Source organism: Talpa europaea, assembly GCF_964194135.1.
Source record: "Talpa europaea genome assembly, chromosome: 15".
Lineage (NCBI taxonomy): Eukaryota > Metazoa > Chordata > Mammalia > Eulipotyphla > Talpidae > Talpa > Talpa europaea.
In genome coordinates this window covers 67,462,603-67,532,165 of record NC_140083.1, presented here as the reverse complement: position 1 = coordinate 67,532,165, position 69,563 = coordinate 67,462,603, and the positions used below count along the sequence as shown (strand labels likewise).

The window sequence follows — 69,563 nt, the reverse complement described above, 5'->3', positions numbered from 1 at the left end:
AATAATCAAACATGATTTAAAAAATCAAATAATGTTTTGTGATACTTAAAATTACATAATAATCAAAAATCTGCATTCAATTTTATACTTTCTGTGGCTTTTTGCATTACAAATACAGAGTTGGGTAATTGGAATAAGATTGAATGATTAACAAAGTCTAAATGATTTTTACTCTCTGTCTCTTTATATATTTCCTAATCCCCTTATTCAATGACTTCTGACTATGTTATGACATGTAACACAAACATAACCTGGAATAAAATAAATGGGATACAAAGGTAAAAAGCACTGCCTGCTTTTATTTATATGGACAAAACTAACCTATGTCAATGACTATCAAAATAATTGCTGTCATTGATGGGGGAATGTTGATTGGAATGTCAGATTATCAGGATAATTGTTTTGCCATTTACATTATCTTACACAGGCCATGTAATTCATAATAATTAAGTCATTGATACCCCTTTACAATAAATTATGGGAAGGAAGTGGGAATAATGAGAAAAGGACAGAAGGTAAAGGGATCATAATAGCCATGTAAAGAGGAAAAAATTAAGTGAAGAAATAAAGGATGAAATTCACTCACCTCCTTTAGGAATACAAAATATTGCACACAAAATTATATGTACTATTGATAATACAAGTGCAAGAACAAACATAACACCATAAGATCTTTTGCGTTTGTTTTTGAAAAATGTTTTCAGCTTGTTCTTAAGACCTGAGAAATAAAAAAAAATTATATATACACACACATATATTTTTAAAGTAAGAAACAGGTAAAAGAAAGACTAGATTTGCAGCTTATAGTTGTACCTAACAAATGTCTTTAGGCAATTCTGATATTTCACAAGAAAATGACACAAAACAATCTTTTTATCTTATGCAAATATAATCTGATTTTTTCTTTTGGTTGAAGTTTCTCAGGCCATCCTTCTATGCAATCCAAATGTTAGCATGGATTTTACTCTCATAGCACAAGGAATCAATGAACTAATCCCATTGAATCTTGTCCACATTCCTAACACAAACAAGCATGAACAATACAATGATTGCTCTTTTAAGTTACTAAACTTTAGGATGGTTTTTCATACAGAGCAAGAAATAAATTATTATATCATATAAAATATAATTTGTCATTAAAAATTTAATGGCTGATTATACTACTGAATATATGAAAATATTTTAGAACTACGCCATTTAAAAAATCCTCTTCTGGTATTTATGCAGTTCCATTCTCTCTATTTTTTTTTAAAGATTTATTTATTTATTCATACAAGAACTGGGGTTTGGCCAGGGATGGGGAGAGTGAGAGAATTCACCAGAGACAGAGTGGGGAACAAAACAGGTAGACTCACTGAAATACACTACTGAGGGAAGCAGCGGGTGAGTCAGGAGAGGTCTGCTGCACCATGAGGGTAGCTCCCTGGCCAGGGATCAAACTTGTGCTTCAGTGGCTGAGGACAGCTTCATAGGTTTCATCTTAACCCCTTTTGCCACCAGGGAGGCCCAGTACAGTTTAAATGTTATCTAATTATTTTCTTATGAAAATGTTTCAAAAATAAATAAATTGGCATATATGGGTCAAATGTTCTTACAAAAGTATGATACCACTCTATACTCTTATGAGTAATACAGTGCCCACAGATATTTATGGTAAATAATTTTTGTAGAGTACTATAAAGAAGGAGGGGGAAAACAGCAAAGAGAGCATCTTCATTGTTTTTCTCAGATAGTTGAAATACCTGTCATTATAATATTATAATGTCAGTATGATGATGTTATCTGAGAAATATAATTTTGGAGTTCTGTTAAACTTTATATACTTCTGCCAAAATTCTGAAGTCTTGTCATTAGCTGCATTTCCTCCAGTTCTCTGGAATTTCAAAACTACACCAGAAATATGAACTGTACTATTTGACATGCTTTACTTTTGAACCAGGACTGTGTTTATTCATTCATGATTTAACACATATTTATTAATCACCTACTTCGTTAGTTTCCAAAAATATAATAGTAAGCCAAAAAGATGTAATCCACATCTTCTGGAACTTATATTTGGTGGCTGGGACTGACAATAAATTGACAAATGTTAATTTAAAAGTTACAAATTGCAACAAGGTGCCAGAAAGGCAACTAACAGTGTACTAGGATTGATAAGGAGGAAGGAACTAAAAAAAGGACAGTCATGAGGGCCACTCTGTGGAAATGATATCAAAATAGCAGGTGCCCTCTATATGAAATAAATGAGAGAGAACATGTTAAGAAACAGACCAATAGTAAGGGCCTGGAGTCAGAAGGGGTAAAAATGGTGCAACCATAACAGATGTGACTAGGCCAAAAACAATAGACTCTAGTGGCTAGTTAAGAACAAAATGATGCTAAGCTTTGCAGGTCTTGGGAAAATGACTTGATTTTTTTTTAAGCATAATGGGAAATCAGTGAGTTTTTAGGTGGCTTTTTGACATTAACAAATGTGTTTTTTTTTTTAAGGTCCATTAGAATTTTTTTTTTTCTGGAACTTTCAAAACAAAGATTTCAAAATAATCTTTAGGATTTCCCTCCTATTTTTGCTTTTGATATTTTAATTATTTTCTTTTTAGTTTTAAAATTTAATTTAATTTAATTATTATAATTTTATTGAGATAACATTGGTATACAATGCTGTGTATGTGTTAGAGGTATAGGATCACACGCCGCAGTTGTGTGTTACCACACCCCACCCACCACCGACTGCACACGACAATTCTCCACAGAGTCCATTGTTTACCAGATCTGATTTTATTCAATAAAAAATTCCCTGACTACTGGGTGGAGAAACTACTCGGGTGGCAATAACACCAACCCATTAAAGTATGGCGATGTCTTAAACACAGAGAGTACCGTAGAGATAGAAAAAAATCAGAAGAAAAATGGGAGATCTTAGAAGATTTTAACAAGGTTTTTGTGTAATTACAGGAGGAAGTCAATTTGCTGGAAAGAAATGAAATCAGCATGTAGATTCTTAGAGCACTTTGTGTGAATGGAGAGGGAACAAAATGTTGAAATGAGATGAATGGTTATAGTAGGATTAAAATAAAAAGATACAGCAATTAACGTTTCTATGCATTTAGGCTTGATTTAAGTGTGAAAGAGAGTGCTGATGAAGGAAAGACAAAGAGGTGTTCAATGATCTTTTAAATGTCATCTTATTATTTCTTCAATATTTAGTTCTTTTTTTATGCCCTCAGTCAAGTCAGTATGTCATTATGACATTCTATTTTCTGTCCTTGAATCGGTATAGTGGAAAGAAAGGTATCATTGATATAAATATTATAGGTTCAAATTCTTGATCAGATATTTTCAGTGCATTTTTTTCCTTATTCCTTTAAAACCTATATGTATTCATCCATTAAGTAATAATATATAATTAGAGGATATGTATCTTCTTTTTTCTGAAGGTCTGACTTGTAACAGGAATAAATAAAATAAAATAAAATAAAATAATTGTCATTGCTTTTTCTTGTATGTATCTCACATCTTTGTATGTTTTAGTTATTATGTTACTAGTATGTTATTAGTTATTAGTTATTATGTATACTGAGAGGTGAAGATTATTTACTACTATATTAAGTGAAATTATTTTTGATACATTTTCTTATTCATAATTTTAAGTAGGTAATCAGGTTCCTTTGGCTCCCTTTTGCCCAGAACGATTGCTGTGGGAAAAAAAAATGAAGCTTAAAATCAAAGACTCATTAAAAAAAAAAAATTCTAGCTTACGCAAGACATGATTCTAAATCATAAATCATAAAGGGCTTTAAAAAGAGGAAATGTTTCCAAGTCAACAAGAATGAAGGACACGTGCATTCTGAGAAATGGTATTTGTGGAAGTACAGTATAATAATGCTGATAATAATTGCATCCTAACAACACAAGAAATGACAATTTGCATATACAGGTGACAGAGTATCTCCATGGCAAATTTGCTTAGATTTTAGGTCATATGACTTCGTGGTGCCTGTAGGGGTGCTAGATCCTGCATGTAGATGACATCAGGCTCAATAAAGAAGTATGTGCTATGGATGTGGCTCCCAAACCATGTTTTTGCAATAAGTCATTTAGCACAGTGTTCTAGTTGTAGTTCTAATTGTAATTTTAGTTCAGTAGAACTAGGACCAAAGGGATGATTATTGTGGATATATTGTTTCAGAAGTAATGTCTGAAGACCTCTTGGTGCATCCCTATCTCATATAACCTCCCACCACCCCCATCACTTCATCCCCATACCACCAAAGGACAAAGGTTAACTGTCCCATCAGTTCCATGAGATAGGGACTTGGAGTGACATTTGGTTTGATTTGAGGCACTAATGAATGGGACATTCATTGTACTTTTGAATATGCAGGAACATGTTTCAATCTGCTACATATTTATTCTTTTATTCAATCTGTCCATTTCCTGAGTGCTAAAATCTAGTTTGGTATGATCAGTACAAATAGTTTTTATTTTAGCAGCCTCTTCTGTCTAATTTTTTACTCAATCTACAATACTTGTGCACTGCACAAATTACCCAGAAAATAAAAAAACAGAAAATACTGGTCTGGTATTGAATCTGGTATTAAAAGATGAATTTAGTATTAAAGGTGAATTTCAAAGACGTTTCTTAGCCCTTATAATCAATTCAGAAAAGGAATGTAAAAAAAAATAAATAAATAAAAGAACATGCCAGGGCAATTAAATAAAAACTTATTTAATTAACAATATGAAAACACGTGATTTTATTTAATAATGTTAAACAAAAGCCTATTTAATTAACTCTCATGGGTGTCTTGGTGCCGGTGTGCTGTAGTAACAACCACTGAAGGGGATGATCATATACAATGCAAAATAAATAAATAAATAAATAAATAAATAAATCATATACAATGCTGTATGTAAACCAATGTTCCCTCAACTAAAAAAATTAATGAGTATTTCTTGGATTAAAATTAATACATTTAATTTAATTTAACAAATATTTTAATTTTAGCAATTTAAATGAAAAATTTGCAATATTAAGATTCAGGTTAACATTTCATTTTAATAAGTAAAATAATTCTCTATTCATCCCTATTATAATCTAAACAGTTAAGGATTTTAATTACTTTTTTTGTCTGTAAGTGAGCTTCACTGTGTTAACTAGATGAGAAGAAAGTTCCAGGGTGACCAATGAATTTAAAAAACCAAACAAAAGACCCTTTCTTACTACATTTTTCCCCCTTAGTTTTCTTAAAGTTTCCAGAAACTCCATCAAGGATATCAGGGTAACATTTGTTTAGATGAGAGTATGGTAGGGAGATAATCCTTCAGCTAATAGTATCTCTTAAGTCTAATTTATCTTCAGTGCACTGATGACCCAGAGATAATCTGTGTATTGAATGAGTATGTAGATCATATTTAATATCTCTGGTATTGATTTAATTAAATATTAGTGAAAGTACAAAGTTGTGAACAGTTTCAACATCAGGTTAATCCCTCTCCCTTCCCAATTCAGATAAAGTGAATCTGAATTACAAGGATAAAAATAGCCATTTACAGATTTGAATTTTATTAAACTTTCATTTATGAAGATATTAACTAAAAAATAGATTTTTCTTACAGGTCTCCTGCCCACCTGTGACTAACTAATAAAGAAATTTTTTTCTGGCTTGGTGGAAGAAACTACAAAGCCTAATTCATGACTCCAAAAGTTTTTGTTTAACATTACGCTTCATACATTCAATGGATAACCTCATTCAAACAACTGAAAATGCCTTACCTTGCTTCTCTTCATTGGTTCCTTGGTGGTTATTACCATATGTTGATTCCTCAGTGGTTTGGTCAGCCATGGACTTGTGGCCATTGACTTGTAGGTTCATAGCTTCCAAAATCACTCTTCTAAGTTTTAAGTGTTGTTAAAATGCTATTGTGGTTTACACAACACAGCTTCAAGCTACGGTTATGCTGCTTTTGACAAACTGAGCTTTAAAGCAGTCTTACAAAAAAGGAAGTAACCATCTATGGTTGAGTCATAGTAATAACGAGAGTTTTTCACTGTGGGAAAAAAAAATTACTGGGGAGGATGTTTAGAGAGGAAAACATACTCGTGACTAAAAAATAGTGAATTCATAATTCTCACCCAGAGTCTCGTCATTTTGTTGTATATATTGATATCATAATGATTCAGACTGATCAGGAAATGGGTGAAATTGGACAAAGTGATTTTTGCTAACAATTTTAAAAGGTAGCAGCCATTTGGTCACATGGATGTTAATAACCAGATCCTTGAGGCAAGAATAAAAACTTAACTTTGCCAACAGGAAATTCCAACCTTAGCAGATGGCACTAAAATTGAGACATTTGGAATTCCCTACCACACCCTCTCCCAAGTCTTACCCAGATGTTGACACATGTTGCCAGAGGCTCAGCACCCTCACTCCTACCTACCCACCCACTCACCAAGTCTTAATGATTCTAATTTTAATTTTTTATAACTACATGTTTATAAATTTGTTAATCTGTACTTTATCTTATTTTTATACCTATTACTTCTTTTTAATTAACCATATTTTTTTCTATCACATTTCCTTCTAGAACTCCTATAAATTATTGACTAGATGTTTTCATTCTATTCCCGTGTGACTCACTTCTTTCTTTCATATTTGAATTTCTCTCTTCTGCTTTCTGTTTAGTTTCTTTAAGCATGCTAGTTCTTTAATTCTTTTCCAGGCATATTTAATCTGCTATTAAAGTGATCTGTTGAAAATCTATTGTAATAGCTTTATTTCTATTTCCAGAAATGTTACCTTTTTATCAAATTTGCTTATGTTATTACAGAATATTATTTTTGCTATAGGATTTTATGTCTGTAGTCATTTGGAGCACTCTATTTAAAAAATATTTAATTAATTTAGTTATATGTATTTTACATCATTGTTCTTTATGTTTGCTTTCCTTTCCCAGGTGTAGTCCCCATAGGATTTCCACCACCAGTTCACCCGTGCACCATCACCATAGTGCCTTGTGCTCTTCCTGCCCTCCTTTTGATCCCTCTCCCTCCCTTTCCCTTGCAGAATGTCTCTGATTTATAGTTGTCTGTTTATTTTTGTTTTGTTTTGTTGTGTTTCTTTACTGTTATTATTTTTTTCCCTGATCCCTTATTGGGTTCCCCTATATTACTCCTATAAGTGAAACCATCCAATATTTTCATTTGGAACACTTTAAATTCTCTTTCAGAATACCACTAATCTTACAAAGTTATTGGGCTTTAATTTTGCATTTTCTGCCTCTGATTTATGTGATCTGTAACTTTTACTTACAGCTCTTCTTTATTTTTATGTATTTATTTATTTTTTAGGTGTTAGATATGTTTATTATTTTAACTTGTATTTTAAATGTTAAGGAAAATCCACAGAAAGATGAAAACTATAGCTACTGCTTGACCTATATTAACTCCCATTGATTTGTGGAAATCATTAGAAAACACTATTTGTAAAAGTTGTTTTGTTAGGGGCCTAGCAGAAGTTGGCCTGGTTACCCACCTGTTGCCTTGGTTACTCTTCTTAACAGCTCTAAGAAAAATAAAATGCCTGCCTTACTTCTCAAAACTTTAAGTGTTGTTGACTTAGACAGGAAAAAAAAAAAAAAAAACAAACCAAAAACAAACACAAAACACCTTTAGCCAAGACAGTTCTAAAAAGTTACTCCAGAGAATATATGGCCCTTGCTTTGAAGACCTGAGGGATTTTGGAAGTTTCTGGGAATCCAGAATGGCAGCATCAATAAAAATTACTCAGGGTCATTATGTAAGAAATATTAAGGCAAAAAAAAATAAACTATTTAGTAGTTAGGAGTTGCAGGAATCCATGAATCACATGCTCAGTGTATAAGATGTGATATCCGGTTTTTATTTATATTTATTTTTTAAGGATTTATTTATTTATTTATTTATACAAGCACTGGGTATAGTCAGAAGGTGAGAGAATTCACCAGAGCCAGAACAGGGAACACAACAGCCAGACTGTGGAAATACACTGCTGAGAGATCTGTCACACCATGTGGGACCCTCGCCGGCGTTGCAGAGGCTGCGGGCAGCTTCACAGCCCAGGGCTCAACCGATGCGCCACCAGGGGAGGTCCTGATATCCGGTTTTTAAATGTCTCATGAACCAATGGTAATAAATCCCTATTACTCATGGACAACTAATAACTCAAATAGCTATCATAACTAATAACGCCAGAGTATGATGAATGATCTGAACCAGAATAGCTCTGATTTACTGATTCTCTTGAAGCTGCATAAGAACAGTGTGAAGAATATATCCTACAGCGAACACTAGATTTATACTAAAAAAGTGGTTGAATTTAAATGAAGTCATAAAAACAGAACAAGGTAGACTATCCTCTTGGTTGATGATGCCACCAGGGGATTTATGTGCACAAAACGATATAGGAAAGACTATCTTGACTGGAGGCTCCCTGCCAAACAAGTAGCCCTATATGAAAATCCTGCCTATGTCAGAAATATAACCAAACTTTCACACTCTGGAATAGATGCTTCTACCACAGACATCTAGAAACCTTCAACTGGCGGTTAGAGGCCCGGATCTAAAAGAGTGGCTCTTTTGTCCTCTGAAGAAAAACATCAGAGAGAGGCAGGTGTAGACTATCCAGGTAAGGCTCTTAATTTTACACATAAAAGGGCTGGGCACCAGAGTTTAGGTAACTTGCTCAAGATCACATATATAATAAATGCATTTAAAACTATAACTATACGGATTGAATATGTGTTATGTAAAATTATTATTAATGATTTGTGTTTAGGTTTCTTGCAAAAATGAGAAGTGAGATCACTCTAGCAAAGGGTATAGAGTACCATAATTATTTGACTCAGTGTACTACATAAATGTTTTTCTTTTTTGAGGACAAATATTTTCCTGATATTATCATACTCTTCATTTAGGCATGAATCATTTTTCCACTCCCTCCCTAAACACGTCTGTATACGTTTATTCCCAAACCAATACTATAGGTGTTCTTATGAACTTTTTCCGTTGCTTAAATCTCTTTTTAACCTATCATTCGTATTTTGCACTTGCCAGTTATTACATTGCTCTGTGCCTCTTCTGAGTTGTGTATAAAAGGAACCTTCTAGATCTGCATGAATAACCACATTGATCATGAATAAGCTATGGCAACATAATGGCAGGCATGAGAACTGGCGATGCAGAACAAGTAAGTTTCACTGGGTGGGTTGGATGAGTGAGAATGAAGTGAAAGAAACAGAAAAACAATGTAATACAACCTAAAAATGCTGATATCTTTTTTTAAGATGAAAAATTACTAAAATGAGGTGGGAAAAACCTTTCTGTTTTTTATGGAAGTTTGAGATAAAATGTAGTTTTATGTCTGTGTGAGAGAGTACCGGGTTGTGTGTATGAAAACATCAGGGATCAATTTTATAGTGTGTGTACTGTAACCCAATAAAACTTTCTCAAAAGTACTTTTACAAAAAAGAAAGTTAATTACTATAATTTTGCCTCATCCCATAGCTGATATTGTTTTCCCTATCTCCGTCTGCATGACAGGTTATATTAAAAGTAATAGCGGTAACCAAATGGCTAAAGTGATTGAAGTTTTCTAAATGATTGAATCTGGTTGACTCAAAAATCATTTGGTGTTTACTGTCTTCTGCCTTTTCCCCAGATTCATTTTGATGTTGCAGAAAAGAGAAATAGAGAAAATCTGGCAGGTGGTTTGACAACACTGTATGAGACTGAATGAGTTTCTGTAGAAGTATAAGTGTTGACTGAGAATAGATTCAGTGGGAGATTTAGACACCAATAATCAGTAGGGGTTCAGCCCTAGAAACAGGAACAAACTTTGGAGCTCCAGTAGAGATTTTTGTGAAGAAGCTAAGTGTTCTGGAGGAAACTTGATGAGAGCACCAACTTGCTCAGGGAGATTCAGGGATCTCAGAACAAGCATCAGAGCACCTGACCCTCTTCCAACATTATCTGTCTTTTGAGTCCAAAATGCAGAGATAAGCAGCTTGCTGAACAAGGGATGACTGATAATCTTAATGAACTCGTATAGCAGATAACTCGGGGGTGATATTGTAAGCATATAAGGAGTTCAGAAAGTAATGGGGATTTCCACCCCCTTCTCTGTTGTGGAAAACCACTTTGTAGATTTAACAGAAAATTTAAAGAGTCTAAAAAGTCATGTGGTTGCATGTGGACCTGATAGGAGTTGAAGCTATTCTGATATATTATCTTTTTTTCATTCTTGACTTGGAATGCTTTTCAGAAGATATTAGATATTTGCAAATAGTGCTTTTGTTTGCTGTTTTTTTTATTATATGTAAATATTAATGTTAAGCACATTTGTAGGGAAAAAATTGCATCATCTTTGTTACCACACTAAAACAACTCATTTTGGGTTTCTTTCTTTTTTTTTTAAATTTTATTTTTATATTCCCCATACAATTACAACCCCCTTATTTTGACCACAATCCCTTCTTTCCCTGTCCCCTCCCCCCATATTGTGTCTCTGGTTCATTGTTGTTTGTTGATTTTGATTTTTTCTTTCTTATAGTTATTCTTTTTCCTGGGCCCTTATTTAGGTTTTCTGGATTCCTGCTATGAGTGAGACCATCCGGTATTTTTCTTTTTCTTTCAGGCTTATTTCACTGAGCATGATCCCTTCCAGCTCCATCCATGTTGCTGTAAATTGCACGTGTTTGTCTTTTTTGAATGCTGAGTAATATTCCATTGTGTATATGTACCACATCTTCTTGATCCAGTCATCTAGCAAATAGTGCTTTTAATTAAACTTTGGAACAATTAATTTTAATGTCCCAGAGACTGGACTTCTATTCAGTAATAAAGGTGCATTTGGGACAATAGAAAAAAAAAAAGAGGTGGGTCACAAGGAAAAAAAGTCTAGAAGGACAAAGAACAGTAAGGATAAACAAGTGTTTTTTATATCAAAAGTGATCTTTGATGAAAATATTGATATTTCTGAGCACCAGTTTCTATATTTGAAATGGGAGGAAGTACTTTCTACTTGAAACACAAGTAGAAAAACATGTGAACAGCATGGCGAGCAGGCATCAACCAGAAAGGTCTGGAAAAGAGCCTCTCATTAGATCATCAACACCTTAATTTTATTTTATTATTTTATTTATTTTTTTAAAGGGATTCTATTCTTTTTTTTTTTTTTAAGATTTATTTATTTATTTATATAAGCACTGGGTACAGTCAGAAGTGCGGGAGGGTGAGAGAATTCACCAGAGCCAGAGCGGGGAACAGAACAGGCAGACTGACAAAATACACTGCTGAGGGGAGCAGCGGGCTGCAGGAGAGGTCTGCGCGCCATGCAGGACCCTCGCCCGGTGGTCGGGGATTGAACTGGCGCTGCAGAGGCTGCAGGCAGCTTCGCAGCCCAGCGCTCAACCGCTGCGCCACCAGGGAGGCCCCAACACCTTAATTTTAGACTCTTGCTCCAGCACTGTGGTCCAATAAATATCTGTGTCTTAAACCACCCAGTGTGTGGTACCTTCTTATGGCAGGACCAGCAAACTAAAACACCAATGAATTCTTACATTTAGATAAAGGAAATTAAATTTTTGGCAACTACAAAATGACAAAGTATAATGAGAAAAAGTTAGCAGATTTTATATGATCTTTTTTATTATCATTTTATATTATATTTTATAGAAAATAAAATGATAATTAAAATAGGGTAAGCATACTAATCCTTTATTGAGTAGTTAATTCTTGTACATCATGTTACAGAAAAGAGAAATGAAAAAGAGAGTAAAAGAGAAATCTGCCAAGTTCTTTTTAAATGGCTAGAGTCACTTTGATTTCAAAACAAGTTCAGAACAAGACAAGAGCTTCTAGAGGCTGTTTTCAGGCTTAAACTCCCATGTTTGAACCTTTAATAAATTCCCTTAATTTTGGGATAAAAAGGGTTAAAAAAGACCAATTATTTTATGAAATTAGAAGAAATTCCAAAGACAATATTGGCAACACAACAAGGTAGTTAAAAGATAATATTCTAGCAGGTTTATCTTTATTAGTTTTACCTTCTCATTAATTTAATATTTTTTGTCTTTACAAAAATTTTATTTTTTTTTCCCACCACCATCCTTTGTGTCCTCTTGTTTCTTTCCCACTCCCATGTCTCTTAACTTTAGAGCCCTTCAGGATATTTACTGATGCCCATTGGTTTTTGAAAGTGTTTTACATTATTGAATTGTCTACTGCCTACCCATCCAGCATTTGCTTTTATTGTTCTGAATTTGCTACACATAATTCTCTCAAATTCCCTCCATTTTGTTGAAAGTGGCTGCCATTTTTCATCCTTTTAAAAAAATTTATTTATTTATGTATATAAGAACTGGGGTACAGGCCAGAAGTGTGGGGCATGAGAGGATTCACCAGAGACAGAGTGGGAAGCAGAACAGGTGGATTGACTGAAACACACTGCTGAGGGGAGCAACGGGTGAGACAGGAGAGGTCTGCTGCGCCATGTGGGTAGCCCCCTGGCTGGGGATCGAACTTGTGCTGCAGAGGCTATGGATTTCTTCACAGTGCTTTGCTTAATCCCTTGCACCACCAGGGAGGTCCCATAAAAATAATATTAACTGAGAGCAATTAGGGAGAAGTAAAGTCAAGAAAATTTTGCTCTACCTTCCTCCTTTTCTACCCAAGACTAAACATCAATTCTCCTTTTCTAGAGATAGACTCTTGTTAGCCCACAGTTGGCAAATCTTATTCCATTAGTTTCCTCTCACGTGTTATCTTTCCCATGGGTTTGTTGCCCTTGCAAACCTAAAAGTTTTTCTTTTTCTTGTCATTTCCTGCAAATGTATTGTTTGCAGCCATCTTTGTTGAAGATGCATATAACTGGAGTTCTAAGCAGCCATTTTGAGTTCCTCTTCCTTTAGTTTCTCCCAACTGATGTACACTGCACCAATTAATGAACAATTTTTCTTTTGCTAATCTGGACTTTTTGGTTAAAAACTCCAACTGAAAACCTATATGAGTGGAGGTAAACTTTAGCTTCCCTAAGAGCATAATAGCCACTTTTTGTTTTTATTCACTAGGTCTGCTCTCCTGCTCTGAATGGGAATGGAAACAGAAACAGAAAATGACACCTTTTTAATTTTTTTCTTTCATCCTTCAAATCCTTTTTTTGTGATATTTAAAGATGTGTGTGTGTGTGTGGGGGGGGGTCTTTTCAAGCATAGAAATCTAATAATGTGTCAGATAGCTTAACCATTAATAGAATTATTATTCTTTGGTGCCAATCACTTAATATTTCCAGGAGAACCAAATCTCCTCTCCTCTCTGATTCATTCTGCTCACAAATAACTGCCCTTATCTTGCAATTGTATGGGGAATATAAAAATAAAATTTATTAATTAAAAACAAACAAACAAACAAACAAATAACTGCCCTTATCTTGATATTCTCTTGCTCTAGCACATTAAACTTCTTCCCCTATCATTTAAAGTATAAAACAATTTGTCTTACAGTTAAATTCTTTTGTTATATAATCTTATAATCTCATAAACTTTTTATCACTTTATTATTGTTGATTTCTATGTCTGTTAAAGCCATTTGTCTGATTATAGCCCTTTTGGTGACTGATAGTTTCTCATTAAAATCCTCCTACTTGTGGTATTTTCACTTTTTATATTAATTTTGCTTTTTCTCCCTCCTTCCACCATCTGAGAAGCTGCAGCAGTGATTGGCACTGGACTTCACTGCACTTTGTAAGGTCGTTGTGTCCCTTATTACTTGAAGGTATAGGTATTTTAATGAAAGTTTCTTAATTGATTATATAGGAGAGAAATGAATAAATAATAAATATTCAAGTAGGATTCTCTAGAAGCTTTACAATAAACATTTATTTATTTTGCAGTTCAAATGCTGACCAACCACAAGATAGTGATCATGCTATCATCGGTGATTTTTGTGCTATTGGTGATGGTTGTACGTGAGTAGCTCAACTTCGACTTTCTTTGGTTCTTTATGACTAGTAGGGCCAAAATATTTATATCTCAAGCTTAAGCCTGGTCCTGTCGGTTCTGGAGTGGTGTAAGGGTATGTGGAGACATCTATAATGTCCTATCAGTTCAGCCAGTTTGTTCCTTCTGCTCTCAAAAACACTTCAAGTAAGAAGATCATAAATCCTCAGATAAACCACCAGATAACAACAGGAATAGCTACCTTGTAAAATTCAGAGTTCTTTGCATGATTTAAAGAGCTCACATTAAATATACAATATTTTGATTTTTACTTTATTATAATTAGTCTTTTTCCTGATCCCTTATTTAGGTTTTCTAAATTTCTGCTATGAGTGAGACCATCTGGTATTTTTCTTTTTCTTTCTGGCTTGTTTTGCTGAGCATGATCCCTTCCAGCTCCATCCATGTTGCTGCAAATTTTTTGATTGCTGAGTAATATTCCATTTTATATATGTATCACATCTTCTTGATCCAGTCATCTATTTTAGGGCATTTGGGTTTTTCTATAGCTTAGCTATTGTAAATAGTGTTGTTATAAACATAGGGGTGCAGGTGCCCTTTGAATAAATGTTTCTGTAAACCAGAGACACACTACGGGGATGGGGGGAGGAGGCAGTAGGATCAAAACAAGGGGTGGTGGGAATTGTATGGGGACTATAACCAAGATGAAAATGCATACATTGTGCAAAAATGAAAAATGACGTAAAAATATATAAAATTAAAAAATAATAAATTAAAAAATAAAAAAAATTAAGGTAAAAAATATACAATATTTTATTATTTAGATTTAATTTTTACAAGACTGTGAAACAGTTATAAATAGGAGTTTAACTTGCAAAGTAGAGTTGGAGTGAATAAAATGCTTCTCCAAATAATAAATTCCAGAATCAGAACTGAAACTCTTGTGTAAATCTAATTCCTGATATTTTAACCACACAGCCAGGTTTTAATCTGTTCTTGCCTCTTGCATGTGTGTTTATCAGTGTCTTGGTAAAGAACTGGTTGCTTTTAATAACTTAAGTCATTCTATCTAAATTTCCCCTGTCCCCCACTTTCCACCAGTCAAGTTCATCACAATATCAATATATCTGACCCTTGGAGACCTAAATTGCATCTCTATATCTAGGTCTTTTCCTTGATCGCTAAATGTTATGCATTGTTCTGGTAGGATGTCCATATAGACCAAGAAAACCTTAGAAGTTCCATTTCTCAAAACAAGAGCAGGAAAATAGGCTACACTATAACATGTTCTACAGCTAAACTGTCTTCCCCACAGGCAGAGGAATCTAATGTATCACCATCGCATGAGCCTTTATAATTTTAAGGTCTCACATTAGTTGAATAATGGCGGTTTCTTCTTTTTTATCAGTACTTTGGAGACAATCTTCAGAATGTCCAAAAACTACAGTGTGTTCAAAGGAATGGATTGGAGTAGGAGAGAAGTGTTTCTATTTTTCTGATGATACCAGAAATTGGACAGCCAGTAAAAGTTTTTGCAGCTCACAAGGATCGGAACTTGCTCAGCCTGACACACAAGAGGAAGTGGTAAGAAGAGGGTAGTTCTCAATAATTCCAAGCTCCTTTTTTGCAAATAGATAATACAAATGATAAAAATAATACCCATATGTCAGTGTTCTCAGCACCACATTTGTAAAACTTAATGTAACCTTCAACCAATGAGTATGAAGTCCCTATTTTGAAGATGAGGCAAGTGTGGTGCAGAGAATGCTCTATAAGGCAGCCTTTGCCCCACAGCGATAAATTGTCTAACTGGGAATTGAACTCAGGCAGTTATTTGATGATGTTCTGTCCTTCATTATGGTACACATTGTCAATACAGCTAAATGTCTTTGTTCAAAGTTCTAAGACTATAGAATCAATTATTTGTAATACCTTTCTTTTTCTTTTCTTTTCTTTCTTTCTTTTTTTTTTTTTTTTAAGATTTCTTTCTTTCTTTCTACAAGCATTGGGCACAGTCAGAAGTGCGGGGGGTGAGAGAATTCACCAGAGCCAGAGTGGGGAGCAGAACAGGCAGACTGACGAAGTACACTGCTGAGGGGAGCAGCGGGTGGCAGGAGAGGTCTGTGCGCCATGTGGGACCCTTGCCTGGCCGCCGAGGATCGAACCGGTGCTGCAGAGGCTGCGGGCAGCTTCACAACCCAGTGCTCAACTGCTATGCCACCGGGGAGGCCCTGTAATACCTTTCTTTATATTGGCAGTCCTCCAAGAAAAGTCTGGTAAATTGAAACAAAAAATATGACTCTTGGAATTCAGTGCTGAGGTTACAAAGGAAATAGATGCAGTTTGAAGAGAATGAGGCTATGAATGGAAGGGAAAAGGACAAAGAAAGGAACTTGGATTCCAGGGGCACAGGGTAGGGAAGAGTTTGTTTGTAAAGAAAAACTGACAACTAGGTTTGAGGTCCAATTGCTAGGAGATGAGAGATTGAAGTCATCCATCTATATTACAGTAAATTATTACTTATATTACAGTAAATTATTCTCATCCAGAAGTTAGTTTGAGTTCTAATTATATGAGAAAAGCACAAAACAATGACATTCCTCTCCTCATATCTAGTTCATGATTTTGTGAGAGAACCTGTGTACAAACCAAAATATAAGCATTAATTCTGTTACCCTTCTAGAACATGTGGTGTCAATTCTTATTGAAACTGTTCAGCTTCTGATTTTGTCATTGGAACAGATAACACATCATATCAGTTTATAGTCTGTCATTCACCCTGTGACTAAAACTTACTAATGTTTTATGCATTAACTCTTGAAGGAAAGCTAGTCAAATATCTTTTCCTCACCAATTTCTATATGAGAGACAGAAGTTACCTTTAATGATAGAGGGTGTAGCTCAGGGAGCTCAATGACTTGATGAAAGCCACTCTACTACTGAGAGATAGGGAAGTAAAAGGCAGTGTACACATCTTTCTGATAAAGTTCACTTGAACTTTAATATTGGTGCTGTTAGTGGCAACAGAAACATTAGGGAATGCAGGTTAGAATGTAAATCATAAAAGAGGGGATGTTTGGGGTGCAAGACATGTTATGCAGTGTGCTCTAAAACATTAAGCGGTGAATGATGCTCTGATTTTTGTGAAAGGGATTTTTGAAGAAACTTGCGGGAACTTCTGTGTACTGGATTGGATTGAGCAGAAAACAAGGAGAGTCCTGGAAATGGACAAATGGCAGCACATTCAATGATTTGTGAGTTTCAAATTTAATAGGAAATGTTTATTCTGGTGTCTTCTAGAAATTTAAATCATTTCGAGTTGCGTTATTACAAAGAAATATTCTTATTTCTAATTTTTTTTGGTCTCCACCCTATAAAATATTCCCCTTAACATTAAAAACTGCTCTGGAATAATCCATCTTCCTTCTGCCTTGTGACATTTTGCCAGTGACATTTCCCAGTTTTATTTTTATTTCTCACTCTTGCTAATAAACCTTCCTTTGCTAATTCAAACTCAACTGTTCTGCAAATTCCAAGTCAAAATACCGTTATCCAAGTACTTAAATTTATATGAGATTTCTTTTTTCTTTAAGAGTTAGAAATCATATAATTATCTTTAAATTTCTAAATGTCAGTCATAAGCAATACTGTTTATTCATGTAGTATCTCTTGAGTGAATGCTGCTTCCTCACTTATATGCTATTTTACCCGACAGCAAGGACTATACTTTTTTTTTTGTTTTTAATCCATGGGTTCCTGCTTAATATTTCATTAAGTGCTCAATTTTAAAACATGGGAACTAATTAAACAAATATTGAAATACAGTAGATAGGACAAATTATAATTACTACAACAAAGGGAAAATTTTGTCATCAAAAGAGTAAATTTATAAAAATATCATAATTAGTCTCTTTGGCTTTATCTTTGTATGTTTCAAAAGTACCAAATTCCTTACTTTAAAAAAAAAAAACAACAACACTGAGTAAAGATACTCCAGGAATATTGTGAAGTTCATTGTGTTTCAAATACTCTGTTCTTAATTTGATTTTGTTTATAGCTGTAAGTGGTTCCCAAATTAATTCTAATTGTTCCTTTTCAGGTTTGAAATTAATGGAAATGGACGTTTTGCTTTTCTGGATGCTGATAGAGTCCAAAGTTCCAAGGGACTTGTTGATATCAAGTGGATTTGCAGCAAACCTATATTTTAACAGTGCAAAAAAAAAAAAAACTATGGAAAATGATAATCACACTTCAGAAATCAAGGAAATGAGATAGGTAAATGTTGCTTTTCACTTGCTATGTTATAGAATACAGAATTTTGTAATAATTCAAAGAATACAGAGTTTTACAAGTATTAAAGGCACCAATAATTGTTGAATGAATGAATGATTACAGCAGAACCTCATCCATTCATAACATAAGTGTTCATTATGAACACAAGTTAAGAAACTTCTATTAATAGAACCAATAAAAATAGTGATAAACAATGGGAGAACATGTGTATGACATGGTGATTAAGATAAGCAAATATAGGGCCTTCCTGGTAGCGCAGGGGACTGAGCCCAGCACTGTCAAGCTGTCGATGGCCTTTGCTGTGAGAATTTGATCCCCATCTGGTTGGGGAGCAGCCCACATGGTGCAGCAGACCTCTCCTGCCTCACCTGCTGCTCCCCTCAGCAGTGTATTTCGGTAGATCTGCCTGTTCTGCTCCCCGCTCTCTCTGGTGAATCGTCTCACCTCCCCCACCCCTCCCTGCAACTCTGGCCTGTACCCCACTTCTTAAAAAAAAAGATAAGCAAATATAAAGGAATCTATGTGGGTAGACCAGCCAACACCCAACAGTTTACAGGTTGGGAAACATATGTGTTCACCATGTAAATATACAATATTAATTAACCATCATTACTTTGGCATAGAGAATTGTTACAAGAGAATCACCCAAGGACATGCATTTACTTCAGTATCTTAAAAATTAAAAATTAAAAAATGTTTAATATCTTCAAAATTAGGAAAAGTTCACCAAGAGTGAAGTTCATCCTCACTCTATAAAAAGTAATATCTGATGAATGATCAGAGATTATTAGAGATCATTGGAATTACAAACTTTTGATTATAGAATATAAACTGGAATGGTATCATTAAATGTGACCAAAGAATAGATAATTGAAAAATTTTAATTTCCTAAGTAAGGAGAATGAAATAGAATAAGCTTATGACACATCTCTGGGTACATCATAAAACTTAAATTCTAGAGGACACCCAAAAGTTATATCAAAGATCCCTTATTACATTAATTTCAGTTGAACTTCCTGCATAGATAACTATACTCGATTGTAGGAGAAATATATGTGCAGGTGAATACATAGGGACAAAGTAGAACCTAAGAAAAAGAAAGTATCTAGGTTACAAGGCAAAAACATAGAAACACACAGACAAGTCTTCCCCCATTAAATAATGGAAATTGACTTTCTTGCTTATAGATGAAACTTTCTGATTAATGAGAAAAAAAGAGATGATTGTGAGCCACACCCATAAAGTGTTTAGCTGGCACTAATATATTCAAAGGCAGATAACTTACTTGGCCCAATGCCATGCAACTGTGGTCAGAAAACTATTTTGCAAAGTTCAAACCTGTCCCATAAGGAATAGGCAAGATATGGTCATTGTTCTTCTCTTTCCCAGGTATGTTTTCCCTCCTCCGTTTTCACATACTTGCTTGCTTGTTTTTGCAGGTTCAACAGATCCTGATCAGCAGAAACTGGAATGAGTTCTAACAAGTTATTGAGCATCTCTGATCTACAGTAGCAACTCAAATCCAGAAGTAGGGGCCTTCCTGGTGACACAGGGGTTAAAATCTCAGTGCTGTCCCCAGTCACTGTAGCCTAAGTTCCATCCCCAGGAAGGGAACTACCCACATGGTGCAGCAGACCTCCCCTGTCTCTCCCGCTGCTCCCCTCAGCAGTGTATTTCAGTAGATCTGTCTGTTCTGCTCTCCACTCTGTCTCTGGTGATTTCCTCTCACCCCCCTGGAATCTCTGGTCTGCATCTCAGTTCTTGCATGCATAAATAAAATAAACCTTAAAAAAAATCCAGAAATAGCTACCAGAGTAATCTTAGGCTGAAAAAAACCTTCTAATCCTCCCTCAGAGCACATACTAAGTCCTGCTCCCTGCCCTTAAAATGAAGATGAAACCCATGAAGAGACACGAGCAATGGGAACGCCATACTTCTCCTTTCCCTGAGCAGCCCTCCTTCCCCCCGTCCCTAGTGTCTTCTAATGTACTGAGAGGTGGATTTGAGCTGAGTCACCCACTTTGATTTTACTCCACCAGTCACAAAGCAAAAGCTTCCTTCCTGCTGTAAAAACCCATGGTGAGGATCCACCTCAGCCCCAGTTACATCAGCATGTGGCCAGTTGTGCACAGATAACATCTGTCTCATGGTGATACCAAGAAAACTTGAAACTGGTGAATTTTGGATGCCATTGTGTATTACATTGCAATGTATTAATTTTGACTGAAAGTTTAAGTTTTACTTCATTCATAATATGTGTTATTTTTTCTTCTTGGTTCACCATCACAGTTAATTTTATTAAATGCTTAGCAATGTAGAATGAGGGCCTCCATGCTTGCGTATGGCTAGGAAAGAATTCAAAGCTATGCCCAGGCATAGCAAAAAGGCAAAGCAAAAAGATGGTTTATTTAGCCACAGTACACTCAAGAAGTGGGGGTAGAGAGGTCCCTATGGGCAGGGTCCATGAAAGAACAACTGCACCGAATGATGCCAAGGGATTTGGGGCTTAGTGAGGGGTGTAAAGTTGCTCCTTCCATGGCATTCTAGGAAAAAGCTTATGGGTCCTTGTTCTACCCTTCCATTGGGAGGGGAATTCTTGGTCCTTCCTGCCCTCTACCACTCAAGCACAGCTCGGGTGTTGCCCTATCAACCTTGCTTTGCCCCCTCTACAGTGCAGGCACTTCCAGGATGTTGCCTTATTCTTGCTTGAAAGTTTTTCCTGGATCCCTTTAATTCTTTTGCTGTTTATCTTAGGCACTAACTACCTAACAGAATTATTCAGGTTCCCCCTTCCTCTCTTTTTTGTTTTTAAAGATTTAGTTATTTATGCATACAAGAACGGGTACAGGTCAGAGCTGCTGGAGGTGAGAGGATTCACCAGAGACAGAGTAGGGAACAGAACAGGAGGATTGACCGAAGTGCACTGCTGAGGGGAGCAGCGGGCGAATCAGGAGAGGTCTGCTGCGTCATGTGGCCTGCTGGGGATGGAATTCGTGCTGCAGTGGTTGCAGATAGCTTCATAGGTTGTGTCTTAACCCCTTGTGCCACTAGGGGGGCCCCCCTCCTTTTTTTAAATTCACAGTTACTAGGGTAAATATTCCTGATGACATAAAAGGCATCTTCTTTGAGTTAAATAATTATCTAACTTACACAGTGACCACAGTGTTGAATTTTTGAATTTAAGTGGAAAAATAAATGTTTTGAATAATGACAGGAAAATGAGAAGCTTGACATTGTATGGACTTTTAGTTAGAGATCTAAGGGAGTGAGATATTTCCCAATATAATGTCTAAATATAAATTTGACTAAAGGGGAGGAAATTGTGAAATTACAGTAAGAGCAATATTGTATATAACCTCAAATAAGCATCTCATAATTGCAACATCTGAAGACTTTATTACCAGTTGAAGTTTGACTTCTTTGGTATAAAAATTGAAAATAATTAATACGGGGAAAAGACCCACCACAAAGGAAAAAAAATAGCAAAGTTATATCTATGTGCCTGGTGTATTTCTTCATCACATGTTTGAAAAAAGTTAGACCCCAAGGAATAAGGTACACACAGACAGGGAAAAAAGCAGGATTAGAAGATTGAATTTAACTATTGTTTAGACATTGAAGCAAGTAAGAATTGGGTTTTATTGTTTAAATATAAGTTACATTTTCCCATGTTGTATTATTATTATTACTGAAAATAATATTGGTAATTTTTGGACATAATATTTGAACATTTTAAATTTGCATAGAAAAGAAATAAATTTGTATACTAATAAAAAATAAGCACAGTTGCCATCCATTTGCATTTCTTTCTTTTTTAAAGATTTATTTATTTATACAAGAACTGGGGTACAGGACATATGTGTGGGAGGGTGAGAGGATTCACCAGAGACAGAGCAGGGAGCAGAATAGGTAGAATGACAAAATACAATGCTGAGGGGAGCAGCAGGTGAGACAGGAGAGGTCTGCCCTGCCATGTGGGACCCTCGTAGGCAGGCTGGGATCAAACCGGCACTGCAGAGTCTGCGGACAGCTTCACAGTGTGGCGCTCAACTGCCTGTGCCACCAGGGGAGCCCCCCCATTTGTATTTCTTGATATAAATGAGCATTTTTGCCTTTGTGGCTTAGACAGCATCTCTCTGGCAAATGGCATTAAATTTGGCATTACAGTCTTCAGAATATATCTGCTTTCCTGTTATGACAGCACAGCTCATGTTGTCCATTGGTCCAATCACCAAAAAACTAGAAGATTAAGAGCAAACTTTAGATCATTTATCTTTAAATAAGGGTTGAGTTCTTAAGGTTTCCTCCAGCTAGACCTCTTAGGTAATTCTTTAGCAGTAACATGTTGCAGAGGCCTTAGAATAGACTTTTGTTGTTAATGACTGTTTTTGGGTACTTTTTTATTGTGATATAGAAAACAACTCTAAAAATTACAAAAGACAAAAAGCAAATGCAGAGCATAATGAATCATTGTGTGAACATTAAGGTATCTACCTCCTCATGGGAAAAAGTGGTCACTGGTGCATTCTAGAAAATCGTTTATCTTTTTTTTTTTTTTCAAAGCTTGCTCTCCTTTGATAGGTAACCACTATTTTAATTTGATGGAAATTCTTCCTAGCTTCACAGAAGTTTTGCCAACTATTGATGCTTCCTAATCATTATTATCAAATCTGGACTCTTTCTAAATTTTATGTAAATGGAAGCCATGTTGTATGCACTCTTCTGCATATGACATTTTAATCTGATGCCACATCAAATTAAGGTGACTCCATACTATGGCAAATATTATCTTTATTCTATATACCTAGTGTGGTTATTCTCATTGCTGTATAGTATTCCATTGGGTGGATACACTACAATGTATGTATTCATTTTCTTGTGATGGTTATTTGGGTTGAGTCCCTTGAGGGGAGGCTGTGAAGAGTCTTACACAGGTCTTCTGATGTCCATTCACCAACCACTCTAGGTTACAGATATGGCCAGAAGTTACAAGTCCCCCAAAGATAAAATGTCAAATGGCTTTCTAAGTAACTAAACCACATAACTATTTCTCAATATTAGTGAGTTAAAAGGAAAAGAAGAGGGAAAAAAGAAGAAAGGGATAAAGGACAAAAAAAAAAGAAAAGAAAAATGTGAAAAAGTACAGAAATTTTTTAAAAGAAAGGAAGGATGGAAAACAGGAAGGAAGATTAAAAGACTAATAAACAAGGAAGTTTAATAAAAAAATTCCTTTCTATAACTAAAGCATCATCACACCATTCCACCTCAAATAACTACTTACTTAGTTTGCTCCACAAAAGGATGTTTATCTATCCACATCCATTGGTTGCCTTCAGATGTAATAAAATATAGTCCTATCCAACCAGGTTGTCCAAGCTTTAAATTCATCTGTATGAATTCCTATAGAGAAAATACTGGTTTTATTCTTTTGTCTATTCAAAATATGTTGCTACATTATATAGAGTAAGTCACTGCAGCAGGTATTGATGAATTTATTTCTTCAATAATAGTTATCTTCCATAAACAATAGTAATTATATTATAACTGATGAATATTCATGAGTCATTAGCCAAAGCACCACATATCTTAGAATTGCACCTGGCAATTCTTCCTTGAACACTGAGAACCTCATTAGGATTCCTCACCAGCTCTTTCAAACTTTGAATCACCAGCAAATGAGCTTGTAACTTTATACAATGGTGTTGACTCTCATTCCAAGTTTTGGAAGAAATGAGAAACCTGTAGCATTTCCCTTCGTTCAACTGCCAGTCATGTGGGCATGTAGATTTATTTTCTGAAGAAAGATTTAAGAAAAAAATTAATTTTACTCTACAATCTATAAAAAAAGTGTGAATTGTATTCCATGTAATTGACTGAAGAATAGATTTTTGCCAGTTCAGCGTTTATGACTTATGATGTAAAAGAAAAAAAAAAAGATCCTCTATAAAGGAAATAAGAACACAATTAGTTCATTATTCTGTATATTTCCTGGATTAGGTGTAAGGCTGGGATTAGGATAAAGGGTTGGAGAGAATAAAGCTGATGAATTCTGATCCCCAAAATGAGAGGAAACAAATATATAATGTTTTGATGTTTATTTCTAGCTGAAATAGTAGCTGCGGTTTTAATCCCTCCACTGTGTGAATCTAATTCCTTTTTCTCAAGTTTGCACTTACACTTTATTTCTGTAAAATTACTTTCCATTATCATTACTTACCTCATTCCATTGGATGATTTTAGATACTTGTGCTTTTCACTTTCCCTGCCCCCCATGGAAATATAAAATGGTATAAGAAATGTAAAGACAGTTCATTAATTCAGTATTTAACAATTTATGTCAGCATATTCATATGAACTCTGAATGCTGATTTATAAGAAAAAAATCAGCAATGCACTTCTATTGGCTTGGAAAAAGAGGAGGGAGAAATCCTGATATTTGTTCCACCTTTGTGACTAAAAAAAAAAAAAAAAAGGAAAATAATGTACATGATTTAAAAAGTTAAAGCATATAATAATAGCAGTAATACTCCCTCTACTCTATCTCCACATCCCTGCTTTACCCTCCCTAGAAGAAATTACTTTTCTGTTACGTTTTAAAATACATAGCTTTGCAGTTTGGTTTCTTTTTGATCTACTAGATTTGGGTATTTTTTTTTGACTTCCTGGTATGGGAAAAGACAAATGAAGACATTTTACTTGTGCTTTTCCTTCCATGATTCTCTTAGCCACAAATGACCTCCTCCATCCTCTTCATTCTTTAAATTGGACTTACTTTTAAAAGTTCAGTCATTTTTCCACCTCAGAAACAGCGACTTTAACCATATTATCTGCCAACTCTAATACTCATAGGTCACTTAACAGTATTAACTAGCAAAGGGCAAAGAGTCTCTGGTCTAGTCATTCGTGGATGTCTTTTACGTGACTGCAAAGTTCATAAGGTGAGTGTTATATTCATCTTTGAAGCTCCTATTGCATAGAACTTAGATTACAGTGTCTGTTTTTAAAATAGAGGAGATGTGAATAAAAATGCCACAGAAATATGAACAGAAAAATTCAAAACATGAGAAATGACACACAATCATGATCCATTTTTATTTTCAAAAAATAAATGGCAAAGAAGAAAGAACAGAAAAGAAAGATTATCTACAGATAAAGAGACTCAGAAACATGTTAATGAAATGCAATTGTGGTCTTGTTCTGATTCTAACAAATCAGATGAAAGAAAAAGAAAAAAGGCATTGTAATGCTGACTGGATGGTAGATGATACAAAGAAGTGATTGCCAGTTTTGTTTTAAGAATTAGAGTAGGCAGAATTTTAAGATTCCAGCTGCCTGGTATATATGGCCTGTTTAATGTCCCTCTGGAGTGGGAGTAGGGTTGGTGAATATGGTGGGATTTCACATCTATGATTAAGTTTTATTATATGGCAAAACAGGGAGATTTTAAAGACTAAAGAAGGGTCCCCAACAATCATTAAATTTTGAATTAACGAAAAGACATCATCCCAGGAGGACCTAACTTAATCCAGCACAAGACTTTGAGAAAGGCACTGGGCTTTGTCTGAAGGAAGAGACAAAAATACTATCTTTGAAGAATTAAGGAACTTTCATGTTCTGAGACGTACAAAGTGAGAAATGACACGGAAATGCAGGGGCCCTCTAGAAGTTCAGATTTGGCAAGAAAGCAGTGACCTCAGACTTGCAACCACAAGTAACTGAATTGTACCAACAACCACATGAGCTTGTGAGAATAACCTCAGCTCTGAAAAGACATGTGATCTGGTCAATATCTAGACAATATTTTGAGAGACCCAGAACAGAAGACGTAATTGATCTGCCCCAGACTCCCAATCCATGGAAGCTCTGACATAGAAAATAATTGTTTCATTTATTGATTGATTTTACGTAATAATTATCCTTTTAAAGTGCTCAGTAGGAGGTAATCATTACACAGCAAGAGAAAACTAACACAGGAGTTATTATGAACCAAATAATCTGGCCACTATGGTCATTCAATCACGCTAACATGTAATATTTACCATCCCAGTTGGCTTAATCTAAACTAAATATCCTTTGTAGTTATTATATCCTCATTTGAAAGTTTAAAAATTTGAGGTTTAATTGCCTGCATTTATGTGACCAGTGACTGAAATTTATTGATCTTAACACAAAGCAGCACATTCCACAAAATAAAAGAACATTACCTGGCAGATGGCTGGTATTTATATTCTGGGGGAAATCCACTTTTTTATCTGTGCTCAGTACAAAGAAAAATTTAATAAAATATTAAGTGAGATTAATTAAATTAAAAAAATTAATATGAAGATGAACAACAGTCTAAATACTAGTACAAAATAAAGGTATGTAAATAAAAATTCAGTCTCCAAGTTTCTTTTCTAGTGTTTCTACTCTACTCCTTCCCCAGAATTAACCATTTTACTATACTTATTTATACTCCTTTAATACTAATCCCAATTCTAAATATGATGTGATTCTTTAAATTTCATACCTTTTACTTTGTTTGAATATTACTTTGTTTTATTCAGTGAACTTTTAAATTAATGTTGTTTTCTTCTTGTTTCAGATTTTTAAAATCTCCTTTTTACCATATCAAATACTTTTGATTTCTTAGTTATATTTTTACAGATTGCTTTCATATAGAATGAATTCACATCTTCCCAGGAATGCAGAAAAGCTGATAAACCAAAATATCTTTTCATTACTTTCTTGAAGTAGTTTTGCTTTATCAAAAATCACCAACCCCTGCCTCATTATATGTTCCAAAAGAATACATGAGTAAATTATATTGCTTAATTACTCTTGTTTTAAACTTAAAGTTAAAATCAAGTTACATACTACAAAGGTATGTTTTTATTTGCATTTAAAAATCTTATGCCAATTTGTTTCTCTTTGTTTTGATAGAAGACTAGTTCTTTATGTAAATTCTTATATTTATGTCTTTATCGAGGGTGTCCTAGGCTATGGTGAGCATTTATCTCTTAGAATAAAAAATATCCCTGGGTTTACAGACACATCACCCAAAGCAGTGATAGTGAAGGCAAAGATAAACAGCTGGGACTACATCAAATTAAAGAGCTTTTGCACAGCAAAAGAGACAATAACAAAAACAAAGAGAAACCCCACCAACTGGGAGAACATTTTTGCACCCAACACTAATGATAAAGGACTGATCACAAAAATCTGCAAAGAGCTGATGAGACTCAACAACAACAAAGAAAATAATCCAGTCAAAAAATGGGCAGAAGAGCTTAAAAGAAACTTCTCTGAAGAGGAAATGCAAATGGCCAACAGGCATATGAAAAAATGTTCAACATCACTTGTCATCAGGGAAATGCAAATCAAAACTACCATGAGATACCATCTTACACCAGTGAGAATGGCACATATTAAAAAAACTAGCAACAACAAATGTTGGCGAGGGTGTGGAGAAAAAGGAACTCTTCTGCACTGTTGGTGGGAGTGCAAACTGGTCCAACCACTGTGGAAAGCTGTGTGGAGATTTCTGGACCTACTAAACATAGAGCTTCCATATGATCCAGCAATTCCACTCCTAGGTATTTACCCAAAGGACACAGAAACATCAATTCCAAAGAACACCTGCACCCCTATGTTTATAGCAGCACTGTTTACAATAGCTAAGCTTTGGAAACAACCCAAATGCCCAAAAATCGATGACTGGATCAAGAAGATGTGGTACATATATACCATGGAATATTACTCAGCATTCAAAAAAGATAAACACATGCAATTTGCTGCAACATGGATGGCGCTGGAAGGGATCATGCTCAGCGAAATAAGCCAAAAAGAAAAAGAAAAATACCGGATGGTCTCACTCATAGCAGGAATCTAGAAAACTTAAATAAGGGACCAGGAAAATGAATAACTATAAGAAAGTGAAAATCAAAATCAACAAAAAACTATGAACCAGAGACACTTTTAGGGGGGCGGGGGCGGGAGGGGAGGGATTGGGGTCAGAATGGGGGGCTGCAATTGTATGGGGAATATAACAATAAAATTTATAAAAAAAAAATATCCCTGGGAAAATGTATTTTCCCTTTAAATATTTCATCAATATGTTAAAATTTATTGATAACTTCTCGATAATATCTTGCTCTAAAAGAATAATTATTGCAAGAACTAAGTGATATATTTTATAGAGAAGAAAACTGAATCACAAAAGATCAGTAATAGCCTATAAATATACTTGGTATCTATATGTTCTTAAGTTTTAAAGACCTTTAAAATATTATTATTACAGAATATTCAACTTCCTAGGATTTCAATTATTCATGAAAACCAATATTGATTATCTAACATTTAATGTTGAGTACATGGAAAGTGTCAATATTATTAGTAATTTATTTCAATATAATGGTTGAACATATTTCAAGGTTATGATTGGTTGATGTCTTAGCCAAACAGATGTACAAAGTACAGAAGAATTGCATGGAGTGGAATAATTAGTTGGTTTGCTATTTTTCCATTGTTGTATTAGGAAAACAAAAACACAATTAATTGACTAATGCAAAAATAGACCTTTAACTTCTTTGTCACCTATAAGACATTGCTTTGGGCTGGGCTAAACTTAAATGTCTAATCTCAAAAGCCCTGGAGTGTGTTTCCACATCAATACTATACATAAGTACCCATTTAGCCCTTATATTTTCAAAAGTCAGTTTCAAGAGGAAAACAAAATCATAGAAACCATGAATTGGTCTGGTTATTTTAAAAAGAGCAACTATAGACTATTCACTTAGCTCTAACATTGTTTCCAGAGGTTCTTTTTTTCAAACCTATCTTATTTCAATCATTTTCTCTCAAAGTGATCTAAATGAGTACATAGTCTTTGTAAAAATACCTTACAAATTTTATAACGCGATATGACAATCTAAACTTTTACTAGGTCTTCCATAAGAAAAGATGCAAAGTACATGATAATTTTATTTTTAGTGTTTACCAATTATTCTTACATTTAAAATAATATTACAATATGACCTATATGGTTGATCAGTTTAATTGGGAGATTTTTGGACTGCCATGTGGAGCTGATCTTGACATGAAAAGAATTAAAGATCAACATTTATTTTCTAAAATTAAAATTAAAATTAAAAAATCCATACTCACTCCAAAAGTTGAATCCAATTGTGCTCATCACAAAAATAAGGATTCCAATACATGCAAATACTACCATAAGATAGTAATATTGTATATACCATGAGAAATCTGAAATATTGAGATTTTTTTGTAAATTTCAGAACACTTGTGTTTATTAAATGTTTATTTAATGAACAATTTTCTTGTTTAATTTTTATAACAGAAATAATCAATGTTCATTTTTGATATGACATTAGAATTTATGGTTAATTGAAAAAAATTTTAAAATTTCCAGTCCAAAAACAAAGACATGTCACTGCTATTTCAAATGTTGAATTATTTTGCTATTGTCTTGCTTTGTTATTTGGTGATACTTTTGATGACTTGAAAAGAATTTATTAATTTCTCTCTAGAATATATATAAATAATACATATAATTTATATGAAATATGCATGTTTATATTATGTGTATTTTACATTAATATGTAAAAGTATATATATTTTTGGTCCAAAAAGTCACATCCAAGAAAAATATACACCATACATACAGGTGAAAATATATGGCTATTCCCAGCATGACAGCTGGTACATAACAGAACTTCATTTATTCCTAACAGTGAGTCATTCAAATGAATAATACAAATAACAGTGCAGTAAGCACATTTCCTTTCAGGATTAGTGACAAGATTAATTATATCTGTCAAGCTGAATAATAAATCAAGTTTTCCTTATCAACAGCAAAAATTCTTGGAAAAAAAATGACAAGCAAAAACATGCTGAGATTATATCATTTCTCATCTGTTACCTACTTTTTATGGCCTCACCCTTCCTTCACTCATAATTTAAATGGATGTTATCTTGCTTTTTATATACCTACACTCACACTTTAGGTATCATTACTCACTTGTCTATTACAAAGTGGTTTTTAAATTAAGTAAAAATAAATAGTTTCAACATCTACATAAGAAAATAATAAGAGATTTACTTTATTATAAAAAAAAAAAACAACTGAGATTTAAGAGGACAAAAGGACTTTGCCCAAGACCATAAATTTAGTCCAGAGTTTAGGTTCCAATTCAGTCATTTTGACTGAATTCAGACAGTGGTCTGAATTTTTACACATGAAAGTAAGTTATTAGTGACAAGGGAACATTAATTTCCAGATATTGAGACCACAAAACAAGAAAATTGCCATTTTTTTTTTTTAAATCTGGAATTAGCGAGATGGAAGCTGACATACTAATGGGGTGCTGGGCAATTCCAAATTTCTGGCCAAAGGCATCCAGAAACATTTTGACTGTTTGAACAAAAATGTTTAAACATCTGCTTTAGACATAATGAATTTAGTTACCAATATGTGATTTATTGGACTTGGCAATAGAACCTGACACAGACGTGGAAAAATCAAAGCAAAACAAAACAATAAATACCTAGATGCAGGTACAGCAGCCCTAGATAGCAAGATTAGTGTTTTCTATCTTTTTGCCCTTCTCTTCTGTCCAGTGGACTGTTCTACCAATACCAAGGACTACTGCAAAGATTAAAAATTACTATATATATATATATATATATATATATATACATGCACAGATGCATAATCACATTTATATGTTTTTTTAAACTGTAAATCATGATAGAACTTTCTCCCACCATCGGCACTTGATCTTTCCAAGTGTAATAGGCATCTACATTTAATTATTCTACCTAAATAATTGCTTCCATGAAATTTACATCTTGTAGGAAGAAAAATTTCTATAAAAATATCATTTTCAAACTTTTGCTTGAAAGTTGTATTCTTGCTCTTATGCTACCACATTGAGAGGATTGAACATCATTTTAGTAGAATTTCTCCAACCCCATGGTGGTAAAAATACTGCTGTTTATTGTCGATATTTATGAGTCTAAATAACCTATCTTAGGTAATGTATGATCATTTCTTGAAATCTAAGAACATAAATATTAGGAATTAAAAAATATTCAAAGATAATTATCTTCTAAAGAGAATGACGCAACTTTGAGCTGGGTCCTGAATAAGAAAAAACAATATTCTTACCATTAGATTTCTGTTTGGGTTTGAAACGATTCTTGAAATTCAGTATCATATAGCCATCTTCATTCTCCATCTCCCCAAGTGTTTTGTGATATTACCTAGAAAATAATAAAAAGAAAATGGAGACTAGGCTCAGCCTTGGATGGTTCTCCAAAACTCAAAGGAAGTCCCAAAATAGTCAAACTTCACTTAGGTACAAATGTCTAAAACCACACAGGATGTGCTGGTGAATGAAGATGGATAGACAAGTGAACTTCTGGCTAAAATGTTGCATGTTGCAAGGTAATAGCCTTTCCATTTTGCTCAACAAATATGTATTGTGCTCTTTTATGTACCAGTCAGTTCCTAACCAACACTGGGTACCCACAAGCAACAAAGATTAACACATTTCCTACCCTCCTGTCTTTCATATTCTGCTAAGAATACGAAAAATGAAATAAACCAAATAAACACCAAACAAATAGTGTCTGGTTAGATGGGAGTAAACTTTATAGATTTACAGAATTTTTATTTATATTTAAAGATTTATTTATTTATGCATACAAGAACTGGGGTATAGGTCAGAGGCACAGGGGGTGAGAGGATTCACCAGAGACAGAGTGGGGAGCAGAACATGCAGATCTACCGAAATACACTGCTGAGGGGAGCATCGGGCAAGTCAGGAGAGGTCTGTTGTGCCATGTGGATAGCTCCCTCGCTGGTGGGGGATCGAACTTGTGCTGCAGAGGCTGTAGAGAGCGTCATAGTGCTGTTCTTAACCTGTTGTCCCACCAGGGAGGCCATACAGAATTTTTAAATAATTGTTTTGCTATTTAGGTATATATCTGACAAAACAAAAAAACATCAATAGTACATCATTAACTTTCAACTTATTGGGAAGAAGAGAATCAATTTGAAAATGTCTGATAAAGCAAGGTATTGAGCTCTTCATCTTTCATCTATCTTCTTTGCCAATGGAAGAGGTCTCCCCATCTACAGTGGTATCAGCCTCTCTAGGACAGGAAGCCCCCTGAAGTTATTCACCTGCATTATCTGAGGAAATAATAATGACCTTCCTTGAGCCAGTTGTCTGCTGAACAATGCTGTGTCTCCTCAGAATCCACCTCCACCACGATTTGCATCAGAACTTATATTTATATTTCTATAACACTCGAATGATGCTTGTTTCAAATATAGACAGTCCTCAAATTGCTCTGTGTAACTAGGTGATAAAATCACCACACAAGCTGAAATTGTGCAAAATTATTTGTATAATCAAAGAGGAAAATGATGAATGTTACTGAGCTTTATTTATCTACTTATTTTTTGGTCAATGCATTGAAAGCTTTCTTACTCTTTCTTATAAATATTGGGACTAAAACAACAATAAAAGCAATTTTTTTTTAGAACACTGTAATTTAAAACATTCCATACATGGAGAGTTCAGGTGCTTCCTTCTTAAAAAAATAAAAAGAAAATACTTAGCTAGAGGCCTTTGTAGAGGTTTCTAGTGGAATAGCTTGGAAGGTGGAGCAACCATCTTTTCTATGCCTCCTCAGAGTTTCATTTTATATTTGGATAGTCTTCCAGCATTTATCTTTTGCATTGGAATGTCATGAAATCTCAGTGAGAATTCCATTGATGTGAGAATTTTTTGTACAGTCTCTGGAACTTCTCCAACGGTTCTTTTTCATTACAGTCACTTTTCTCCTATCGAACCTCTCCTCAAAGAGGAAGAGTCATTATTCTCATGATCAGCCATTTCTTTCATAATTTCGTTTGACTGCTATAGGTCATAGAATAAGATAAAGCCCAGAAATAGCTCCTTGCTTATGAGCTCACATGATTTCAACAATGTTGAAAGGGTGTTAAGACCATTCATTAGGAGCCCTCCCTGGTGGCGCAGCGCTGTGAAGCTGTCCGCAGCCTTTGTAGCATGGGTTCAATTCCCAGCCAGCCAGGGAGATCCCCACATGGTGCGGCAGACCTCTCCTGCTTCACCTGTTGCTCCCCTTAGCAGTGTCTTCAGTCCATCTGCCTGTTCTGCTCCCTGCTCCATTTCTGGTGAATTCTCTCACCCTCCTGCACCTCTGGCCTGTACCCTAGTTCTTGTATAAAAACAAATAAATCTTAAAAAAAAAGGACCATTCATTAGGGAAAGGACAGTCTTTTCAACCATTGTTCTAGGGAAGCTGAATATCTACACGTACAATGATGAATTGAATCCTTAGCTTACACCATATTCAAAAATTCACTCAGAATAGACCAAAGTCCTACATATAAGAGCTAAAAGTATAAAATACTTAGAGGGAAAACTTTAAGACATTGGATTTGGCAATGATTTCTTGGCTGTGAACAGACAACATAGAGAACAGGGAAACACAGTTAAGGTGACTACGTAAAATAAAAATTCCTTGGATCAAAGGATATAATCAATAGATGGGCCTCCCTGATGTCATAGGGGTTAAAGTCTCAGTGCTATCAAGCTATCACCAGCCAGTGCAGCATGATTTCAATCCTGGCCAGGGAACTAACCCACATGGCGCAGCAGACCTCTCTTATCTCACCTACTGCTCCCCTCAGCAGTGTATTTCAGTAGATCTGGCTGATCTGCTCCCCAGTCTCTCTCTCTCTGGAGAATCTTCTTATCCCCTGGCTTACACCTCTGGCTTACACCCCCAGTTCTTGTATGCATAAATAAATAAAAATAAATCTTTTTAAAAAAGGATATAATCAATAGAGTGAATAGGCAGCATGCAGAATGTAAGAAAATATTTGTAAATCACTGATAAGGGATTAAAATTCAGAGTATACAAAGATCTTTTATAACTTAAGAGCAAAAACAATGAAAAGAAAATTCCCACAAAAAGCAAATAAAGAACAACAACAACCAAAGGAGAAAAAAAATCCCCAAGCAACCTGATTTTAAAAATGGGCAATGGACTCGAATAGACATTTTTCAAAGAAGACATATAAATGGATGTGAGCATCAGTCATCATTTGGGAAATGTAAAGTAAAAGTACAATGAAATAAGATACTATTACAACAACTACTAGGTTAGCTACTTTCCAAATATAAAAGACAGCAAATATTATGAGGATGTAGATATAATGGAACAATTATGCACCACCAGTGGGGAAATAAAATGGTAGCTCTCATGGAAAATAATATGGTTGTTCCTCAAAAATTATATCCATTATTTTTACTACAAACCCATAATTATATGTATCCTGTGCCATTTCATTGCATTTATCAAATATTTAGGTGTCTAATTAATATTTTCCAAGTGACTGAGTGGCATCAGGAAGTTCATTGTGTTTTTTAATAAAATGGCTGCCTACTTCTTTAGGCTCTTCCATGTATTCGGAAAGTGAATGAAATGCAGAAGGGCTTGGAGAATTGAGACAGTTAGTACATTTTTAAAAAAAGATTTATTTATTTATGCATACAAGAACTGGGGTATGGACCAGAGCTGTTGGGGAGGGGGTGAGAGGATTCACCAGAGGCAGAGTGGGGAGCAGAACAGGTGGATCTACTGAAATACACTGCTGAGGGGAGCAGTGGGTGAGACAGGAGAGGTCTGCTGCGCCATGTGGGTAGCTCCCTGGCCTGGGATAGAACTCATGCTGCCATGGCTGAGGATAGCTTCATAAGTTGCATCTTAACCCCTTGTGCCACCAGGAAGGCCCAAGACATTCACCTCTTGAGGATGGTGTGAACTCAAGCCAGATCCCACTGTGCATAACAAGAGCTTTATTTAGCAGAGAAGCCAGTATACATACAATCAGGATGTTTTCCTGTCTTTCTCCAAGAAGACTAAAGAGGTTTCTGTTCTGCTCAGCTGTAAGGAGTCTGCACCAATGGCCTGAAAGGGAGTGTTTGCTGCTAGCAATCTTCCACACCCAATGACTTAAGTTTTTGTTCCAGAAAGGGGACATTTCTAGATGGAGCTTTGAGTGTTTTTTTTTCCAATGACTGCTATTCATATCTCCCAGGCCTGCAACAACAGGGAAGCTCTCTCGAGCCTCCTAACTTGCTCTCAATTGTTCCACACTGGATATGGCCTATGAAGTGCCTTCAAGTGGGTGTGACTTATGCCGTTGGTCTGCAGCTCTCAGGGGTTCTCTGCTTTTGTGCCTCCCTGCCCCCCCCTCCATTCTGCCTTTAGCAACTTATTAAAAAATTGAGCTGAATAATTTATAATAACTTATGTGGGTTGAGGTTTTACTGCAGGTAAGCAAGATTTCCTGCTCCGTCTCTCCTTGGTGCACCTCTTATCTTAGATTTCAGTTTTGTGCACTGACCCTGTCCCCAGGTCTCTGATGGCTTTAAGGAAAGCTATCCATTTGTGGCTTACATAGTTTTACTCTGTTGTTATCAAAGCAAGGGGGTGTACTTTTTCCAGCTTTCTCTGTATGTTGAGTGAATATGAGGTGTCCCCTCCTGTGGCTGTCTGTTGCAACACTCCAGGCTGAAGTGTTTGCACAACTAAAGTGGGGAAAATGTAAACTACCCATTTAGAAACAAGACTAGGAGAGGTGAAAATTAACTCAGACAACACTGATTTGCTTCAGATATGGCACCTATAAATGTCCAAAGTAGCTGGTGTTAGTGGTGTGCAGCCATGTTGCAACTTTATGGAAGCTTAGGTGATAGATAAGTTCTGAGACATCGCGCAGTTCACACTTAAGGTGTGAGGCTGGTGGTTTCTGTGGAGAAAAGACTGAAGCAGCAGATGGGGTTCGGGGTGGGGAAGCAACATTTTCCTGTTTCAATGCCATGGAAAAAGGGCTTAGAGCACAGCGTGTTAGCAGAGGGGTTGCTAATTCCCTAGCCATGCACCCATGTGCCATAAGAATCTCCTCTCTGGAGTCTTGACACCCCATTACAGTGCATTGCCCCAGAGAGTAGCTAAGCAACTACTATTGCTTCTGATCTGTGATGTTTTCTGCTGGAAAAAGTGGTTTCAGAAAATCTAGTTAATGTTTAACTAGATTAACTAGTTAATTAACTCTCCTATATGTGCTCAGTAGGTTTTATACAATGAGCAATAAGGATACCATCTAGTTCTGGCCATCGATCTGTGGCTTGTGTTAGATGAAGCTTCCTATTAAAAGGTAATTACAAAAATGGAACAAAATTCATAAAGCAACTGAGAAGGCAAAAGTTAGGAGACTCCAAAATTGGTTAAGGTTTACTGCAATTAAACTACCTGGTTGCCAGAAAAAACCTCTTTGTAGAAAAACATAATCTTTATTATTTCATAATCTCTGTTATTTTTATATATAATGCCTGATATTTATTTTTTATAAGATTTATTTATTTATGCATACAAGAACTGGGGTACAGGCAAGAGGTGCAGGGGGCAGAGGGGAGTGGATTCACCAGAGACAGAGTGGGGAGCAGAACAGCACACTGACTGAAATACCCTGCTGAGGGGAGCAGTGGGCAAGTCAGGAGAGGTCTGCTGCTGTTATATGGGTAGCTCCCTGGCGGGGGATCGGACTCGTGCTGCAGTGGTTACGGATAGCTTCACAGTGCTGTGCTTAACTCCTTGGTAATGCCTGACATTTAATAAATTATGAGTCATCCTGAAGTTATAAAAAGCCCATGTGGCAAAATACCAATGACAATACTAAATTCACCTATGTGTATGTTTACTCCTAAAATGTTAATGTTTTCAGTCTTTTCATTCAAATATATCATCATTTAGGAGGAAGCCTATTCCCACCAAAAAAAGCATGATGGCCTCTGGATATGTATTTGAATGTTAGCCAGGATGCCTGAGTCATGCCTAAATTCTACCATGTGTTACCTGTGTGGTGTGGGATACAGAAAGACTTAACTTCTTTATAGCTCACTTCCTCATCTGTAAAATAAGTGATAATAGCATGGAGCTGAAAGTGTTGTAAACATGTCTAGTAAAACAGCTATTTTTTAATTATTTTAAAGAATCCATTTTTTTCTTTAGTAAAAAAATATAATGCCTTTTGTTATTTATATGTGGCAATGCCAATAAGAATTTCAAACTAAAATTTAGAAAAAAACAAAGGCGATATGCTCCTTGTCATCAGCTTTAAAAATATATCTTTGAGAACTCAACTTCACAAGAAGAGGAAACAAAAGAAAAACAAATGAAACTATATCAAACTAAAAAGTTTCTGAAAAGCAGAAGAAACTTTCATCAAACGAAAAGAATACTACTACCAAATGGCAAAAGATATTTGTATATCATATAGCTGACAAGTGGTTAATATCTAAATTAAACAAAGAACTCATCAGACTCAACAATAATCAAGTAAACAATCCAATTTTAAAACGGGCAACCTATCTGAATAGACATATCTCCAAAGAAGACATACAGATGGCTAATAGGCAATGGCAAGATGTTCATAATCTCTTATTTTTGGGGAAATACAAATGAAAATAACAACGAGATCTCATTGCTGTGAGAATGGTCATTATCCAAAAGATGAAACAAATCTTGGAGACGATGTGGTGAGAAGAGAACACTTGTATACTTACTGTTGGTAGGATTGCGAGTTGGAGTAGGTATTGAAAGCAGTATGGAGAAATCATACTGCATCTCAAAAATAGAAATCAAAAATAGAAATTCTACACAATTCAGTTATCATACTTGTGGGTATTTACCCCCCAAAGGTAAACACAAAATCCAAACACTATATCCACACCCCATGTTTATTGCAGCATTATTTACAATAGCCAAGAATTGAAAACAATTTAAGTAGATATCATCTGATGAATGGATACAGAAAATGTGACATATGTATGCAAAAATTGAATACTCTTTAACTATAGAAAGTTGAAATCCTGCCCTTTGCAACAGTATGGATCAACCTAGAGGGCATTATACTTAGTGAAATAAACCAGATAAAGACAAACATCTTATGATTTCACTAATATGTGGTATAGAGAAAATCAACAGATGGACTAAATAAAACAAAAACAAACTTGTGGACTGTAATCAGTGGTTATCAGAAGGGAAAGGGAGAAGGGATGGATAAATGAGGACAGAGAGCCAACTATATGGTGAAGGATAGACTCGAACTATTGGGGATGAACTCCGTGTAGGACAGGTATGTACTGATTTGCAATGATGCACACCTGCAATTTATATAATGCCATAATGCAGTGTTATTTCAAAAAATTATGAAATAACTTGAAAACAATCATTGCCCAACTCCCACCTGCTTTGCATACTTGACCAAGAAATGGATGGACCACTGCTTCCAAAATTGTGGGATCAAACATAAAAGAATCTAACTTAAGAGGCCCTCTAGATTCCTTTTCTTCCCCTTTTTGATAGATTAGTTTGGTAGATTAGATCAATGAATTGAGGCAGTTTGCAGAGAAACAAGACTGATCTCACCTCTACTGGCCTGCAGTTATTTCTAGGGATTTTTCCATCAGTGTGTATGTTACCTGGGTCCCAGATTCCTTAGTAAATTTCTTTGTTATAGAGAAACTAAGTGTTCCTTAGTTCCTCTTAGACTAACCAGCAGCTGTGTAACAAGGGGACAGGGTGCGGCTTCCACTCTTCCTCTCTCTGCGCTGCTTTCTCTACCTGCGCAGTTGCTCTACTAAAGCAAACTCATCTGACAGCACTTGGCTAGACACACACAGGACTGCAGTTCCAGGTCATTGCTGTAGACTAGTCAGTGTCTGAGAACTTGTGATCCCCTTGAAAGACATGAATAACATCCCAACATCATTTTAAAGCTACCTTCTGTAGTTGGTAAGTATACAGAAATGGAGAAAAGGAACACATAAGAGGAAGTTGAATATATGAATAAGTTAGCTCTTCAACAGCTGTTTGTTCTTATATAACACATCAGCCTGCAGCTTATTTGCAGTTCGTCTTTGGGCTCAAAAACATTGAATTTAAATATTGCTTTAGAACCACAAGCTTAAAATCACAGATCCTATTTAACATTCAACTCTGTTTTTGTTCGTTTTTTGAGGGTTTTTTTTTTTTAGAGTTTGCCAAGCTTCCTTTGCATTGCCAACAATGTCTGAAGAAGTTATGTATGCAGATCTAAAATTCCAGGACTCCAGTAAAACAGAAAATGGCAAATCTGGGATAAAAGGTAAGATTTTGAGCTATAGATGTGTTGGAATGTGATAAAACTAATGTGTAGAAGAGTAAAGGTAGAAGCTTGCTCCCTAAATATGAGTGAAGACAATGATTGTTCAATTTTAGTTTTTAATTAAGCCTCCCATTTGTACTAAAGCTATTAAATGTGTCCATATGAATGTTTATAAAGGGTATTTTTAAAGGCCCTAATCAATAGCTCGAACACTGAATTTTTCATAAATTTTCTATTTTTAATATTTCACTAAGGCAATTAGAACTGCATTTCATATAACTGCATTGTGAATTTTTTTTCTCCATGAAATAATGCCACAGGACAAGGAATATATGCTATTTAGAAAGTCATATCTTTGTATTTTTTTTATATATATATAAGAAAATGGTAGCATGCATGTGTGTGTAAAAGAGAGGGAGAAAGTGACAAAAAGAAAAAGAGATAGAACTTTAAAGACTTTCATTTGACTTTATATTAATTCAAGTGTATAATATCCTAAATTTTCACTTTCTTCCACTCCTTTTGGTCATCTTTTCTCAACTTGCTAAAATATAGAAAAGTCTAAGCTGAACGAAAAGACATTAGAACTAAAGAAAGAAAAGAGAAAGAAATAGTAGGAGACAGAACACGGAAAACCATGATGCAAGTGAAAACTTTGTAGTTTTCAATGCAAATTTGAATTATGATATAAATGAGCCAGCTGTGTAGACTTTTAGGTTATACTTCAATGAAGTGTACCCTAAGATTCATCCTGCTCACAACCCCATATTATTCTGACTTCCTGGCTCCTGGACTTTTGCATGCAGTCTGCTCCAGCACATTCACCAGGGTGTTTAAATTAAAAAACACTTAAATGGTAGGATTGGAGAACACAGAAAGTTGGTAGAGTTGGTACAGTTAGGAGAGAGAGTAACAGAAGAATCCTCATACATTATTTGTGTCTCCCAACAAAATGTAGCATTTGTTAAAATTCTAATTTTCTGTGAACAGAAATTTCATTGTTAGATTTCAGATTCATTTAACATCAACATTGTGACTCTTTAGAACAGCTCAATTTTGTTGTCTTTCCCTCTACTACATATTTTTAAGGGTGACCCTTAAGGATTGTACAATATTTTCAATTTTATTTTCTTTCTTTGTATTTCTCCTTTTTGTGTGGTGTAAGAGGATGCAAATACCACACATTTTCTATGCCAACAATTACCCTTTTTGTATCCCATCACATTTTTTCCTCTTTCCTGTCCCACTAAGTCATCTTATTCTAAATCTCCACTTCAGAAATTTTCTGATTCGCAGAAATTTTCTGGGAATGTTCAATGTATGTATCATTATTTTCTCAGTTCCATCTGATTTTATCATTAGCAGCTTAAAGTCTATAGTATGTAATATAAACATTACATTTTGTAAAAATGTCCCTTAGTGCTGCAGGAGGCCTTGTTGCTCCAGCCAGATAGGATACTGACAAGCAACAAAGAGAAAGGGCCTCACACCATGGGGCTGAAGATCTGGCATTCCTTTGCTTTTTGTTCTTGGTCATAGAGAGAGAAAAATTTATCAAAAAGCATATTAGGCAATAAATTATATGTATCAGCATATTGTAAGTAAATAGCATAAAAATTATTTGTTTAAAAATTAATTGTTGGGCAGTTTGGCCCACTTGACAATGGGAGATGGTTTATTAAACATGCCTGACAAGCATCACAATACAATAATTATAATAGGTCCTTCTATTTTGTTTTCTCTTAAAGTTTCTTGGGAAAGTTTTTAATATAAAGCTATTTAAGTTAAGAAGTTTCTAGGTAGAAAAAGTTCCGATAGCTGAACAGCAGCTGGTCTCCGGCTGAAGGTCATGTGAATAGAATAGTCCTTTGATGCTTAGGCTTTAACTGATAGGAATGCACTGGCGGTTATTCACTGTTTTAAATAATTGTCTAAATAAAAAAATAAGTAGCTTTAATGTTAGGTCTGGTTTATTATCTATTAACCTTGAAAGCTGCCGTCTAGCTGAGACCTGTAGGGGCCAGTAGTCTATGGAAAACATAATATACTAATTGTTGTTGCTTTACACATGATAATGTATTTCCTTATTATTATTACTAATAATAAATAAATAAAGACCTGCTAAGTCTCTCGGCAGAAGATACTAGCACCTCACCAAGTGTCAGTGTCTCCTCATTCTACCTCATTTTCCTCCCCCTCAGCCCTGAAGTTTCAGTTCTTTCATTTTCGCCGACGCCGTCTCATCCTTTCAGGAACCCTGACACGACGTTTTGCCGGAGGCTGGTCCCCGGCAAGTGGCGTCCGAACCTTAGTCTCTTGCCACCTTGTTTAATGTGCTGTCATTTTCCCTAGAAAAACTCCATTCTGGTTAAAATCAAGTATTTATCTACTCTGAACTCTACCCAAATAGGCGGGCATTGCTGGTGAAAATTACACAAACTCTCAAGCCCAGTTTATTAAATTTCTGTCTGAGCTGGTCTCATCTCACAGTTGTTGATGCAGTAATATTGTGAAGTACAGAGAGCATTGCCAGTCAAATGCCAACTAACTCTTTTAGACTTCGCAAAACAGTGAAGAGGAAAAGAACTGCATAGTCAGGATCTTACCTAAGGTTGAAGTGTAACTTCAAATGTTGTCTTTCTTTTTTTTTTTTTTTTTTAAAAGATTTATTTATTTATTTTATTTTATTTATTTATACAAGCACTGGGTACAGTCAGAAGCACAGGAAGGTGAGAGAATTCACCAGAGCCAGAGCAGGGGGCAGAGCAGGCAGAAGGACCGAAGCACATTGCTGAGGGGAGCAGCGGGCGCAGCGGGTGGCAGGAGAGGTCTGCGCGCCATGTGGGACCCTCCTCCGGTGGCCGGGGAGCAGCCGGGGATCGAACCGGCACCGCAGAGGCTGCAGGCAGCTTTGCAACCCAGCGCTCAACCGCTGCACCACCGGGGAGGCCCGTCTTTCTTTTTTTTTAAAAAAGATTTATTTATTTATGCATACAGGAACTGGGATGTGGCCCAGAGGTGCAAGGGGTGAGAAGATTCACCAGAGACAGAGTGGGGAACAGAACAGGCAGACTGACTGAAATACACTGCTGAGGGGAGCAGCCGGAGAGTCAAGGGAATTCTGTTGCACCATGTGGTTAACTCCTTGGCCTGCCGGGTATCGAACTCATCCTGTCGAAGCCACAGAGAGCTTCCTAGTGCAGTGCTTAACCCCTTGCACTGCCAGGGAGGTCCTGTTGTCTTTCTTAATAATTATTTTCTCATTTATTTTTATATTCAATTATTAATCTGAGTACCTTCTTATTAATCTGAGTAACTTTTTATAGTCAAACACTATTCTGGGTACTAAAAATACAGGAGCAAGTACCTGTTTTTATAGAAGATAAATTTTAAGTGTGTGAGAAAATAAATGATGGGAGAGAGAGACACACAGAGAGAGAGAGAGAGAGAGAGAGACAGAGAGAGAGACAGAGAGAGATCTCTAATTGTGCTCTGGTCTGTGAAGTTATAGTCTAGAAAGCAGGAAGACCAGCTCTTATGGTCAGTGGGAATCACCATATAAATTCAGTGGAAAGGACAGCACAGAAAGTAAGAACATCTAGTTCAAAGACCCCAGGAAAGTCTGATGGACTTGCTTCCTAGTTCATGCTACACCTTCCCTCTCTGCGACTAACACTGCCCTCCTGCCATATTCTTACTCATATCCCCTGTTTTACTTCTAGATGGTAATTGTGAAATACTCACTCTTATCAAAGGACAAATTTCATTTTACTCTGCATTTCAATCATGTACCTTGTTCAAAGACATTTCTTCTATAAGATTCCCCTTTCTCTCCTGCTTCATTGTCCTCTCACCAATATACTCTACTACCCTATTTAACAAAATACACCCCTACTTGCCCAACTAAATCTATTTATCTTCCATTTCTCTGTTTCCTTTCATAGCCCAACTTTGGGACAACATTGCCTTTGGTCATGGACTCGTGGTCTTCAGAGCTCCTTCTCTTCTCAACGGACCACATTAGGCTTCTGCCCCCATTGTTCCATGGAGACTCCTACGGATCTAGGCCACTGATGGCTTCTCTGTTTCACCCCAAGAATCATATCTCTGCTCTTTTATTATTTAACTTCTCTGCAGCGTTCACAGAGTTGAACCATCCCTCTTTCTTCACACATTCTTTACACAGGCTCGCTGACACATACTGCGTGCTCCTGGTCTCCACTACAGCATAGCAGCTCCTACTCAGCCTTCTTTTTTGACTTTCCATCCTGGATCAAACTCTGTTGTTTATTGCGGGCGAGACAGGAGAGGTCTGTTGTTCTATGTAGGTAGAACCCTGGATAGCCGTGGATCGAACTTGTTTTGCAGAGGCTGCAGATAGCTTCATAGTGCTGTGCTCAAGCCCTTGAGTCACCAGGGAGGCCCTGGATCAAACTCTATTTTATGGAATATTCCAGGACTCTCTTCTGGGTCTTCTGTTTTGTGACACTAAAGATATTTTGCTAAGTTACCTCATTCATTCCTTTGGATTCAAATACGGTGACTTCCAACTCTCTACTGATGATCTGTCCTTGATTTTCCAGACTAGAAAATTAAATACCTGTTTCACATTTCCATATAGATGTCTAATATCCTCTTAAATTAAAATGGTAAACATAGAAATATTTTTTCCTCTTGTTCCTTCTTAGTAATTATCTCCATATCATTAAATGCAAATATAAATACATACTTAAATACAATCACCAAGTGTGTGCTATGTGCCAGCACTGTTCCAATCATATTACAAATCTTAATCCATTTAGTTTCTCAGGTTTGTGGGTTTCTGTTTCTTTTTTTAAACGATGTGGAAACTAAGACACAGAGAATTAAAAGAATTTGTTCAAGTTTCCGCAAGGGATAAGAAGCAAAACCAGGATTCAAGGCTGGGTATTTTAACCCTATAGAATGTTCTGTGTTTGTTTTTTGTCACTGCTATGCTCCCTATAAATATGCTGATCTTATTATTACCTAACAACTTTATCAAGTCAAAAATCTCTCATAGATTTCATAAATGTGTGCTACAGATTCTGATTCAAAAAGTATTCACAATATACCCCGTGAGTCACTCCATTCTCTGATTCTAGTAAATCTAGCTACTGTTGTCTCTCACTGGTCTGCTGCAAGAAGTTCCTCTCTGTTTTCCCTCTTCCAGTACTGCAGCTCTGCAGTTCATCCTCTATATTCTGTAACAGTAATCTTTCTTTTTTTTTTAAAAAAAAAAAATTATTTATTTATTATTTATTTATACAAGCACTGGGTACAGTCAGAAGTGCGGGATCGTGAGAGAATTCACCAGAGCCAGAGCATGGAGCGAAACATGCAGACCAACGAAATACACTGCTGAGGGGAGCAGGGGGCACGCAGGAGAGGTCTGCCACGCCATGTGGGAACCTCGCAGGCGGCCGGTGATCCAACCGGCACTTTAGAGGCTGTGCGCAGCTTCACAGACCGGCGCTCAACCACTGCGCCACCGGGGAGGCCCTGTAACTATAATCTTTGTAAAATATTATATTATTTCTCCCTCCTGATTAAAAAACCCTTCCTGTAATTAAACAATCTCCAGTCCCCTAACTCTGGCTTACAATGGCCAAAAATACTATTTCCTGTCTTTTTCTTTGACCTCCTACTATATCTTTTGTCACCTTGGTCAATTTCATTGCCACTCGGAATGTTTTCTGTTTTTCAAATAGAACCCTAGTAAGGGCCTGAGAGCTAGATCTCCCTGCCTGTGACATTCTCACCACTGATTTTGCATGCTGATTCCATGGTAAGGTCTGAACTGCTTATGCTCTAGAATATAATTCCATTATAATCTTTGCTTACCATAGCACAATCGAGATCTATCTATCTATCTATCTATCTATCTATCTATCTATCTATCTATCTATCAACCATCTATTTATATACCATCATCTACTTATTCATCAATCCATCAACAAATTCTTCCACTTCTCTACTAATCTATCTAATTTTTTTTCCTCAAGTTAAAATTTATATTCTATAAGAACTGGAATTGTGTTTCTTGCTCACTGTGTTGTTAGTACCCAGAAGGTATTCTGTAAGGAAGTTACTCTGGTAACTTTTGAATAGTTCAATGCACAAATAAATGAGAAAAAGTATTAAGAAAGGCAAAACTTGAAGTCATGCTTGTTATCTTAAATAAGATCCTGACTCTGTCATTCTTTCCTCTTAACTACTTTCCAAAGTCAAAAAAATTGTTTCACATATTATCAGCAGTGGTCTCTGTACTTTATTGCATCACCAACTATGAGATGGAGGCATCGCTCAGAAATTTAGTGAGAATATCATGTTATACTATATTTACATTTTCTTGAAAGATTTAATATTCACATCTACATGTCATAATTTAACATGTAAAGATTTAGTAATTAATTTTAAATATATATTATTAATTAAATGCATGATTCCTTATTTATTTTTCTTTAGTAAGACAATGATCTCCTGTGGGTTTACTGGTCATGGAAAAATGAAGTATTCAACAACAGTTTGTTGGTAAAAGAACATGAAAAAGTTTCAATGAGGAAGTGATGTCGATCTGTTCTAGGATCTAGTTTATAGGGGGACTATAAGAGACATTGCAAATAGAGGTGCAGGTGCTTGATCACACTGTGAAGCTGTCCATAGCCTCTGCAGTGTGGGCTGGATCCCAGCCAGCCAGAGAGATACCCACATGGCACTGCAGACCTCTCCTGACACTCATGCTACTCCCTCACAGTGTGTTTCAGTCAGTCTGCCTGTTCTGTTTCCTGCTCTGTCTCTGGTGAATGCTCTCACCCTCCTGCACATCTAGTCTGTACCCCAGTTCTTGTATAAATAAACAAAATCTTAAAAAAAATAGAGACAGCCCCAGGACTCTCAGGATGTCCTGGGGAAAACATACATCACTGATATTATTTTTCAAGATTTAATCATTGTCCACTCAAGGTTGAACTCCCTGTTAGCTGACAGCTGCTCAGTTTCCACAAATTTGGACAGACCAGAATCTAGATGGATTGGTTTTCTCACATCTTCTTTAAAATTCCATTTCAGCCTCTTGTTCCTTGAAACAGTCCACCAGTTAACAGCCTCTCTTGTGAGAACTATTTCAGAGGCTGAACAAGTAACGAAATATTTTTTCTTTTTGATTTATTCTTCAAAAAAGATTTTTTATATCTTCCCCCCTTTTTTGGCTTTTAAACTTTGTTTAAAAATGAACAATGATGTAAAAAATATATAAATAAAAAGAAAATTTTAAAAAAGAATAAAAAAAATTTTATAAAAATGTCCTTAAGTTTCTAGCAAAAACATTCTTTCGTTTTGGGGACATGTTAGGTACAAAGTTAAAGCAAAATGAATGAGTGATTCAAATGAAGATGCACACCACTCTGCTCTCTGTTCTCACCTTGCTTTCCACAGGGCCAGCCGCCCCTCCCCGCACCTGGCAGTGCTGTGTGGTGGCTCTGGCTCTGCTCTGCCTTCTGCTGCTGGCTGGACTGGGAATCTTAGGAAGCATGTGTATGTATTACCCATATTTTGACTGGGTGGGAAAACACATAGAATCGCATGAGTTTTACAAAAAAGTTTTCCTCTTGGATTTAAGGCTCTGAAGCCATAGAACACATGTAGAACGTTGCACTTACAAGATGGCACTTAATCTCTCTCCTTGATTCCTATAAAGAAAGTGATTGCCCCCCTATGCCTTTAATATTTTAATATGATTTCAGCAAAAACGAAGTGGTGGTTGTTTGGGGGATTAAATTTTTAATCTTCTATCTTGTTTGGGATGGAGTTTATGGAACTTCCAACATGCAAATGGAAAAACTGAACAAACTGCAGAGCTTCAAAGAAGAACTTCAGCAAAATCTTTCTCTACAACTGATAGAAAACAACAATAGTTTTGTGAAGATCCGGATCCTCTCTATTAAACTGCAAAATATGGCCACCAAATTATGCCATCAACTATATGAAAAATATTCAGGTAATCTCCTATTCTTCTCTGAGTAAGGTGGACTAACTAAGAGTTTCTAGAGCATCATTTCACTGCTATCTAGCAGTTTTTCCTTAGAAGCCATTATTTGGGAGAAGGAATTAAATGTGGCTGACTGAGGATGTGTTGATATTTTCATGGAACTAGAAAAAAGAACCAGAAAAGGTAATTATAGCCAAAGACCCCAAATTATCCCCAAAGGGGGATAATAGCTACTTAATAAAATATTAGCTGGCATACAGTTTCTCTAATCTGACATGTTTTACTTTTTGTTTTTTTTTTAAAGATTTGTTTATTTATAAGTCAGAAAGTAAAAGAAAAATATTGGATGTTCTCGCTCACAGCAGGAATTTAGAAAGCCTAAATAAGTGACCAGGAAAAAGACTAATTAATACAAAGTGAAAAATGAAAATCAACAAGCAACTATAAACCAGAGACATTCTATAGGGGGGAGGGGCAGGGAGAGGAGGGACTAGGGTCAAAATAAAGGGAAAAATTGTACAGGGAATATAACCAAAATGAAAATGCATACATTGTGCAAAAATGAAATATGATGTAAGAATTATATAAAATAAAATATTTAAAAACAAACAAACAAAAAAAGATTTATTTATTTATGCATACAAGAGCTGGGGTATAGGCCAGAGGTGTGGGGGAGTGAGAGGATTCACCAGAGGCAGAGTGGGGAACAGAACAGGCAGACTGACTAAAATGCACTGCTGAGGGGAGCAGTGGGTGAGAGAGGAGAGGTCAGCTGCACTATGTGGGTAACTCCCTGGCTGGCCGGGGATCTAAAGCATGCTGCAGAGGTTGCAGATTTCTTCGTAGTGCAGTGCTTAACCCCTTGCGCCACCAGGGAGGCCCTGTATTACTTTTATTTGGGGCACTGAGGTGAGTAGAGATAAGGAGAAAAACACATGTCTTTATGGCGACTTCATTCCTAAATTTCAGTCAATGTTTGATGAGTATCATTGTAAAAGAAATAAAACTAGACTTTACCCCATGAATGTAAGGAAATGGTGTTTAAATATCTTTAGCAGCTTCTATTACTTCTACAATGAACACGCAATCTTTGTGATCCTGAGAAGTCTCCCCAGAATTCAACAAATCAGAGAGCTAGAAATGTTTTAGTTAGAGAGGCTAGGAGGGGTGGAGGTTTGTGGGGTTAATTCTCAACAGACAATGTTCTTGGGATTAGCTTTCACTGCCAAGCTGGAAGACAAAACACGAGTAAGTGAGAGAAGGAGATTCGGTGATCATTATTCAGGGCTCCTGAGGAAGGAAAATATAGTGCTCTTTCCTCTGACATATGTTGTTCTTATGATGTTTTCAACACACTACCCTGGTATGTAGGAACCTACATCTCAGGATTCACTTTCTTCACCACTGATGTTAAAAAAAGAAACACAAGTAAATTTGTTTAACTTAATATACAGGATTATAGGCGAAATGAGAATAAGGTAGATTATCAGTGCAACCAAAATAAAACTGTTTCCTCCCCCAAGGACACAAATGTAAACCTTGTCCAAAGGACTGGTTGTGGCATGAGGACAGCTGTTATTTATTCAGTCAGAGGCAAGAAGATTGGCAAACCAGTGAACAGGAATGTTGGAATCTAAATGCCAGGCTGTTGAAGATTAAGAACAAAAGCGTATTGGTAAGCCTTCATTCTAATATCTAAATAGTATCTCCACATTTCACTTTTTTCAAAATATTTATTTATTTATGCATAGAAGAACCAGGATACAGGTCAGATGTGTGGGAGGGTGAGAAGATTCACTAGAGACAGAGCAGGGAACAGAACAGAGAGACTGATGAAATACTCTGCTGAGAGGAACAGTGGGCCAGACAGGAGAGGTCTGCTGTGCCATGTGGGCATCTCCCTGGCCGGCTGGGATTGAACCAGAGCTGCAGAAGTTGCAGACATCTGCTCTCAACCACCTGCACCACCAGGGAGGCCCCCAATTTTACTTATTACTCAGCATTTCTGATCGCATAGAGAGTAACCATATATTCATTTCTTAAGCAAAAGTACATTCCCCCAAAAGTCTCAGCTTCCCTACTGTAAGAACTTTTGTCCTACTTTATACAAGAGGGAAAAACTAATTCACAGTGAATTGATCATCTGATCACTCAAGTGATCAATTCACAGTAATTTCTTCAAAGAAAAATGTTACACTATGAAAAAAAGCTTATTTTTTGGCTACACAATTCTGGACTAATTCTGACTTCTATTTCTAGCCACTCTAAAATTGCTTCATTTTACTTCTATTTTTTCTGTTTTTATTAACTTGTGTTTTGAGTGATTAATTATCTTATTTGCTTCCAGATTAAATATTTAATGCTAATATTTGAAATCTGTAGCTGGTGATTATGCATGGATTGGTAGTTCCTAAATTAAGAGTTTTTTCATTGAGTTGTTGTTCCTTCTCCATGTGAGATGGTAATTGATATAAAAATGCTGAAAGCAAGCTTACAGTAAGGAACACTGTCTCAATTCCTTTTAATGGCATTGAAAAATAGTATAATGTTTAATAAATGTTATCTTAAACAATTATCTGTACTAAATGGCACTGTGATATAATGTATAGAAATGAGAAACAATTATTTCAACAGTATAGAAATAAGAAACAATTATTTCAGCAACCATCTATATTTCTTATAGGATTTTATAAAATCCCAGAATTTCCCATCCTTTTGGTTAGGATTATCTCCCAGTAAAAATTATGAAAAGCCAAAGACTCTGAAGGAGATAATTTCCTCCTCTGACTGGTAAGTCATTTTTTATTTTCTTAAACAAGTATACTAGGTCTTGAGTTTTAATTAATATTATTTCATTTAAAAATTAAAACCTTTCACAGTGATCAACTAGTTAATCCTATATGACATGCTTATTTGAAAGCAATTGTACAGACATAATAATATGACTTTATTCTTCTTGAATTTTTTAGCTGGTTTGAATTAAGATCCTTGTTTGGGTACATAGCAATTCACAGTTAAAACTAGCTTCTATTAAAATTACATCCTTAGGACTACTACCTCATACCATGCAGAAAAATCAACTCAAAATGGATAAAAAAATTGAACAAAAGACCTGAGCCCATAAATTATACAGAAGAAAATATAGGCCAAACACTACATGACATACATCTCAATAACATTTTTTTTTAAAGATTTATTTATTTATTTATTTATACAAGCACTGGGTACAGTCAGAGGCAGGGGAGGGCGAGAGAATTCACCAGAGCCAGAGCAGAGAGTAGAACAGGCAGGTTGACGAAGTACACTGCTGAGGGGAGCAGCGGGCTGTAGGAGAGGTCTGCGCGCCATTTGGGACCCACTCCCAGCCGCCGGGGATCCAACCAGCGCTGCAGAAGCTGCGGGCAGCTTCGCAACCCAGTGTTCAACCACTGCGCCATCAGCGAGGCCCTATCTCAGTAACATCTTTAAAAACACTCCCAAGGCAAAGAAAGTGAAGGTCAAAATGAACAGCTGGGATTACACCAAACTAAAAAGCTTCTGTAGAGCAAAAGAGACACCTACCAAAACAAAGAGGCATCCTATTGATTGGGAGAGAATTTTTGCACACAGTACAACTGCTAAGGGTCTAATCACAAAGATCTAAGAAGAGCTGACACTGCTCAACAAAAACAAAGTAAACCAGCAAGAGACAATAACAAATACAAGAGAAACCCCACCAACTGGGAGAACATTTTTGCACAAACACTAATGATAAAGGACTGATCACAAAAATCTACAAAGAGCTGATGAGACTCAACAAAAACGAAGAAAATAATCCAGTCAAAAAATGGGCAGAAGAGCTAAAAAGAAACTTCTCTGAAGTTTGCAAATGGCCAACAGGCATATGAAAAAATGTTCAACATTACTTGTCATCAGGGAAATGCAAATCAAAACTACCATGAAATACCATCTTACACCAGTGAGAATGGCACATATTAAAAAAACTAGCAACAACAAATGTTGGCGAGGTTGTGGAGAAAAAGGAACTCTCCTGTAATGTTGGTGGGAGTGCAAACTGGTCCAACCACTATGGAGAGCTGTGTGGAGATTTCTTGACCTACTAAACATAGAGCTTCCATATGATCCAGCAATTCCACTCCTAGGTATTTACCCAAAGGACACAGAAACATCAATTCCAAAGAGCACCTGCACCCCTATGTTTATAGCAGCACTGTTTACAATTGCTAAGCTTTGGAAACAACCCAAATGCCCCAAAACAGATGACTGGATCAAGAAGATGTGGTACATATACACCATGGAATATTACTCAGCATTCAAAAAAGATAAACACGTGCAATTTGCAGCAACATGGGTGGAGCTGGAAGGGATCATGCTCAGCGAAATAAGCCAGAAAGAAAAAGAAAAATACCAGATAGTCTCACTCATACCAGAAATCTTGAAAACTTAAATAAGGGACCAGGAAAAAGAATAACTATAAAAAAGAAAATATTGAAATCAACAAACAACTATGAACCAGAGACACTGTATGGGGGGTTGGGGGGACAGGGAAAGTAGGGCTTGGGGACAAAATAAGGGGGTTGTAATTATATGGGGAATATGAAAATAAAATTTAAATAAAAAATTAAAAAAAAAACAAAGTAAACAATACAGTAAAAAAAGTAAGGGGGCGGGGCAGAAGAGTTAAAAAGACACTTCTCCAAAGAAGAACTGCAAATGGCCAACAGGTATAGCAAAAAATGTTCAATATCACTTGCAATCAGGGAAATGCAAATCAAAACCACAATGAGATACCACCTTACACCAGTGAGAAAGGCACATATTAAAACAACAGGCAATAACAAATGTTGGCAAGGATGAAAATAAAAGGGACACTCCTACAATGCTGGTGGGAATACTGGTCCAACCACTATGGAAAGCTGTGTGGAGGTTCCTCAAACTACTAAAAATGGAGCTTCCACATGATCCAGCAATTCCACTCCTAGGGATCTACCTCAAGGACACAAAAACATTCATTCAAAAGGATACCTACACCCCTATGTTTATTGCGGCATTATTTACAGCAGGTGAGATATAGAAACGACCCTAATGCCAATAAATAGATGACTGGATCAAGAAGATAGCATATATAAACCCAATGAAATATTACTCAGCAATCAAAAAGACAAACTCATGCTACACACAACAACTTGGATGGAGCTAGAAGGAATAATGCTCAGTGAAATAAGCCAGAAAGAAAAAATATATATATTGCATGGTTTCACTTATAGGAGGTATGTAAGGGAACCACCTAGGGAGCAGGGAAAAAAATAATTAAAATAAACATAAAAAGAAAATCGACAGGCAACTATAAATCAGAGACATTCTGCAGGAAGGGGGCCGTGAGAGATCCTAACAGGGGAGGGAAGAGCATGGGGGACTATGGTGATGGTGCCTAGGTGAATTGGTGGTGAGGATTCTAGGGGACTATACTTGAGAGGAGAAAGCAAACATTGTACAAACAAAAGAATAATGCAAAATATATATAAAATTAAATAAAAAAGAAATTATACCCTTAAAGAAAATTTTTCCATTGGGTTTTTAAAAAAATATGCTTAGGGCCTCCTCTGGTGGCACAGGCCTTTGAGCACTGCGCTGAGAGCCTCCTGAGCCTCTGCAGCGCCAGTTCGATCCTGGCCAGTCGCGAGGATCCCTCATGGCACAGCAGACCTCTCCTGTCTCGCCTGCTGCTCCCCTCAGCAGTGTCTTTTGTCAGTCTGTCTGTTCTGTTCCCTGCTCTGTCTCTGGTGCATTTTCTCACCCTACGCCGCATCTGGCCTGTACTCCCAATTCTTGTGTAAATGAATAAATAAATCTTTAAAAATAAACAAACAAACAAATAAATAAATAACATGCTTACTATTGCAAAGAGGTGCCACAAATGACAATATCTTGACAAGTGTCTGATCATCTAATAGTGGCCAAAGGGATAATTACTATGAATAAATGTTTGACAAAATGTAAAAATCAACAAAATTCACTGAGAGTGAAATGGACTTAAAATTGTGCTAAGTGCTGGGAGTCAAAAATGAATGAAAAATTGATTCTTCCTTTGTTACTTGACAATTTTATGTGCAAACTAATTAAGCTATTCTACATATAAAATAGATTGTGATAAATGCTTCAAAAAGAATGCACAGAATAGTGAAAAATAAATTTTAGCTTTGTAATTTGTGTTATTACTTACATTTGAAATGGACAATTTTGAATGAAAAATTTAGAGAGAAGCTATAAATTAGCAGAAAAGCATTTCTGCTAAAGAGAATAAAATGAACTTGGACCTGGTATATTGCATATATGATACATAAAATTTATTCTGCTTTATAATATTTTCATAAATGTAGTTATAAATATGCCATTGTAAAGGAATCCTTTTGTTTTATTTGTTTTGCTTATCATGGGCAAAAGCGAGACCTACATAAAAAAACATGCCATAGGGCCTCCCCATTGGCGCAGCGTGTTGAGCGCAGAGCTGTGAAGCTGTCTGCAGCCTCTGCAGTGCTGGTTCGATTCCAGGCCGGCCAGGGAGATACCCACATGGTGCAGCAGACCTCTCTGGTCTTGCCCGCTGCACCCCTCAGCAGTGTATTTCAGCGTCTGCCTGTTCTGTTCCCCACTCTGTGTGGTGAATCCTGTCACTCCCCAGCACCTCTGACCTGTACCCCAGTCCTTGTATGCATAAAATAAATATATTTTTTTTAAGTTTTAGAACATAAAATAAATAAATCTTAAAAAAATAGAAAAATGCCATATTTGCATTTGTTTTATAAGCTTTTAAATTGGAAAACAGACTAAAGAAGGGAACTGCAGCATCAATCTCTTGGAAACTATTCTCAGCCCATATATTCACACTTCTGTGTTAGTTGAGGGCACATCAAGATGGAACTACTCAGGACAAGTAATCTGGGGGACTGCCTCCCTGAAGCTAAGCCCTGAGATTGCTGCACACTCACCTCATTGGGCCAGGCAACAAATAGAAGTGCTGATTGTTTTTCTGTTTTACTCACTTTGCTAGAAATAGTAGGTGTGAGACCAGAGGTCAGAGATGGGACTGCTCCATCTCAGTGGTTAGCAGTGCAGTACAGAATGGGAGAAAGGTGTGTGCACACAGAGGAGAGGAGGGTCTGCATGTTCAAGAGCTAATTTGGACAGAAGGACTAGAGGAAAGGCAGTTTGTGGTCAGGGGAGTGTGTGATGGATTTTGTTTCAAAAAGGTGGATTTCCCTGTGTGCATTTGCAAGTATTGCTAATGAGAAGGAATCTATAACCACAAGGAAAGCACAGCAGATATTTCAAAATATTCATAATACTGAAATTGCAAGTACAGATTGATATAGTATATATAATGCATTCTTTTTGCTTATATGATCTTATAAATGATATATATGTTTATATGATTTCTTTTTCTTTTTCTAAATTCTCAATGTCATTTTTGGGGTTTATTTCTGGAAAGAAAGGTTTTCATTGATGATGGACACATGAGTGTCACCACAAATAGAAATATCACAATTGAACATTAATTGATGTACTTTCATTGATTGATGATGATTATGTATTGATCCAAGTACTGATGCTACATTTTTCCCAAAAGATAATGAATCAGCATCAGTAATCTTGTATTAGAGGCTGGTAATTATTCAGGACTCAGTGTAAAATCTTTGAAAAATATCTTGAAATACTATCGCTTAGAGATGATGATGAGCTTAAGTTATCATAAACCAGGTTAATCCCTGGTTTTGCTGGTTGTGAAAAACATTTGAGAGGACAGTGTCAAAGATTTCCTATTAAGCCAGTTAAAATAGAGATTCAAGAGGACTGCAGTATTCTAAATCATATTAAGTACTCGGGAAGGCAATATTACCTCTGGAGTAAAGAACAGCAAATATTCCAGATGTGAGAAAGTGGAAAAGACAGAAATAATGCAGTGTTTGATCTTGCACATCTGTCAATGAATGTGAGTAACTTGTAAACACCTGATATTCTGAATAATAATTAAAATTTATTTTAGATAATGCAGACCTTAGGAGCAAAGCTACACGGAAATGTAATTTGTGTGTGTGTGAATATGCTTCAAATATTTGATTTGAAACAAGTAATTCTTTTTTTTTGAAATTATTATTATTTATTATATATATATATATATTTACATCATGATTCTTTTAAACAATGTTTGCTTCCTCCCACCCAGGTATAGTCCCCAAGGAATTTTCTTCACCAATGCACTCTTGCACCATCACCTCAGTCCCCTGTGCTCCTCCCTCCCTTCCTGTGATCCCTCTCCCACCTAGTCCCCTGCAGGATGTCTCTGATTTATAATTCTCTGTTTGTTTTTGCGTTGTTGTATTTTGTATTGTTATGAATTTTTTCCCCTGATGTCTTATTTGGTTTCCCTATATTCCTCCTATAAGTGAAACCATCCAGTAATTTTCTTTTTCCTTCTGGCTTATTTCACTGAGCATAATTCCTTCCAGCTCCATCCATGTTGCTGCGAATGGCATGAGTTTATCTTTTTTGATTGTTGAACAGTATTCCATTGTGTATGTGTACCACATCTTCTTGATCCAGTCATCTATTTTTGGGCATTTGGGTTGTTTCCAGGTTTTACCTATTGTAAATAGTGCTGCAATGAACATAGGAATTTTTTTTGAAGCAGTGTTTATGTGTTTCTTGGGTAGATCCTTAGGAGTGGAATATCTGGGTCATATGGTAACTCCATTTTTAGTAGACTGAGGAATCTCCAGACAGTTTTCCACAGTGGTTGGACCAGTTTGCACTCCCACCAACAATGTAGGAGAGTTCCTTTTTCACCACATCCTCCCCAACATTTGTTGCCGCTATTATTTTGATATGTGCTGTTGTTAGTGGTGTAAGGTGGTATCTCATTGTGGTTTCATTTGCATTTCCCTGATTATAAGGGATCTGGAACATTTTTTCCTATGCCTGTTAAGTTCTTCTGCCCATTTCTTGACTGGGTTGTTTACTTTGCTTTTGTTGAGTCCTTTGAGTTCTTTGTATATCTTTGTGAGCAGTCCCTTGTTCTTTGATTGGAGGGCAAAATTTTTTTTCCCAGTCAGTGGGGTGTCTCTTTGTTTTGGTTAATGTCTCTTTTGCTGTACAGAAGCTTTTCAGTGTGATGTAATCCCAGGTGTTTATCTTTTCCTTGACTTTCTTTGCTTTGGGTGATGAGTCTTTAAAGATGCTACAGAGATGTATGTCTTGTAGTGTTTTACCTATATTTTCTGCTAACTATTTTATGGTTTCAGGTCTTATGTCCAGATCTTTTATCCATTTTGAGTTGATTTTTGTGTATGGTGAGACGTAGAGCTCCAGTTTCATTCTTTTCATGTGGTGGTCCAGTTTTTCGAGCACCGTTTATTGAATAAACTATGCTTGTTCCATTGCATGTTCTTTGCTCCTATGTCAAAGATTAATTGTCCATATATATGTGGTTTTACTTTTGGGCTTTCTATTCATTTCCATTGGTCTGTGTGGTCTGTTTTTGAAACAAGTAATTCTTTATTTCCTTTTTCAGGTTCATAAACAACACAAATGGCTTCAGTGGCAAGATGTACTGTGGATACAGATATTCTGAGTATGTTTATTATACGCTTTGCACTGATAGGAAAAAAATTATATGTGAGAAATTGGCTAATCGAGTGAAGATTGAAAATACACTAATAAATGAAGAACCAGATGGATTTACATAGTTAGTGCACTTATTTTGTTTCATTTATTATCCTGCAACTAAAAGCAACTTTATGCAGCGCACCTCATGTGGACCAGACAAGTGGAATAAAGATGCTGATTGACTGACTTTCTGCCTCTCTCCTAACACTTCACGCTTTTCTAAATTTCTTCTTTGTCCTCCTCTTAAGAGTAAAAGGAAATTCTGAGAAAATTTTTTAACAGCTAGACATAGACATATTGCTGAGCATAAATACAGAATTTTGGTTGAAAGTACAGAAAAAGGGCCTCCCATGGTGGTGCAGGTGGTTGCGCACAGCGCCATGAAGCTGTCCGCGCTTCTGCAGTGAAGGTTCGATCCCTGCCAGCTGGCAAGAATGCCACATGCGCCCAGACCTCCCCTGACTCACCCGCTGCTCCCCTCAGCAGTGTATTTCAGTCGATCTGCCTGTTGTGTTCCCCACTCTGTCTGTGGTGACTCCTCTCACTCCCCCATAACTCTGGCCTGTACCCCAGTTCTTGTATACATAAGTAAATAAATCTTAAAAAAAGAAAAATGCAGAAAAACAGCTATTTTGTCTTGCTTCTCCCAAAATAAACAAGCTAGATACCAACATTATAGAACAGTCAAAGGAATTAAATCTAGGAATATACATCAATAGGAAGAGTGCTGCATCATCACCAATTGCGGTTTATTCTATTAATGCAGATTTCTTTCCATCACAGAAAAGAAAAAGAAACTACATTATTCTTTATAGGTACAGAAAAATCATTTGATAAAATTCAACACTACATAATAAAGTCTCTCAGAAAATAGAAGCAAATGTTTTCCTTCTCTGATAATAGCATTAAAGAGAGATTGTTGGCATTAAAAAGAGAAGGAAAATACCACTAGAAACAACAACAACAAAAAAAACTAAATCTAACATTATACTTATGGTAAAAGAGTGATTGTTTTTCTTTTAAGCTCTGGAACAAGATATGAATGGTTTTGGTGGGTCCTGGGGGATGAGAACCATCCCTCATCAGCAGTTCAAATGCTAAAAATTTATGCTTCTGAAATCTCTTGGTGTCATTTCCACACACAGAGCAATAGAATTGTCCTACACTTGCACTTAAATCAAGAGCCCATTTTTAAAAGAAGGATCTTTATCATTTGATTTAAGACCTTCTACAGTCTATTTGAGAGTCTAACTGTGGAAAGAGGCAAGACAAAGAAATTATAAAATGCAGAAAAGAGAAAGAAGACATTTTACCTGTAGATCATACAATTGTGTACATAAAAATATAATTTACAATCAGACTACATAACTCCTTGTCAATGGATAAAATCTTAATGCAGCAATATCAATTCTACTTCTAAATGTCAACAGTAAACAATACCCTTTATACCAACACCAAAGTGGAAAAGAGTAATACACCTCAGAAAAATGTGCAAAACTTCTGCATATGAAAATTACATGCAAAATGGCCCCATTGTCTCAACCCAAGAAACACTCCCTTCCTGGACCCGGCCACCAGACTGCTCATTATGAGCAAGGGAAGTAAATGGCAATCAAGGAAACAATCCAATTTTAACACGGGCAACCTATCTGAATAGACATATCTCCAAAGAAGACATACAAATGGCCAATGGGCCTTGGTAAGATGTTCATAATCGCTTATTATTCGGGAAATACTAATGAAAATAACAATGAGATCTCATTGCTGTGAGAATGGTCATTACCCAAAAGATGAAAAAATCTTGGAGACGATGTGGTGAGAAGAGAACCCTTACACACTGTTGGTAGGATGGTGAGTTGGAGTAGATGTTTTGGAAAGCAGTATGGAGAAATCATACTGCAAATCAAAAATAGAAATTCAAGAAATCAAAAATAGAAATTCTACTTGATTCATTTATCATACTTGTGGGTATTCACCCCCCAAAGTTAAACACAATAATGCAAACACTATATCCATGCCCCCATGTTTATGCAGCACTATTTATAATACCCAAGAATTGGAAACAATTTAAGTAGATATCATCTGATGAATGGATACAGAAAATGTGACATATATATGCCAAAATTGAATACTCTTTAACTATAAAAAGTTGAATTTTTGCCCTTTGCAACAGTATGGATGAAGCCTGAGGGTATTATACTTATGAAATAAACCGGATAAAGACCAACATCATTTGATTTCAGTAATATGTGGTATATACAGAAAATAAACAGATGGACCAAATAAAACAAAAAAACAAACTCTGGACTGTAATTAGTGGTTATCAGAAGAGAAAGGGCGAAGGGATGGATAAATGAGGACAGAGACAACTGTATGGTGAAGGATAGAATTGAACTTTTGGTGGTGAACTCCGTGAAGGACAGGTACATGTTGATTTGCAATGATGCACACCTGCAATTTATACAATGCCATAATGCAGTGTTACTTCAAAAAAATTATGAAATAATTTGAAAACAATCATTGCCCAATTCCCAAGTATGCTTTGCATACTTGGCCAAGAAATGGATGGATCCCTGCTTCCAAAATTGTAGGGTCAAACTTAAAAGAAACTAACTTAAGAGACCATCTAGACTCCATTTCTTCCCCTTTTTGGTAGATTAGTTGAGAGTTTGTTCATGAATTGAGCCAGATTTTTGAGAAACAAGACTGCTAAGCCTATTTCTAGGGCTTTTTCCATCAGTGTGTGTTACCTTGGTCCCAGATTCCTTAGTATATTTATTTTGTTAAACTAAGTGTTCCTTAGTTCCTCTTAGACTTACCGGCACCTGTGTAACAAAGGGACAGGGTGTGGCTTCCACTCTTCCTGTCTGTGCTGCTTTCTGTACATGAGCAGTTGCTCTACTAAGGCAAACTCATCTGACAGCTCTTGGCTAGACACACACAGGACTGCAGTTCCAGGTCATTGCTGTAGACTAGTCAGTGTCTGAGAAACTGTGATCCCCTTGAAAAACATGAATAACATCCAAACATCATTTTAAAGCTACTTTCTGTAGTTGGTAAGTATACAGAAATGGAGAAAAGGAACAGGTAAGAGGCAGTTGAATATATGAATAAGTTAGCTCTTCAACAGCTGTTTGTTTTTATATAACACAACAGCCTGCAGGTATTTGCAGTTTGTCTTTGGGTTCAAAAACATTAAATTTATATTTAATAAATTGTTTTAGAACCACAATCATAAAATCACAGATCCTATTTAACATTCAACTCTAAGTGTTTTCGTTTTTTTTTTAGTTTTTTTTTATACTTTTCCAAGCTTTCTTTGCATTGCCAACAATGTCTGAAGAAGTTATGTATGCAGATCTAAAATTCCAGGACTCCAGTAAAACAGAAAATGGCAAATCTGGGATAAAAGGTAAGATTTTGAGCTATAGATGTGTGGGAATGTGATAAAACTAATGTGTAGAAGAGTAAAGGTAGAAGCTTGTTCCCTCAGTATGAGCGAAGTAGCAATGATTGTTCTATTTTAATTTTTAACTAAGCCTTTCATTTGTACTAAGGCTATTAAATGTGTCGTACAAATGTTTATAAATGGTTTTTTTAAAGGCCCTAATCAATAGCTTGAACACTGATTTTTTCATAAATTTTCTATTTTTCATATTTCACTCTAGGCAATTAGAATTGTATTTCATAAAAGTGAATTTAGCAATTTTTTTCTCCATGAAATGATGCCACAGGACAAGGAATATATGCTATTTAGAAAGTCATGTCTTTGTATTTTTTTTATATAAGAAAATGCTAGCATGTATGTGTGTGTAAAAGAGAGGGAGAAAGTGACAAAAAGAGAAAGAACTTCAAGGACTTTCATTTGACCTTATACTAATTCAAGTATATATTATCTGAAATTTTCAATTTCTTCCACTTCTTTTGGTCATCTTTTCTCAACCAGCTAAAATATAGAATAGTTAAAGCTAAACCAAAAGACATCAGAACTAAAAAAAGAGAAGAGAGAAAGAAATACTGGGAGATACAACACTGAAAACCATGATGCAAGTGAAAACTTTGTAGTTTTCAATACAAATTTGAATTATGCTATAAATGGGCCAGCTGTGTAGACTTTCAGGTTATACTTCAATAAAGTGTACCCTAAGATTCATCCTGCTCACAACCCCATATTATTCTGCCTTCCTGGCTCCTGGACTTTTGCATGCAGTCTGCTCCAGCACATTCCCCAGTGTGATTAATTAAAAATTACTTCAAAGGGCGGTCTGGAAAACACAGAAAGCTGGTAGAGTTGGTGCACTTAGGAGGGAGAGTAACAGAAGAATCCTCATATTTTATTTGTCTCCCAACATTTTTTGTCTCCCATTATTTGTCTCCCAACAAAATGTAGGATTTGTTAAAATTCTAATTTTCCTGTGAACAGAAATTTCATTGTTAGATTTCAGATTCATTTATCATCAACATTGTAACTCTTTAGAACAGCTCAATTTTGTTGTCTTTCCCTTTAATACATATTTTTTAAGGGTGACCCTTAAGGATTGTACAATATGTTCCATTTTGTTTTCTTTCTTTGTATTTCTCCTTTTTGTGTGGTGTAAGAGGATGTGCATACCATAATTTTTCTATGCCTACAATTACCCTTTTTGTATCCCATCACATTCTTTCCTCTCTCCTATCCCACTAATTCATCTTGTTCTAAATCTGCACTTCAGAAATTTTCTGATTCTATGGGAGTCTTGAATCTATGTCTCATTATTTTCTCAGTTCTATCTGATTTTTCATTATGCAGCTTAAAGTCTATAGTATACAGTATAAATATTATATTATGTAATATATTATGTCCCTTACTCTCTTGCTATGTTGCTTAATGTGCTGTCATTTTCTCTTGACTAACTCCAATTCTGGTTAAATTCATTTACCTACTCTGAACTCTACCCAAATGGCCGGACATTGCTGGTGAAAATTACACAAACTCTCAAGCCCAGTTTCTAAACTTCTGTCTGAGCTAGTCTTGTCTCACAATTGTTGATGCAATAGAGCACTGCCAGTCAAATGCCAACTAACTCTTTTAAACTTCCGGAAACAGTGAAGAGGGAAAAAACTACATAGTCAGGATCTTACCTAGGTTAAAATTATAACTTCAAATCTTGTCTTTTTTGAAAAAGATTTATTTATTTATGCATACAAGAGCTGGGGTACAGGCCAGAAGTGTGGGGGAGTCAGAGGACACACCAGAGACAGAATGGGGAACAGAACAGGTAGACTGTGAATTACACTGCTGAGAGGAGCAGCAGCAGAGTCAGGAGAGGTCTGCTGTGTCATGCGGGTAACTCCTTGGATTGCCAGGGATCGAACTCATGCTGCAGAAGCTGAAAATAGCATAGTGCTGTGCTTAACCCCTTGGGCCACCAGGAATGTCCTGATGTCTTTCTTAATAATTATTTTCTCATTTATTTTTATATTTAATTATTAATCTGAGTACCTTCTTATTAAGCTGAGTAACTTCTTTATAGTCGAACACTATTCTGGGTACTAAAAATACAGGAGCAAGTACCTCTTTTATAGAAGATAAATTTTAAGTGTGTGAGAAAATGAATGATTGGAGAGAGAGAGAGACAGAGAGACACAGAGAGAGAGAGAGAGATCTCTAATTGTGCTCTGGTATGTGAAGATTTAAAACAGTTATAGTCTAGAAAGCGGGAAGACCAGCTTTTATGGCTAGTGGGAATCACCATACAAATTCAGTGGAAAGAACATCACAGAAACTAAGAAAGTAAGAACATCTAGCTCAAAGACCCCAGGAAAGTCTGATGGACTTGCTTCCTAGTTCATTCTACACCTTCCCTCTCTGCTAAAAAAAATGCCCTCCTGCCATATTCTTACTCATATCCCCTGTTTTACTTCTAGATGGTAATTATGAAATACTCTTATCAAAGGACAAATTTCATTTTGCTGTGCATTTCAATCATGTACCTTGTTCAAAGACATTTCTTCTATAAAATTCCCCTTTCTCTGCTGCTTCATTGTCCTCTCACCAATATACTCTACTATCCTATTTTAAAAAAATACACCCATAGTTACCCAACAAAATCTATTTATCTTCCATTTCTCTGTTTCCTTTCATAGCCCAACCTTGGACAGCATTACCTTTGGTCATGGGCTCACGGTCTTCAGAGCACCTTCTCTTCTCAACAGACCACATTAGGCTTCTGCCCTCATTGTTCCATGTAGACTACAATCGATCTAGGCCAGTGATGGCCTCTCTGTTTCACCCCAAGAATCACATCTCTGCTCTTTTATTATTTGACTTCCCTGCAGCGTTCACACAGTTGCACCATCCCTCTTCCTTCACACTTTCTTTACACAGGCTTGCTGACACATATGGCGTGCTCCTGGTCTCCACTACCACCATAGCAGCTCCTGCTTAGCCTTCGTTTTTGACTTTCTGCCCTGGATCAAACTCTGTTTTATAGAATATTCCAGGACTCTCTTCTGGGTCCTCTGTTTTGTGACACTAAAGATACTTTGCTAATTTACCTCATTCATTCCTTTGGATTCAAAACAGTGACTTCAAACCATCCTTTGATGACCTGTCCTTGATTTTCCAGACTAGAAAATCAAATGCTTGTTTCACATTTCCATATAGATGTCTAATATCATTTTAAATTATAATAGTAAACATAAAAAATATTTTTTTCCTCTTGTTCCTTCCTCCTAATGATCTCCATATCATTAAATGCAAATACAAATACATACTTAAATACAGTCACCAAGTGTGTGTTATGTGCCAGCACTGTTCCAATCCAAATCTTAAGCCATTTAGTTTCTCAACTTTGTGGGTTTCTTTTCCTTTTTTTAACCAATGTGGAAACTAAGACACAGAGAAGAAAAGAATTTGTTCAAGTTTCCACAAAGGATAAGAGGCAGAACCGGGATTCAAGGCTGGATATTTTAACCCATAGAATGTTCTCTGTTATTATTATTTTTTTTAATCACTGCTATGCTCCTTATGAATATGATGATCTTATTATTAACTAACAACCTTATCAAGTTAAAATCTGTCATAGATTTCTTATATGTGTGCTTTAGATTCTAACTTCAAAATATATTCATAATATATCCCGTGAGTCATGCCATTCTCTGATGCTAGTAAATCTAGCTACTGTTTTCTCTCACTGGTCTGTTGCAAGAAGTTCCTATCTAGTTTCTGTCTTCCAGTTCTGCAGCTTTACAGTCATCTTCTATATTATTTTTCTGTTCTTTTTTTTTTTTTGTAAGATTTATTTATTTATTTATACAAGCACTGGGTACAGTCAGAAGCGCGGGAGGGTGAGAGAATTCACCAGAGCCAGAGCAGGGAGCAGAGCAGGCAGAAGGACCGAAGTACACTGCTGAGGGGAGCAGCGGGCGGCAGGAGAGGTCTGCGTGCCATGTGGGACCCTCCTCTGGTGGCCAGGGAGCAGCCGGGGATCGAACCGGTGCTACAGAGGCTGCGGGCAGCTTCGCAAACCCAGCGCTCAACCGCTGTGCCACCGGGGAGGCCCCATTCTCTATATTCTGTAACAATAATCTTTCTAAAAATATTTTATTATTTCTCCCTCCTTATTAAAAAAACCCTTCCTGTAATTAAGCAAACACCAGTCCCTTAACTCTTGCTAACAAAGGCCATAAATACAATTTTCTTTCTTTTTCTTTGACCTCCTCCAATATCTTTTCTCAGTTTGGTCAGAATTTTATTACCACTCTGTTTTCTGTTTTTCAAATAAACCCCAGTTAGGGCCTGAGAGCTACATCATCCTGCCTGTGGCACTCTCACCACTGATTTTGCATGCTGATTCCATGGTAAAGTCAGAACTGCTGATGCTCTAGAATATAACTCCATTATAAATCTTTGCATATCATAGCACAATTTGACATCTATCTATCTATCTATCTATCTATCTATCCATCCATCTATCTATCTATCATCTATTTAGCTAATATCTACTTATTCATCCATCATCAACTAATTCATCCATCTCCCTACTAATCTATCCAATTTTTTTTCTCATAGTTAAAATTTATATTCTATAAGAACTGGAATTGTGTTCCCTGCTCACTGTGTTGTTAGTACCCAGAAGGAACTCCATAAGGAAGGTACTCTGGTAACTTTTGAATAGCTCAATACACAAATGAATGAGAAAAATTATTAAGAAAGACAACACTTGAAGTCATGCTTCTTACCTTAGATAAGATCCTCACTATGTCATTCTTCCTTCTTAGCTACTTTCCAAAGTCTTTAAAAGTTGTTTCACATTTTATCAGAAAGGCTCTCTGTACTTTATTGTATCAATAACTGTGAGGTGCAGGCATTGCTCAGAAGTTTAGTGAGAGTCTCATGTTATGCTATATTTATATTTTCTTGAAAGATTTATTATTCACAGCTACATGTCATAATTTAAACATGTTATGATTTCATAATTAATTTTAATATAAATGTAATATTAATTAAATGCATGATTCCTTATTTTTTTTAGTAAGCAAATGATCTCTTGTGGGTTTACTGATTATGGAAAAATGAAGTATTCAACAAAAGTTTGTTGGTAAAAGAACATGAAAAAGTTTCAATGAAGAAGTGATGTCGATCTGTTTTAGGCACTAGTTTATAGGAGGACTCTGAGAGACATTACAAATAGAGGCACAGGTGCACACTGTGAAGCTGTCCACAGCCTCTGCAGTGCGGGTTGGATCCCAGCTGGCCAGGGAGATACCCATATGGTGCGGCAGACCTCTCCTGACTCTCAGGCTACTCCCCTCAGTGTGTTTCAGTCAGTCTGCCTGTTCTGTTCCCCGCTCTGTCTCTGGTGAATGCTATCACCCTCCTGCACATCTGGCCTGTACCCAAGTTCTTGTATAAATAAAAAAAAAAAATCTTAAAAAAAATAGAGACAGCCCCAGGACTCTCAGGATGTCCTGGGGGAAACATACATCACCGATATCATTTTTCAGGATTTGATCATCGTCCACTCAAAGGTTGAACTCCTTGTTAGCTGACAGCTGCTCAGTTTCCATATGTTTGGACAAACCAGAATCTAGATGGATTGGTTTTCTCACATCTCCTTTAAAATTCCATTTCAGCCTCTTTATTCCTTGAAGCAGCCCACCAGTTAACAGCCTCTCTTGTGAGAACCATTTAAGATGCTGAACAACTAACGAAATATTTTTTATTTCTTTTTGATTTATTCTTAAAAAAGATTTTTTATTTCCTTCCCCCTTTTTTATGCATTCAAACTTTATGTAAAAATGAACAATGATGTCAAAAATATAAAATAAAAAGAACATTTTTAAAAGAACAAAAAAATGTTTTTTAAAAATGTCCTTGAGTTTCTAGCAAAAACATTCTTTCACTTTGGGGACATGTTCGGTATGAAGTTAAAGCAAAATGAATGAGTTATTCAAATGAAGATGCACACCAATTCCACTCTCTGTGCTCACCTTGCTTCCCACAGCGCCAGCCGCCCCTGCCCGCGCCTGGCAGTGCCGTGTGGTGGCTCTGGCTCTGCTCTGCCTTCTGCTGCTGACGGGACTGGGAATCTTAGGAAGCATGTGTATGTATTACCCATATTTTGATTGGGTGGGAAAACTCATAGAATCACATGAGTTTTACAAAATGTTTTACTGTTGGAATTAAGGCTCTGGACCGATAGAACACACATAGAATGTTGCACTTACAAGAGGGCACTTAATCTCTCTCCCTGAATCCTATAAAGAAAATAACTGCTCCCCTATACCTTTAATAATTTAATATGATTTCAGCAAAAAGGAAGTGGTGGTTGTTTGAGGGATTAAATTTTTAATCTTCTATCTCGTTTGGGATGGAGTTTATGGAACTTTCAACATGCAAATGGGAAAACTGAACAAACTACTGAGCTTCAAAGAGGAACTTCAACGAAATCTTTCTGTACAACTGATAGAAAACATGAATAGTTCTGGGAAGATGAGGAACCTCTCTATCACACTGAAAAAAATGGCCACCAAATTATGCCATCAACTATATCAAAAAGATTCAGGTAATCTTCTATTCTTCTCTGAGTAAGGTGGACTAAATTTAAGAGTTACTAGAGCATCATTTCACTGCTATCTAGTAGTTTTTCCTTAGAAGCCATTATTTGGGGGAAGGAATTAAACGTGGCTGACAGAGGATGCATTGATATTTTCATGTAACTAGAAAAAAGAACCAGAAAAGGTATATATAGATATAGACCCCAAATTATCTCCAAATGTGGGTAATAGCTACTTAATAAAACATTAGCTAACAGAGTTTCTCTAATAGGACATGTTTTACTTTTTTTGTAAAGATTTATTTATTTATGCATACAAGAGCTGGGGTACAGGCCAGAGGTGCGGGGGAGTGAGGATATTCACCAGAATAAGAGTGGGGTACAGAATAGGCCGGCTGAAATACAATGCTGGGGGGAGCAGCGGGTGAGACAGGAGAGGTCTGCTGCACCATGTGGGTAGCTCCCTGGCTGGCCAGGGATGGAACTCATGCTGCAGAGGGTGTGGATTGCTTCAAAGAGCAGTTCTTAACACCTTGTGCCACCAGGGAGGCACTGTATTACTTTTATTTTGGGCACTGAGGAGAGTAGATAAGAAGAAAAACTCATATCTTTATGGCAACTTCATTCCTAAATTTCAGCCAATGTTTGATAAGTATCATTGTAAAAGAAATAAAACTAGACTTTACCACATGAATGTAAGGAAATGGAGTTTAAATATCTTTAGCAGCTTCTATTCCTTTTATAATGAACACACGATCTTTGTGATCCTGAGAAGTCTCCCCAGTATTCAACAAATCAGAGAGCTAGAAATGTTTTAGTTAGAGAAGCCAGAACAGGTGGAGGTTTGTGGGGTTGATTCTCAACAGTGTTTCTTGGGATTAGCTTTAACTGCCAAGCAGGAAGACAAAACATGAGTAAGTGGGAAGGAGATTAGGTGATCATTATTCAGGGCTCCTGAGGAAGGAAAATATAGTGCTCTTTCCTCTGACATGTGTTGTTCTTGCGATGTTTTCAACACACTACCCTGGAGTATAGGAACCTAGATCTCAGGATTCACTTTCTTCACCACTGATGTTAAAAAAAGAAACACAAGTCAATTTGTTTAACTTAATATACAGGATTATAGGCGCAATGAGAATAAGGTAGATTATCAGTGCAACCAAAATAAAACTGTTTCCTCCCCCAGAACACAAATGTAAACCTTGTCCAAAGGACTGGTTGTGGCATGAGGACAGCTGTTATTTACTCAGTCAGGAGCTTAAAGATTGGCAAACCAGTGAACAGGAATGTCGGAATCTAAATGCCAGTCTGTTGAAGATTAAGAACAAAAGCGTATTGGTAAGCCTTCATTCTAATATCTAAATAGTATCTCCACATTTCACTTTTTAAAAAATATTTATTTATTTATGCATAGAAGAACCAGGATACAGGTCAGATGTGTGGGAGGGTGAGAAGATTCACCAGAGACAGAGCAGGGAACAGAATAGAGAGACTGATTAAATACTCTGCTAAGGGGAACAGTGGGCCAGACAGGAGAGGTCTGCTGTGCCATGTGGGCATCTCCCTGGCCGGCTGGGATTGAACCAGAGCTGCAGAAGCTGCGGACATCTGCTCTCAACCATCTGCACCACCAGGGAGGCCCCCACATTTTACTTATTACTCAGCATTTCTGATCGCATAGAGAGTAACCATATATTCATTTCTTAAGCAAAAGTACATTCCCCCAAAAGTCTCAGCTTCCCTACTGTAAGAACTTTTGTCCTACTTTATACAAGAGGGAAAAACTAATTCACAGTGAATTGATCATCTGATCACTCAAGTGATCAATTCATAGTAATTTCTTCAAAGAAAAATGTTACACTATGAAAAAAAGCTTATTTTTTGGCTACACAATTCTGGACTAATTCTGACTTCTATTTCTAGCCACTCTAAAATTGCTTCATTTTACTTCTATTCTTTCTGTTTTTATTAACTTGTATTTATAGTTATTAATTATCTTATTTGCTTCCAGATTAAATATTTAATGCTAATATTTGAAATCTGTAGCTGGTGATTATGCATGGATTGGTAGTTCCTATATTAATAGTTTTTTCATTGAGTGGTTGTTCCTTCTCCATGTGAGATGGTAATTGATATAAAAATGCTGAAAGCAAGTTTGCAGTAAGGAACACTGTCTCAATTCCTTTTAATGTCATTGAAAAATAGTATAATGTTTAAAATGTTATCTTAAACAATTATCTGTACTAAATGGTGCTGTGATATAATGTATAGAAATGAGAAACAATTATTTCAGCAACCATCTACACTT

The 69,563-nt window shown here is 36.1% G+C and overlaps 3 protein-coding genes across 3 annotated transcripts; 2 read left to right on the top strand and 1 right to left on the bottom strand.

Annotated features, from left to right (window-relative positions):
* Positions 1-15,381: 15,381 nt before the first annotated feature.
* On the top strand, positions 15,382-18,322 carry CLEC2A (C-type lectin domain family 2 member A; the record flags this gene model as incomplete). The annotated part of the gene is made up of 3 exons (XM_084256064.1): positions 15,382-15,582; positions 17,149-17,252; positions 18,098-18,322. The coding sequence occupies 3 exons, from the start codon at positions 15,382-15,384 to the stop codon at positions 18,204-18,206; spliced, it is 414 nt and encodes a 137-aa protein (XP_084112190.1). The 3' UTR covers positions 18,207-18,322.
* A 4,090-nt stretch (positions 18,323-22,412) lies between these two features.
* Positions 22,413-25,081, bottom strand: KLRF2 (killer cell lectin like receptor F2; the record flags this gene model as incomplete). The annotated part of the gene is made up of 4 exons (XM_084256063.1): positions 22,413-22,530; positions 23,573-23,691; positions 23,937-24,164; positions 25,064-25,081. The coding sequence occupies 4 exons, from the start codon at positions 25,079-25,081 to the stop codon at positions 22,413-22,415; spliced, it is 483 nt and encodes a 160-aa protein (XP_084112189.1).
* Positions 25,082-39,465: 14,384 nt separating this feature from the next.
* Positions 39,466-57,318, top strand: LOC311185436 (C-type lectin domain family 12 member A-like; the record flags this gene model as incomplete). The annotated part of the gene is made up of 6 exons (XM_084256062.1): positions 39,466-39,544; positions 47,000-47,098; positions 47,373-47,561; positions 49,076-49,227; positions 50,236-50,342; positions 57,121-57,318. 6 exons carry the CDS (start codon positions 39,466-39,468, stop codon positions 57,293-57,295), a joined length of 801 nt encoding a protein of 266 aa, XP_084112188.1. The 3' UTR covers positions 57,296-57,318.
* Positions 57,319-69,563: the final 12,245 nt, after the last annotated feature.